This window comes from Apium graveolens, chromosome 5, assembly GCF_009905375.1.
Source record: "Apium graveolens cultivar Ventura chromosome 5, ASM990537v1, whole genome shotgun sequence".
Classification (NCBI taxonomy): domain Eukaryota; kingdom Viridiplantae; phylum Streptophyta; class Magnoliopsida; order Apiales; family Apiaceae; genus Apium; species Apium graveolens.
In genome coordinates, this window is record NC_133651.1 from 112456965 (window position 1) to 112529053 (window position 72089).

Below are 72089 nucleotides of genomic sequence, written 5' to 3' on the forward strand. Positions count from 1 at the left end.
TTCCTCCAACCTCAGGGTGAAGGGGCATCCCATAAGGGGGGTTAGTAGTAACAATAGTTGAATATTCATACCCGACGGGTCGAGAATTCACAGGTATATGTATTTGTTGAACTTGAGGATTCGTACCTTGAATCGGGGGAGTTGTCCCTTGTAGCTGGGGTTGAGTTGCCCCTGTCTGGGCTTCCTCCTGAGTAGATGCATAAGTTGAATGGGGAGGAACCTCCATGGTTGATGAAATCACCTGGGTTGTCCCTGATGGTGTTCCCTCCTCCAGAGTGCTGGTTGTTCTCCGTGTTCTCGCCATGGTTGTTGTTCCGTCTTCCCACAGACGGCGCCAAATGTTATGGATAAAAAACCAAGGTTATTACTTGCTGTATTTAATACTAAGATTCGGGAGCTCAAGGCCTTTAATGGCTGCTCTCGTGTTTCGTGGCTCGATCTGCCTTTACGAGATGCCTACGTATCTCTGTGAATTAGAGAATCAAGCCAAAAAACGTAGTTCTGATTGGTGGGGGTGAGACCCCTTATATAGATGTTGGGAGTCCTTGAATTAGACTTGGTATAGGAGACTTGGTGGGCAAGTCTCATAATTAGAATGGACTTTGGAGTCCTAGATAGTAGGAAACTGATTCCTTATCCTTTTAGGTCCCCTTGAGGATAATCTATAAGGATTTATATCCTTATCAGGACTCTTCTCAATAGCTGATTTTTCCCTTATTAATTAATTACGAAATTAATTAATAATCAGGGCTTTCGGGCCTTTTTTATTCCATCAGACCTGATCTGGTCCATCAGGCTTAACCTTTCTGGTCTGAATATTATACATCTTCTTATTGGGCCTATCAGCCCATTAATTATAAAATCAGGACTTATTTATCACTATCAACTGACCATCTCAACATTGTCGAATTTGAGGCTCTCATGGTAATCTCCATCTTTCAGTCCTTCAATCTTTTTATCATCAAACACAACATGTATAGATTCCACAACAATGTTGGTTCTTAGATTGTAGACTCTATATGCTTTACCAACAGCATATCCAACAAAAATTCCTTCATCTACTTTAGCATCAAACTTCCCATTTTGATCAGTTTGATTTCTCATAATATAGCATTTACAGCCAAAGACATGAAGAAAGTTTAGAGTTGGCTTCTTGTTCTTGAACAATTGATAAGGAGTCATGCATCTTGCTTGATTAATCAGAGAGATGTTCTGAGTGTAGCATGCAGTGTTTACAGCTTCAGCCCAGAAATATGTTGGTAGTTTTGATTCTTCAAGCATTGTCCTTGCTGCTTCAATAAGAGATCTGTTCTTTCTTTCCACTACTCCATTCTGTTGTAGAGTCCTTGCTGCTGAAAACTCATGCAAGATCCCATTTTCCTCACAAAATGCTCTCATGACATAGTTCTTGAACTCAGTTCCATTGTCACTCCTGATTCTTCTAACTTTGAAATCAGGATGATTGTTAACTTGCCTTATGTGATTGATGATGATTTCACCAGCCTCATCTTTAGACTTTAGGAAATATGTCCAAGAGAACTTTGAGAAATCATCTACAATTACTAGGCAAAATCTTTTCTTTGAAATTGACAATACATTGACTGGTCCAAACAAATCCATGTGAAGCAGTTGCAGAGGCTCTTCAATTTCTGAATCAAGTTTCTTTCTGAATGATGCTTTGATCTGCTTCCCTTTTTGGCAGGCATCACACAGTCCATCCTTTGTAAACTCCACTAGAGGAATGCCGCTTACTAGTTCTTTCTTTACCAGCTCATTCATGGTCTTGAAGTTTAAATGGGATAGCTTCTTGTGCCATGGCCAACTTTCATCTTGACTTGCTTTGCTGAGAAGACAAGTTACAGATTCTGCTTTGGTTGAGTTAAAGTCAGCTAGGTACACATTTCCTCTTCTCACACCAGTGAGAACCACTTTGTTGTTTTGATTGTTAGTCACAACACAGGCTTCTTTGTTGAAGGTTACTGAGTTGCCTTTGTCACAAAGCTGGCTGATACTCAACAGATTGTGTTTGAGACCATCCACTAAGGCAACCTCTTCAATGATGACATTGTCCTTTGAAATCAAGCCATATCCCACAGTATAACCTTTGTTGTCATCTCCAAAAGTAATACTTGGGCCTGCTCTCTCCTTAAACTCTGTGAGCAGGGTAGAATCACCAGTCATATGTCTTGAACAGCCACTATCCAAGTACCAAAGATTCTTTCTGTTTCCCTGTACACATCAAAATCAAATCAAGTTGATTTTGGTACCCAAGTTTCCTTGGGTCCTGCCTTGTTAGCTTTCTTCTTCTGTTTCTTAGGTCTTAACTCATTTGACTTAGGAATTTCAGATTCTTCCTTAGTCATTTGGGTTGGGCCTTTGAAACCATTTAATGCAACAGAATTATCATGCATATTATGGCTAACAGGAAATGACATGCTTGGTGCAAACATGTTATTCCAGTAAGGCATGCTAAATGGCATTTGAGGCATATTGTATGCAGCATAATATGGATTAGGTGCAAATGATATATTAGCAAACTGTGCATTCATGTTCTGTGTAGGCATAGCATTAACAGGCATGGGAGGCACGGCATTCATGTTAGGAAATTGAGGCTGAACAGACATGGGAGTAGGCATGGCAGATTTGCAATTAACAGACAAATGATTTACACAACCACACTTGACACATAATTTTCTAGGGGCATATTTATCAGGTGTGTAGTTATTGTGTTTGTTAATCCCTACTTTACAATTCCTATTGTTTTTCTTTTTAGTATCTGTTTTTACCTCTATTTTCTCAAGTCTGTCACTTAACTGTTTGACAGTCATGTGACCAACATTAGCCTTTTTCCCTTTCTTAGCTTGACTTGACTCTCCTGAAACAAAGTTTTTGGAAATAGACCCATACTTATCATTTAGCTTGATTAATTTGGCTTTGCTAATGGGTTTGCTTACAGCCGACGGATGAGGATTTTTATCATTCGACGGATAACACCTTTTGTTATCCGACGGATAGTCCTCATCATCCGTCGAGTCTACATCTGTCAGCAACCCATCTACCAAAATAGGTTCTAGTTTCTCTTTATTCTTTTTCCAAGCTTCATCACCAAAAGACTCAATTCCTTGAACTTTGGTGATTTGAGCATGAACATCCCTGGATGTTTTCCATGCTTTAATCATCTCTTGTTCACGCTCGAGCTGCTTCTTCTAAATTTCTTCCTTTTTCAAGGACTCAATTAATTCCTCCTTGGCAATCTTACACTCAATTTTTATTTTCTCAAACTCAACAAACTGAGACTCAAGCACATTATTCCTCTCACTTAAAAACAAGTTATTTTCTTTGATTTTAGCATTTTCTTTAGTGAGAGACTTAAGTGTAACACACAAATGACATAATTCTGTAGACATGTCATTTATTGCATCATTACACTCAACTTTAGATAAATGTGTAAGGTTTGTAGTGATTACCTGATTGCTTGAGGAACTTGTCTCTGTTTCATCAGACTTGGCCATTAGGGCTAGATTGACATAGCTGACATCTTCATCTTCATCCAAACCATCAGTTGCCCAGTCATTCTCTTGTGTAATGAAAGCCCTTTCCTTTTGTTTGAGTAGATCAAAGTATTTTTGCTTATAATCCACAGACTCAAACCTTTTCTTACTGGAATCTGACTTTCTACACTCATTTGTAAAATGCCCTGCCAAGCCACATTTGAAACATTTGAATTTTGACTTATCCACCATGTTTCTATTTGGCTTGGCTGCTCCAAAGTTCTTCTTGAACTTGAGCTTGGCAAATCTTCTTGAAAGAAATGCTAGGTGCTCATCAATGTCCTCCATGTCATCTTGGCTCAATGAATCTTTACTTTCAGCTAGCCCCTTACCCTTATTTTCACAGACCTTTGAAGTTGATTCTACAGCTTCCATCTTCACTTCCTTCTCCATTTCCAGATCAGCAACTAGTGCAATGGATCCTCCTTTCTTCTTTCCTCTCTCCATTCTTTCATCCTGCTCTATCTCAAGCTCATAGGTCTTCAGAATGCCATACAGTCTCTCCAAAGTAAACTCCTTATAATCTTGTGAGTTTCTCAATGAGACTGTCATTGGTTTCCATTCCTTTGGAAGAGATCTGAGAAATTTCAGATTTGAGTCTTTAGTCTGATAGACTCTTCCATGCAACTTAAGAGCATTTAGTAGTTTTTGGAATCTACTAAAAATGTCAGTGAGTGACTCACTTTCTTCATTGTGAAAATGCTCATATTGCTGAATCAGGAGCTGCATTTTATTTTCTCTTACTTGCTCAGTGCCATCACAAATTATCTGTATTGTGTCCCAAACTTCCTTGGCAGTTTTGCAGTTGATAATATTATCAAACATGTCTGCATCGACTCCATTGAACAAAATATTCATGGCCTTTTTATCCTTCCTGACTTGTTCAATGTTAGGGTCAGACCATTCGTGCCTTGGCTTTGGAACAGATGGCTCGTTTCCTGTTGCAGCTCTCATTGGAACATGAGGACCTCTTTCTATGCAGTCCACATAGGCCTCATCTTGAGAAAGCATATGAAGATGCATCTTTACCTTTCAATGATGGTAATTATCTTTATCAAGAAAAGGAATCTTGACTCCAACATCTTTCTTGTTCATCTTGCTGAATTATTTTGATCTTTAAACTCTTTGTAGATTAAGAGCTTGCTCTGATACCAATTGTTAGTCCCTTAACAATGTAGCAAGAATTACAGAAGGGGGGTTGAATGGAATTCTTGAACCTTTTTCTTGAAATAAAAATGTTCAACTCGATTATAGATATATTTGTTTTGATTAGCACAATGTGGAATTTAAACTTAATTGAATCAAAACATAAGTAATTAAAAACAAGAGTCTTTAAAAACTTTCTGGTGGATTTAAACAATACCACCAGAGATATATATAATATATCGAGAGGACTCTGTGTGCAGAAATGCTCACAGCTGCTTACAAATGGAACTATTGAGAATACAGGAAATGCTAAAGATTCTGCTTACTAAGATTTCTCTGTTTTTGTGTTTCTCAGCTATTTCAGTTATTTTTCTATTTGCTACTCTCTTGGTTTATATAATACTAAGATTACAAAGTCAAAAATACTGAAGAAATATAAAATCTAACAGTCTTAATCTTTGCTGCTTTTCGTCCTCTATTACCTAGTTAATGGGCTTCGACAGTGTGTTTGTATACATCTCGACGGCTGTGTGTCAGCTTTCACTGTTCAACTGCTGTTTGAATTCTTCATATGATTATCCGTCGATTTTTAGAACATCCGTTGATGATTTAATTGATCATCCGTCGACTGCTATATTAAACATCCGTTGATAGTCATTTGATCATCCGTCGATGGCTTTGTTAATCATCCGTCGATAGCTATTTTGGCACTTGACTCTATTTCACTTATGCAGAATTACAAGACATCATTTATGTACAATTAATCAACCTATTCTGCATATCTAGTTAAAGTCAACATGACTTATATGCTACTATAGATTCTATACAAAGGTGCATACATAACTGTGCTACAAACTTATTATTACATAAGCTACTCACTCGATGGATAATAAGTTAATCATCCGTCGGGACTATAATGAGTTATCCGTCGGGACTATAATTCTTATCCGTCGAGTGCTACATTATCTCACTAAGTAAAATCTACTTAGATGTTTTGTTTATGAAATCATCAAGTACACAACATATGCCCAACAACTGTGCAATACCCAACCGTAATAGTAGTTTGGTAAAGATTTAATTCATGTAATCGCCGTGAGCAAGCTTTCTATCTTAGAAGGTCCTATCTTGAGATAAGCCAGGAGCATGTTACGAAAGGACTAAATGAACCTTTGAGCTTCATGTCTCCCAGTAAAGAAATATGGTTAATAATGGTATTAGCCTGCTATCATTGCTTTGATTGAAACTCTTCTGCAATTTTATCTGCTTCATGTCATGTATGTACGTCAGGATCAGGAATGTTCTTCACGAATCATGAGTGGTTATTATGTTACCTCCTTAGAAGATTTTTATACGGCAGATATGGACTCTGTATGATTAGATATTAAGATTCCGAGGAAAACAAATGACTATCGTAGGTCCGTGGTGGACTATAGTAATGCATCAACGATTCTATGAATATTTATACAATGACAACTGTGAGAGTTGTATTAGAATGGATGTTGAGATTGAGTACCACTAATCGGGTCGTGGTGATGTATAAGTTATCATTGATAGACTAATTAAGTCGATTATCTATCTATTGAATATTTATTCCTTCTTATCGATAAAGAGTAGTATTACTATACGAAGAAGGTTACGGATTAGCAATGGATTCTAGTAACTATGATGTCTAGAATGAAATCCGAGATTCGATTTTTGTTGTCGAGGGAGTTTCAAAAGTGAGTGTTTATGAACTCGAGCAAGAGCATGGATCCATGGAATGATGGACGGAATAGTAAATATTCTGGCACGTGAAATGCGATGCTATAATACTTGATGTTGATATATATACACATATGTTTTGTTCTCCTATGACAAACCTCTATAGTTCAGGGGTAGATTCCAAGCCAGATATTTGTGGCAGTATTTTTCATATACAATTCTCTTCAATTCGTTCTTTTCACTCCTTTTTATTTTGTATAAGCTGAGAAGAACAACCCTTCCAGAAGGGGAGGTATTGCCGAATGACTATCTATCTGTGTGATAGAAGCCTAGTAGGATACCACATGTTGTTTAATTGCTTGTCAAGTACTAAAGGCTGGCCACCTTCTGTACTAACTATGTAATAGAACAAGTGTTCATGATCATAGTGATCTCTCAATAAAATCTTTTACTTCTATACGATAGATCAAGCTTTCGAAGATGGAAGCAACTAAAGGAAGTAGTATCAGTGCGGTGGTATTCCGAATCTAACGCGTTCATGATACTAAGGTTGACGCGGTTATTAAAAGGTTATAAAACTCTAGCGAGCAAAAGTGTAACCAGTATAGTATTATGTACGGAAGATAGTAATGACTATGAACAAGAAAAGAAGGAGTATTGAGAAGCAAAAGCTATAGTGCTAGAAGCTATTATGAGAGTCTGTGTAATAGACTTGAAAGAATTTGGAATGGTCATTTATCACGGATTGAGTTTTCTTACGACAATAGATCATATGTCATTATCGAGATATCGTCTTATGAGATCCTTGAGGGAAGACAATGTCGATCTCCCTTATGTTAGGATGAAGTTGTAGAGCGCAAGATACTCGGACCAGCAGTAGTCCAAAGGACCAAGGATATAATAGATCTAATCAGAGGACGGTTGGTAGTAGCCCAAGATGGACATAAGAAGTATGTTGAATTGACACGAAAGGACAAAGAATAGGAAGTAGGGGACCTAGTGCTATTATAGGTATTCCCTTGGAAAGGATGAATGAGGTTCGGAAAGAAAGGAAAGGTAAGCCTACGAATTGTTGGCCCTTTTGAGGTATTAAGACATATTGGGAAGTTAGCATATGAGCTAGCCTTACCCCCGAAACTGTAGCAAGTTCATAACGTGTTCCACGTATCAATGTTAAGGAAGTGTAATTCGGATGCCAGACAAATAGAGGCATATGAGCGCATAGACATGCAACCAGACGTAACCTATATGGAGCAACCAGGAAGGGTTATAGATTGAAAAGGAACAAGTGCTTAGGAGAAGGGTTATACAACTAGTCAGAGTTTGATGGTGGAACCACAATGTGGGAAAATTGACTTGAGAGTTAGAATGCACAATGCTAGAAAAGCATCCCCAATTATTTTCTATCTGATTCCGGGACGGAATCCTTTTAGGGAGGGGAGACTGTAATAACCCCAAAATTTTGGACTTTTTGTAACCCTTATGAATAGTGATTTTGCTGATTATGCTGAATAAGAAAACTTTTCATGCCATACTTTGTAGAGGTTCTTTTATTGTTATTCTGAGACCTTATTAGTACTCTATATGGTATATAAGTATATGTAAAGATCGTCAGAATCCAAATTCGAACACTTTGATTTTTCCCAAAAATCCACCAGATACCGAAAGAATTGAGTATAAGGTAACATGATTAAAAGGATTTAAATTTAAGGATTATAAGAGAGGATCATAAAAGGAATATAATATATTGAGAAAGGTTTAGGGGAACCCAAGTAATAAGATCCCGGATATGATCCCTCAAACGATTAGCAAGAACAAACGATAAACGAGTCGTAAAACAATTAAACGACAAGTAATGCAAGAGAGATTAGTTCAAGGATTATGGATGATAATTAAGAAATTAAGCAAGGATTAGCATAAGAAGATGCTTCCACCACCAAGTGATGACAAGTGGCAAAAGATGAAGTCACTAGGATGATGTCATGCTTAGTCATACTCCACTCACTTTAATCAACCAACAAATCATCCAAATATCCCATTCACTTCATTTTTCCACCACAAATACATTCAACAAATAACAAACCCTCCCAAGAACATTGCTCTCGGCTTTTTCACTATTTTCAAGAAGAAAAATTCCAAAAATCAAGATCTAAGCTTTGTTAATTTGCAAGGTAATTACCCAAGGTCCCTTATGATTAGATAAGCATATCCTAGGAGTTTAAGCTTCTATTTCTTCATGAATCTCTTCCAATAAATCAAGGAAGAAGATGATGAATAGTGTTTTCAAGATTTCTAACTTTATTTTCTTCGTATCCTTTAAGATCCAAGCATTCCTAAGCTATCTCAAGGCTTCTTAAGGCTTCCTAGCTACTCTATTCAATCCAAGGAAGGTATAACCCCTACAAACCCTAACTTTACTTTGAGTATTAGGTTTGGTTTTGTTTTTTATAGTTCATGAGAGCATGATTCTTGTATGTTTAGAGTTTGGTTGGAATTATAATGATTTTGGGTTATAAATCTTGGTTGTTGGTTGATGAACCTTAAGTATAGTTAGTAGCTCTTGTTTGATATTGAATAAGTTGGAAAAATCATGAGGTTATGGACTGAGTTAGTAAGGTTTGGATGAAGTTTGGTGGTATTGGTGGTTATGGGTTGATTTGTGGTTGATTTGTGGTTGATTTGAGTAGTTTAAACTTTGGTAATCGCGTAAACATAGCCGTCGTAATGCCCGATTTACCTTAGACTGTTTTGTGCTTAATTTTTGCACCAGAACACTCACTTCCATGAACTAACCATTGCCATGATTAGATAGTTCATGTTACGAGCTTCGTTTTGATATGTGGTTCGCTTGAATCCGATGTACGGTTTAAGAGAAACGACCGTTTTAAGTAACGGCATTTCGCGACCGAACCCTTACCCCTCGCCTTACTTTAAAACCTTGGTTAAGGCCCTTAAATGACTAATTGGAGTATAAAGCAATTATGTAAGTGGATTAGGCAATTGGTAGGGTACTCGCGAAAGAATCGCCTTAAAACCCTTAATGGTTAATTTATTAAAAATGATGGAGCCGAGGGTACTCGAGCGACTTAAGTGAATCGTTAAGCGCAAAAGCGAACGTTAGGGTCTAAATGGTTAAAGTGTAGATTCATAAGCGACTTTGGTTTAATTCCAACTTATATGTTGTTTATAGGTTACCAGACTCATCCCAAGCCTTTTATCACCCCCAGTCGCTCAGGCAAGTTTTCTACCCGTTATACTGTTGTTGTGATATATATATGTATATGCATTATCTTGTGATAAGTGCATGATTATTATTAGCAAAATCTTGTGATATATTGGAGCATACTGATATGGTATATATGCATGCCTGTTTCGTAATCTTGATATTTAATTGTTGATTCAAATGCTTATAAGTTGTATAATACATATGCTAGAGATAAGCAGTAGTTGCGTATACCCTTAGTATAGGGGACCCAAAGGTGAACATTTTCTAAACCGGGAGTCGATGTTCCCGAGTATATTATATATATTATATATATATATATAGATATAGTTTTCAAAACTATTAATCGAATAAGGTTATTCGATAGCTTTGTTTTATTTAATGAATATTATTTTAAATATTCATTCGAGGACTTATGACTCCGTTTATTTTACTTAATGAATATTATTTTGAATATTCATTCGAGGGCTTATGACTCCGCTTCTTTAATTAAATAATATTCTTTATTTTATTAAAGAATAATGTTTCGATAATCAAACTTACTTTCAATTATTCAAATAAAGATCGTACTTTCGTATAAGTATATCTTTGGTTATTTATTATTCATTTCAAGTATGAGTTTTAAAACTTCTACTTCAATTATTTTTATAAGATTATCCTTATGGGAATATTATTTAATAATAATATTCCAATATTTTCATATATATCAGGACTGATTTATGTTATTAAATCAGCATTACTCCAAGCATTCTTAAAAATGTTTTCAAGTCTTCAAAATGATTTTAAAAGTCAGAGCGGATCCCAAAACTCGTTTTCAAATTTAAGATCTTCCTTTCGAAGAGGATTTAAATACTCGCTTAAAAATCTGAGGGATCCGGCTCCGTGATATATTTTTATATTCGCAACAAGGTTGTTGTTTTGATAAAAAGGGTTTTTGATTACATACCCAACACTCGGGAAGTAAAATTCTTGGAATGAGTTTAATCCATTAACAGGCATCGACTGGGAAATATCGGTGAGCTTTCCTTTCCAACTAGATACGACTTCTTGGTGGAGCCGTATCAATAAGTTTCTACTTGGGGAAGGGGGGACGAGCTTTACGTTTCAGAGTCATGGATTTCATCTGAACAAGGAGTGGCGTAAGTGGTCGAGTGGCGTCGGCCCAGCCTTATTATATTGGCCCAAATGGCCTGGAAGTTCCGCTAAGACGGTCCATTCCTTAGGAGTCCAGGGTTCGGTTGACAAGTAAATCCGATTGTTCTCCTCTACATGTAGAAAATGGTGGGGTTGCACTACTGCGACTGATCATCGTAAGTGGTCTTCCTGGCGCGGCAAACTCCCGTAATGAGTTCATCATCCAGTTTGGATATTTCTGCAACACTACCCGGAGCATTCGATCGAAAGGCTACGGATGGGTGATTGCTGAAGCTTTGACAGGGTCAAACAGTTATAATGATGTTTCCCTCAAATGAAGTATCTCGTAACTTCATTTCTTTTAAACAACATTTCAAAGATTGAATCTATTCAAGTCTTATCTTGTAGTCTCATCTATGTGATGAACTTTCGAAACTGTTTATACCTTGAACGGTGGTGGTTCCAAGTAGTATTTGGAAAAGATATAAGTATATTGGAGTATCTTGTAACTTCATCTTTTCAACTTATATCTAGTTAATGATTATCTTATGAATGACAAAGGTTTTCAGAAAAATGTTGAGACAAGGTTAGATATATGAGATCACCTTGCAACGATACTTTTATACAGTTATAAACTGGAACTCTGTGTATATTATACATGTCAGAGGATTTCAAAGATTGTGAAAAGTTTATATGTATATATATACTGAATATTTTGCGACTTGTCGCGTTAAGATATCAACTTGGTTCATTTCTTCTTGACCAAGACTTTCATGAGTACTATGAGAATGCTCATATATTGTTAATTATTATACATATTATTTCGGTGGGCTTGTTGCTCACCCTTGCTTTCTTCTTTCATCACACAACAACAGATAACAAAGATGAACAGGACCAAGCTTTCAATTCGCAAGCGGTTAGGAAACGTTCCGCAGTTTTCTAGAAGCGTTGATGCCGCCGTAGCTGAGGTAGGAACTACCAATAGGCTAGGCTTTCAACTATTGATAAACCAGACTTACCCCAACCCCGAATTTGGGGGTGTTACAGCTGTCATCTCCAAAAATTATTGACGGAATAACTTTTGTCAATCATATTTGATTATGAGGCTTTTTCTTTGATCATATACCTTGAGTATGAATTCCCAAGAATACATATGAATTAATTAACCTTTTATATCATGCACTCACAAATGGATTAACAGTTCTTGGTACCCAACTTATCAGTTTGGGTCCAGATGGATTAGAGATATTATTATAAACAGAGATAACAACAGCTGCAACCTTATCATGCTAATTCTTGTCTTTGACTGACCATTTTCTCCATTTTAATACCCTTGACAGATTTGTCTCTAGGTTAGGGGAAAATGATTCCAACCTTACATAAGGATGACTAGCAGTCTTTGCCCTATTGAAATCCTAAACATGCTTTCTACAATTATTAAGAAAGCATTGTATCAAGAATACATGACATTCATTCATAAATATTACACATAATAATTAAGCAATATAGGCATGATATGAAACAAACAGAATTAACAAATAAATCACTAATTCTATCTAGTTCAATCCTGTTGATAAATCTCATCTAGCTATCTCAATCCATTCATAAACTAAACATCTTAACAAACAATTCAGATCAAATGAATAAACCACATTGTAATAGGATGCAGGAGATAAGCATAGACAAAGGTCTTATATGCTGGAAAACATATATCTCACTAAAGCAATTAATCATGTTCAACAAATATTCAAACAATTATTTAAGATCATCTAATGTAACATGCACAATTTAAACATCAATCCTAGTTACCATAAAATAATCTAGAAACTAGTACAACATTATCTATGTGTGATGTTATCATGCTTATGCGAGTGTTAAACATTTAAACACTGTGATCTTATCATGCATTGAATATTGAGAGCAAAGTATTGCAGTGGTTCAAGAATTTGAAACCTGAGATATGTGATTTGGACCATCTTCAGAGATTGCTATGAAAGCAAGATATTCATGATTCTCGTCATCTGATCCATCCCAACTCTTTCCCGTGCACTATAAGTTTTGACTGGCTGCTTCCCTAAGAAAACATTCCACCTTTGTCTCAACTCTTCTATTGAATCCCTACTCATCCTTGTTTGTCAAGCTTCTTGCTCTGTTGTAGCAAAACCCCTGATAGTTACTTGACACATATTTCTTGTCAAACCTGTAGCTATCAAATCTTGTTTATGTCCCGTTCTCAGTCTTGTAATCACCCCTTGAACTGAATCTATAAGAATCTCTGCTTCGGAATAGATAGGCTTGATCCTTGGATATAACTTATGCACTCCTTGTGAATCTGATGCAACTAAACTACCCAGACAAGTGAAACACTGCCCTGGCGTCCAGTCCCTCAAGTACCTCTACCTGAGCTTCTTCTGATTCAACTATCAGTGACTCCTACATTCTGTCCCGAGGTTCCAATTGTACTGCATGTAACTGAGATATCTGTATGTCCCCACTATTCTCTCTGAACTCCACAATTCCTGCATGTATGATCTCATTAATTCCCGGATAAATATAGCATTGGTACAAACCACTATGTGACTGTATAATCTGGAATCATAGAGTTGTCTTAAAATCTCCGAGAAAAACTGTACCCGTAGAAATTTCATTCAGTTCCCACGTCTGAAAACCCAGTGGTATCCTATGGAGTAAACCTTTGAGGTAAACCTTTGAGGTTCCACAATTTTCGTCTGTAGGTCTTGAAATCAGTTCCATCGAAGTAAGAAAACCATTATCTATAATTTCCGTGTTCGGGAATTTTCCGTCTGAATATCACATGGTCTTCATTTTCTTCAAAAGATTAAAATTCACTTTAAAAACCCGAAGGAATCCTAAGTCTACCAATCCTTTGAGTACCCTTAATTAAATATTTAAGAGAAATTTAAATTTCCAATATTTTTATTTTTCTTAGAAAATAAATTAATCAAAAATAAATTTTTATATAAAATCTAATTTTCAAGAATTTTGAATTTTCTTAAAAAATAAACAAAGTGTAAATTAGTATCTAAGAAAAAATTAAATTAAAGAATTTTAAATTTTATAGAAAAAATAAATAAATCAGAAAAGAAAAATTAAGGGGTTACAGAATTTGATAAGTGTTATCTCTGTGGCGACTACAGGTACATTCTTCAATGGCGAATAAATAGGTGAAGTACAGGCTGCCTTAGGATTATTAATTCCTCTGTGGCGACCTTAGCTGTGGTCGCAACAGACAATTTACTTTGCTCCTTTATTAAAATCTTCTGTGGCGATCAGAGTACTAACATTGCAATATAGTCACCTTAGAGATTAAACTCCGCGCGTTACTTCCCGGCGCGTGAGTGCAAACAGACGCATGCAACATTCCGCGTGTGTACTTGTCCCTGTTTGCGCGAGTAGGTCACCTTTGCTGCCATCCATTCCTTTAATTTCAACACATGCATTCATTAGAATTTAGAGGTGCCAAATTGAACAAAATGAATTGGAGGTTGCCGAAGTGAACTGGAAACTAAACAAAAATGGCACCCTATTACCTAAAAATATGGCAGCTAACGAGTTGAACCAAAAATAATTAAATTAAATATTTATACTTAATAAAATTTAAGTAATAAATTAATTTAGTTAAATTTATAAAATAAATTTATTTAAATTAAGTTCATATAATAAACTTATTTAAATTAAATTTATAAAATAAATTTTCTAAATCAAATTTACAAAATAAATTTATGTAAATGCAAATTAAAAAAATAAATTAATTTAAGGATCCTGATTTGTGTATCAATCAGTCCGCTCTGATACCAATTGTTAGGTTCCGAATTATCGTAGAAGGGGGGGTTGAATACGATAATCACTAAATTAAAAAAAATCGAATCTTTAGTGGGTATAGATTTAGTGCTCGGTTAGTGGTTTCGTCTTCTTGAGAGGAATAGTGTTTGAAACAATAAAACGAGGAACATAAGATATTCGGGGAAATACATATTCGTATATAAATCCTCGAGGGTGTTGCTACACTCCGGTAAATAAATTAACCGGCTACAATCTAAGAACAATAAAGTTCCTAGCTTCTACAAAGATTTACAAATCAAGTCCTATACAATAATCTAGCTTTTGTTTGTACTAGGATTTAATTACCGGATAACGATTATAATGCCCCTATGAATATACAAGAATTAAATCGGGCATTATAACGTTACTCCGGTGAGAAGTTAAACGGATATACAAAAAAGCTTGAGCTTCTCTGTAAATCAATGTTGCCATTTTCACTTCTCTTTTGGAAGAGAAGATGAACAGAAAATTGATCCAAAAAATGAATGGCTCCTATCTTCTGCTGCAAAGTGTGGACTTTATACACAATAAAATTGTGTGGTTGAGAATTGAGTACTTCTGTGGCGACAGCTTTATTTTTGTGGCGACCAAGAGAACAGGAAGGGAGTAATTTTGATTTGTATGGCGACAGGGGGAGGGTTTCTCTGTGGCGACAACATGTGCTAACTTAACCAAATCAAAAACTTAATCAACCTGTACATTTGATCACGTTTTTGTTTATTCTTTTATTTATTTTCTTTTTTTCCTTTTTCCTTTTTTTGTTTTTTTTTTATTTTCTCTTTTTCTTTTGTTTTCATTTTGTTTCTTTTTCTTTTTAAGTTTAAATTGTAATTAAATTAACTTATAAAATAAACTTAAATATAACTTATATAAATAAACTGATTTAGATTTATAAAATAAACTTATTTAAAGTTTATAAGATAAATCAATTTAAGTTTATTAAATAAATTATGTTAAAGTCCTTTAAATAAATTTATTTAATTTACCAATTAAAATTTAAGCTTCACCAGTCCCCTGAGCTGTTGAGCTGTATACCCTGCGCACCTCTTCTCGTACTTTAACAGATAAACATTCAATCCAAGTACGTTCCTCAACTTAACAATCTTTCTAAAAATAATACTCAGATTCCTTTCACGAGCTGTTGACGCCTTGTGCAACTAGTCTGATTCACAGACGACTAACCCCGATTCAGGTCTTCACATTATGGCATTGATCAAATTGTTAAACTTGCCTCAACTTTATTGCTTCAGACACTGACTGTCAATAAATAATTGTACTTTCACTGGAATCCTTTCTGGTACTTTAGACAATGTCTTCATTAACCTCTTTCTATACCTTGTCTTCAATTCTTCAGATTCATATGCTTCGAACACTGTCTATCTTCAATCAATGCCAATACACTGAAATCTTCCGGTAGCACTTGTATACTGAATCTTCAAACATTTCTGAAACCCTGAAAGTCTTTAACCTTTGTTCTTCACTGAGGCTTGATCATATTAATGAACTTCTTTCAGTGACCTGTAGACAGACTTCAGGCCTTCTTCTAATCTTCTGATTCTTTGTATTTGCCTTGTCTTTATTCTTACTGATTTCTTGTGTAGACGTAGTATTATTAACCTGTCATGTTCTAGTGTTGTTATCGTGTTGAGTTATCACGTAACTGTTCATACAGCTATGCAGTCTCACCAACAGTTATGTCTATTGCCAAGAAGAGGTATGCACTTATAATTGTTGATGAATATACAAGATACACATGGGTGTACTTTTTGCACACCAAGGATGAATCTCCATCCATTCTTCTTATTCAAGTGAGAGAACTGGAAAAAGGATCAACATATAAAGTAAAGATCATTAGAAGTGATAATAGAACTTAATTCAAGAACAGTTTTATGGAAGAGTTCTGCATATACACAGGGATAAAACACGAATTTTCTGCTCCTGGAACTCCATCACAAAATGGAGTTGTTGAAAAGAATAATAGAACTCTCATGGAAGCTGCAAAAACCATTCTAGAGGAAGCAAGATTGCCTACCTACTTCTGGGCTGAGGCTGTGCAAACTGCTTGCTTCATACAAAATACAACTTTCTTAAACAGACATGGAAAAACACCATTCGAGATGGTGAAGGGAAAGAAGCCAAATCTGAAGTACTTTCACATTTTTGGCTATAAGTGTTTTGTTCTCAAAACTCATCCTGAACAATTTACCAAATTTGATCTAAAAGTCGATGAAGGAATTTTTGTGGGATATCCATTGTCTACAAAAGCCTTCAGAGTTTATAATCTGAGGACAAGGACAATCATGGAATCTATACATGTATCTTTTGATGATAAGAAAATTACAGGTCTAGAAGATGTTGATGACCATGATGAATTGAGATTTGAAAATGAAGTACCATATGCTGAATAGTTAAATCCTGAAACACTGACAAGTCCTGATACGGTAAATCCTGATATCACTCCAAACTCTGATGATCCAAATGACAGTGGAAATTCTGCAAATACTGAAGCACATGTTGAGGGGGAGCAACATGATTAAAATACAGAGTCTTCTACAAGTGATTCAACTCAAAGAACATTAGTAAATAATTCATCAGACACTCATTCCTCAATTTCTGATGAGTCAAATTCTGATAGCACTGAGAATACTGATTCAAGGGGAGCATCAGGAAATGATAGTGGTACAAGTCAAAGAAATAATAGAGAGTTTATGGATTAAGGGGGAGGTTCTTCTTCAAGGATTGAACTTCCATCTGCAAGAAAATGGTCTAAGTCACACACACCTGACTTAATCATTGGAAATCCTGATAGTGGTGTAAGAACCCACAACTATCTCCGATGACTAGGTGCTCTATATTTGGAAAACTGGAGTGTATGATGATGGAGGTGCCAATGGAAATCCAAGCTTGGTGTTTGAGTTTGACAGAAAGAAAAGGGTAGTTACTCCTCAGACTGTAAGAAATGCATTACAGTTTCCTGCACATGACTCCTAATCTGTGTTTGTGAGAGATGCTGAAATAAGGAGATTCTTTAGGGAGATTGGTTATGACAAGGACTTGAAAAACCTTGGTCAGTTGAAATGAATGGGCTCAGGAAGGAATGAAATCTCTTCTTCGACTGCATTACAAAGGCCTTCAACAAAAAATCTTATAATCTTGATGCTCTGCCCATCATGACACAACAGATAGGGTACTCTCTGATTCATGGTTCAAATTATGATTTTAGTAGAGTAGTCTTGTCTTTTATAGGTGACAGATTAAATGCTGATAGATATACTGTATATTATGCTAGATTCTGTAAGTTAATCTTCAATGTTTATTTCCCTAATATCTCTATCCCTTTTAAGCAAATAGTTTTAGTATTTAAATTGACGAAAAGGGCTTTTTTTGACTTTATTTCACAAGATGAAAAGAAGAGGAATTTAGCTCCTTTAAGGTTGCCTTTGGTTTCTAGGAACTTGTCCATTGCAAGACTCCCTGTGACTTATGGCTTACCTAACAGGAAGAGTGCTCAGTTACAGGCCATAAATATTGGAAACCCCCCTGTAGCTAACCCAAGCACAACAACCCAAACATAAACCCAAACACAAACAAAACCACCACCACAACCACAAACAGAAGCCACCTCAGGTGTCTCCCAGAAGACACCTGTTGTAAAAAAAAAGAATTGGCTAAGAGTATAACGACTCGTATATTTTTGTATTACTTTAATATGTAATTATTGAATAATTGTATAAATAAAATATGTGTATTAGTTCTGTGAACTGTGTGTTGTTTTATTATTATTTATGTGTGATTGTTGGTGTGTGAGTATTTGTTGTGCAAAACTTGTCTGTACCTTAACAAGACTAAGATAATTTGTCAACCCTAAGTAAGTTGTATTTTTATCTTAATTTATATTTTGTACTTATAATACTTAAAGTTTGTAAAAATGTCAAAGGAGCAGACTGGAGTCTTTTTCTACAAACAGTGTCAAGCCTAAGAATTCTATTTGAAAGAAGATCAAGAAGATCATGCCTCAAAAGAATTATGAAGAAGCTTGGAATTGAATAAATCTGTTTTAGGAAAAATATTCTAAGTTAAGATCTCTACAAGTTACAGATTTAGTGTTATAGAGAAGTCATTCGAGAACTCAAAATGACTTATCGAGAAGTCAGGAAAGGCACTAGAGAACTCACAGAGATATCGACAAGCCAAATTGAAGACATGGAGTTTGGAGATATCGACAAGTCATTTATTCACTAGAGAACTCAGAGTTATCGACAAGTCAACATTCATTAGAGAACTCTGAGTTATCGATAAGTCCAATTTCACTGGAGAACTCAGAGATATTGATAAGCCAAAATTCACTAGAGAACTCTGAGTTGTCGACAAGTCAAATTTGACTAGAGAACTCTGAGTTATCGATAAGTCAATAAGCCATTAGAGAACTCAGAGATATCGATAAGTCAAAGTGAAGATATAAAGACTAGAGATCTCTACAAGCCAAATTCTCTTATAGAGAACTCAGAGACCTCTACAAGTCAAATTTGCTATGGAGTATTAGAGATCTAGATAAGCAAATATACTTATCGAGATGTCAAGTTCTCTATAGACCAAATGGAGATCTCGAGGTAAAATCTCAGAGTATAAAATTGTAGATTAGTTCAATATCCAAGATTAACAATCAACAAACAATCTAAATAGCTGGATTTACAAGTATACAAAAAGCATCTTGAAGGATGTGCAAGATCAATGGTGAATATTAACTGACAAAGGAAGATCAAGATAATCACAGGATGCTAAAGATATGCTAAGCCAGAAATAGAAGATATACTTTTCTATAAATGGAAATGACAAGTGACTGTTTACAAAAGCTAATAGCATGTTTTATTGTACACTGTGTAAACCAACACTTAACTGAATTATAAAGTTAACACTGGTCCTTTAGTCAGAAGTAACAATTTAGATAGAAAATCTTGTAACACTCTCAAGAAGAAGCTAAGCTCTTTATCAACAAAGAGCCTAGAAATTTTGTGGCAAAACATTCTTAATTTTAATATAAAATTAAGTGAGTTTTGAAGATCCGTGTTCTTTATTTCTGCAAGCTTAATTTCTGCATGAACACATTTTTACTACAAGATTTGATTTACTTTGTTCTACCATAAAAGATTCAAGAAATGCTCAAAAATAGTAAAACACATTCACCCCCCCCTCTATATGTTATTCATTTCCTAACAAGTGGTATCAGAGCAAAATCTGAAAGTAAACAGGTTCAAGATCTTGGAAGAATGAATACACAAAAAATCAGTAGCATCAAAATTCCTACCTTTGACAAAGTTAACTACACTCTTTGGAAAAAGAAAATGTTGCTGTTTATCAGGATGGCCAATCCACTCTATATTCAGGTACTCAAAAATGGGCCTTTCACTCCTATGGTTAGAGTTGAAGAATTAACAGATGGTGATATGGTCATTCCAGCTCATTATGCTCCAAAAGACCCTTCTGAGTATACTAAGCCTGGAAAAGAGAAATTTTCCCTGGATAGTGGCTTGCAATTGATATTGATCGAGTCACTTAACAATGTGATGTGTAACAACATTGTCAACTGTGACACTGTCAAGCAAATATGGGAAAAGATTGAGATACTCTGTGAGGCAAATGAGGAAGTTGGATCTAATCAAAGAAGGATACTGATTTCACAGTATGAAGGTTTCATGGCCAAGCCAAAGGAAAGTATAACTGATGTGTTTGAAAGGTTTAAGAAGCTGATAAATGATTTGCAGCTCCATGATAAATACTATAAAGATGAAGAAGTGAACCTGAAGTTCTTGCTTACTCAACCTGATCATTTAGAACAGAAAATCTCAGCAATTAGGGAAGGGAGAGATCTGAGCAGAATTACACTGGAAGTTCTATATGGAATTATTAAAACATATGAACTAGAAATGATTCAAAGGAAATCATTGAGATCTGGTCAAGGACATATTGTAGATGGCTCAAGTGCCTTAATTGTCAATGAAAGCCAAACATCTGTTGATGAGTCAAGATCTCAAACTCCAGTTTCCTCAACAAGTGAGAAAAGAACAAATGCTTCACAGGAACAAGTCATTCTGGAATTGGAAGAAGATGAGTTCTACACTCTTGATGAACTGGATGAGCTAGATCAGTCAATGGTTTATTTGGCTAGAAAATTCTCTAACATTAGAGTAAAGAAGCCAAGATTTTTCAAGGGTAAAGGACAGTCTTTCAACAAAGACAACAGCTGGAAAGGAAAAGGGAAGTTCACTTCTGATAGCAAGAATGGTTACAAAATTGGATCTGTTGACAGATCTAAGATAAGGTGCTAAACTGTGATGATTTGGGCTATTTTGCTACAGAATGCAGGAAACCTAAGAAAGAAAAGAAGGATAAAGCTTATCTTGAATTGGAAGCAAAGTATGAGCTCTTCTGAAGAAACAACAAACCAAAGCTTATATTGCAGAGGGTAAAAGTTGGGATGATACTGAAAATGATGAAGATGAAGAATTTGGAAATTATGCACTCATGGCCTTGGAGCAAGGAGAATCATCCTCATCTAAATCATAGGTACCAACTCTTACCACCATTGATTTAAATGTGAGTCAATATAAGGAAACTGTAGAGAAGATGAGCACAGAAATGTTTCATATTCACACAAGCATGGTTGCTGCTAATGAAGAAGTTAGCAGATTAACAAAGTTAAATGAGAAGCTTGAAAGTGAGAAGCAAGAAACTGGATTATTGTTGGTGGAGCTTGAAGCTGTAAAGCAAGAGAATGCTTATCTCAAGAACAAGCTCAAGCGTGCAAATGAAATTGAAGCAGTGCTAAGGGAGAAGCTGGAAAAGAATGAGGTGAAGTTGAAGTCTTTCAAGAATGCATCTGAGTTAATTGGAAAGTATCATGAGAAAAACAAACCATGTGCAAATATTGCTATTGGTCTTGACTATGATGCCTTGAACAACAAGAAGAAAGAGATAGGTCATAAAAGAAAAGCAACAGTTAATGAAAATGTTCCAGATATGCTGAAAAAGGTTGCATCACCTATGTTCAAGGCATGTGAAGTCAACTTTAGTGAAGAAGAATTGATTATCAAGCAAGAAATTGCTAATGAGGACAAAGAGAAGAAAATTGCAGAATCAACTCAGTCTTCCAATATTGAAGAAAAGCTCGTGGATAAACAAAGTCCCAAGACACCTGTTAAAGAGACCAAAAATGAAGATGCAAGAAAGAAAAAGAAAAATAGAATGGAAAAATAGGGATAAACAAAAGCAACAATTTTGCTTATGTTGCAGATGCTCCAAGAAAGAAATGTGAAAAATGTGGCTCTGTGAATCACCTAACTCACCTTTGTAAAAAGGCAGTTAGCAAGCCAACTGAAGGAGCCTGCAAATACAATGAAGCAAATGCAAATGATCCCTACTCCTTCTGTGACAAGTTTGACTGCATTCCATGTAACTTAAAAGTGATGAGAAGTTACCACAAACTGAGAGTAGACCCACTACGCCATAAGTGGGCTATTGTAATGCCTAAATGGTGTTACAATAGGCCCAAAAAATGTTTCAATAGGTCTATTGTAACACCAAGGGGCGTTACATATATGAGCATTACAATAGACACCCTAATGTAACACTTTTGTAACAGAGAAAAAACGTTACAAAAGGTAACTACTGTAACACTAAAAGGCCTAAATATAACATAAAATGAGTGATACAATAGCTTGATCAAGATTGCATAAATGGGACCCACTGGTGGGGCCACGTGATCCCACATGTGGGGGCCCATGTTTGTTGTGGGGTCCACATTCCTTATTGTAACACTCTATTATATATATTGTAACACAAATTTGTTGTAATTAACCAACATTAAAATAAAAAAAAAAATAATATACATGCCCTATGTATACAATAATCCCAATATGGAAATAAAATCTCCAATACATATCCAACATACTACAAAAACCAACTAAAAGTACAATAATTTGATCGATCAGTAAAATTACATATGCAATATAAAATAATTGAATCGGCAGATTAGTAAAATTCATTATCAAAGCTTGGTGACTGCGGCATAAACCTAAGAAAGTGACTGCTAAAAACACATGATCGTGTGCCATTCTTGACCTTATTCCTGAATCTGCACATGGGAATACGAATGAAAAAAGACACAAAAACTAGCATAGGAAAGAATGAAAATTGATGGTTTTTAAACTTATACCTGCAAGCCGAATAAGCAAAACCTGTATGCAAATAAATCTAATGAGTTATGTACCTGGTATTAACAATGAAGCAATGGTTTATATCCCGGGTAAGATTAGTGTTTTGAGCCGAAACAAAAATCACAAACATAGGAAAATATAATAATATTAATGCAAATTTAAACATAAAACCCTTTTTCTACGTCATACGGAGCTTTTCTAGTACTGATTGCATCATTTTCATTAAAAATGGGAATGCTCCTCAAAGCTAATAAAGAGTTCACTATCTGACCAAGTTGTACTCTAAAGTCTGCATTCTTGAAATTATTATCAGTGACCAAGAGTTGAGATGATGTCACATCCAACTGCAAAAAAAAAATTGTTTGAATACAAAAAAGCTCTTTCTTAAGGTAATAAGTCTATGATGTATAATATGTCAGCAGAACGCAAATGTATATCAATATTCTTCTATTTTTTGAAACTTGAAAATCTTAATAGTACACATATATTTTAAATGTACCTGGCTGTATAATGTGTCATAGAGTGCCATGAGGCCATTCTGTCCAACAGCTGCACATGCTTTTCCATCAAGTTCAACTTGAGGCTTTTGGAGATCAGCAAAACTGTGAGAGAAAAGACATTCGATGTAGAAGATTCTGTTGATTGACTCTAAAAGATAGGCATCTTTTATATTAAATTTACTTGCATCTTTTTCTCCAATAGCAAAGACATTCGATGTAGAAGGTTCTGTTGATTGACTCTGATCCGTAATATTGACACAGTCATGGACTAAAGACACAAGTTCATGGAGGGACTGCATAGCAAGTGGCTCCAGTTCATGCAATGTGGTCCTTTCTATAAGTTTCTTTGCTTTCGTACCCATGGTCAAACAATCTTTGTTCAGATTAGGCACATCATTATCTGTTAAGATAGCATTTTTTTATTAATGCTTGGAATCAGAGTTATATGCTCAGCATTTAGACGGATAGAAAGGACAGAAATATGAGATAGCAGTCATATACGTACAAAGTCTGGAGGACAATATAACAATAGAAGAGAAGCAAACCTATTTTTTATCAGACATGTATGCTGTATTTGTTACCGTTTGGCCCACAGCATTTGAAGCTCTACAAAGCACATGGTTCTGTTCAGATCACGATAGCCACAGTTATTGCAATGCTTATTGCTTTTCTAATTATGAAACATTGAACATAAATATAATTCTTACAACCTGAATAGTGTTTCTCACAATAAAAGGTTTCATGACATTTAATTCATAATATTACGATCGATGCAATAAATTTACTAACGAAGTATCAAAGACACAAATTCTAGACTTTTAATTAGCAGAAATAGAAAGTAAGAGGAGACAAATACAACTTCACAACATATTACAACTCTAAAATAATAGGTGGAATTAACAATTTAGAAGGGAGCACTAGTGTAGGAAAGCACAAAGGCCGCAAATTTGATAACTAAAGAAACAGGAAACAAGAAATCATAAATTTTTGAAATTTAAAAGTACGAAGTTCACACAATTTACACTTTTAGTTCAGGCAAAACAGATTTACACACGCATCATTATGAGACTAGTTAAACATAAGACAAAAAAACGGTCAACTTTTCAAGTGCACAAAGTTACATGTGAAATGTAGGGTTCTCTAGATAAAACATTTTTTTTACCAGAAAAGTATAACTGAAGTGATTGGCGAACAAGTACAGCAATAACTAATGATGTAATCACAAGTAAAAACATAAACACTGATGATCTAACCTCTAGAATACAATAGCTGCAATCTATACTTGTATCAACCTTAACTCACTATCTATTTCTAAGCTAAAACAATTACCAATCTGCTTTTTGGTTCCCCCTCCAACAACTAACCTTGGACAATTCAATGTTGAACAGAAACACATATTCTATATATTCACGTAAAGAAGATGTTACACAAAGGATTCCCTATGTGCTGGAATGTTGTATGTAGATTGTGCTTCCTTTGTCTATTTGTAGCTAGGTAAGTTACAATAATCAGTAAAGCATGCTGAATGACAGGTACAAGAAACACCGCTAAATCTTTAAGTACTAAACATATTTAATTAGTCAACCACAACATAGGCATAATCTAATTGATTATGATTAGTAGTTGATAATAATTAATTTCATAATACATTATTACTAGTTGATTCAAAATCTAATTGTTAGTTGATCACATCTTTCACACTTAAAAAATGAAAAGGAGATAAAAAAAACTAGAGTACCTGGGATTGTATCTCTCCTTATCAGCAGGCGATATATCGCCCGGGTAATGAACTTTCTCCACAAGAAGGTAATAATGTAATTTGTGCAATTCCAACTTGCTCCTTCTTGGCCACAACACTCTTCCTACTATCATCCCATTCAAGAATTATAGTAGACGTGATGCTTGAATCACCCTGTAAAGATACTTACTTCTTCATTTTCATACTGTGTTGCTGGCGAGAAGTGTTACCAACAACACTTGCAGAGCCTAAACATTTTTTCCACTAATTATCAGCCATTTCCAAAAAATTGCACCAATTACAAGCAGAGCTCAGCCGCAAAGGTACTTAAAGACGCACAATTTACTTTGCTCCATGTCACTGGATTATGTCAAGAACACTAACTAAAGGTTATAACAAAGTGGTAAAAAGAGAATACCTTAACGAAACCCAACTGAAGATGTCTTTACGAAAGCTTGAACTCCCGATCGAACTAAAACCACAATTGGAAAAGCCCTAAAATCAAAGTATAAAGCCCTAATTGCCTGAAGTTTTACAGTGTGCATGTATGTTAAGTAGAGTAGATTATATATATTTAAATCAGAAGAAATATGTACCAAAAGAACTAAAGCCCCAATTTAAAGCCCTAGAAATCCTGCAAAATCATATAAATTAAAAAGTTAGTAACAACCTTTAAATTAGAGTCATATAATTGTGGATTCAAATATAAATTTGTTCTTCAATTAATTGTTAGAGTTGAGAGAGACTGTTTTGAGAGAGAGAGAGTGCTTGTAAGAGAGATTGTTTGGCTGAGTGTGTTTTGTCCAAATAACTATGTCCAGGTCTTTTTCGTTTTAGGGGGAAAAATCCCGCCCATTTTTCACCTAGTAAATGTAGTATTTTTCAGTTTTTTATATTTTAGTTTTTAATTTTGAAAATTAATTTATTATTTATTAAATAATAATCTAAAAATGTGACTTTTAAATATATGTACAATAAATAAATTTTATAATTTATATTATATTATATATTACATTCTTGATTCATTAGTAATTCATAATATAATTTTAATACTAGTTTGATGATAATATTTCCACTTTGATATTTTAAAACTAAAAAAGTAGCTAATGTAACACCATGTGTTGGTGTTACATATTGTGCAACACCGTCATTTTTCTGCAACACTAGTTTTATAACTGTTGTAACACTAACTGAGAGGTGTTACAATAGGACAAAAATTTCTTAGCTAATGTAACGCTCATTGTAACACTTGCATTACAGTAGCCCACTTATGGCGTAGTGACCTCACGGAAATAAGAATTGGGTCTACAACAGTAAGGGAAAATGCTCAACAGTCAATGAACTCTATTTTATCTGAAACTACTCATTCTACTTCTGCTAAATCAGTTAACAAGAAGAAAGTACCAAACACTGCTTGGGTTGCTAAACACATTTAAAACTCATTGTGTGTAGGCAAAGTGAAGAAAGTCATCTGGATCATAGAAAGTCGATGTTCCAGGCATATGACAGGTGATAAAGCCCTGCTATCACAGTTTGAGGAGAAAGCTCGCAATTTGGTGACCTTTGGAGACAACAACAAAATATTCACAATGGGATATGGCAAGATTATTTTTGAAAATATTGTCATTGATGATGTAGCACTAGTAGCTGGTCTTGAAGTGAATCTTCTTAGTGTTAGCCAATTTACAGATAAAGGCTTTGAAGTTTTATTCAACAAAGAAGAATGCACTTTTATCAGCAAGAAAACTGGTGAAGTTGCTCTGAAAGGAGCAAGGAAAGAAAGCTTGTTTGTTGCAGACTTGGACTCAACAAATAAGGATGGTATTTGTTGCTTCTACACCAAGGAATCATAAGAACAAAGCAAGCTTTGGCATAAAAAGCTGTCTCACTTGAATTTCAAGGCAATTAACATATTGTTTAAAAAGGAGTTAGTAAGAGACATGCCTAAACTGGAATTTGCTCAAATTGAAGTTTGTGAAGCTTGTCAGAAAAGGAAAATGAAGAGATCAAGTCACAAGTCAAAAACTGTGAATTCTATAAGTGCACCATTGAAACTTATTCACATAGACTTGTTTGGGCCAGTAAATGTCTTATCAATCTCAAGAAACAAATATGCACTTGTGATGGTGGATGATTACTCAAGATGTACTTGGGTAGAGTTCATGCACTCTAAAGATGAAATTCCACACATCATAATTGAGCACATCAAGAAGATAGAAAAACAGGCAGAAGATTACAATTGTGTAAAAAGATTGAGAAGTGATAATGGAACAGAATTCAGAAATGCAACATTGAGTGAATTCTGCAAAAGTAAAGGCATTGTTCAAGAAATTTCAGCTGCTAGAACACCTCAACAAAATGGAGTAGTTGAAAGAAAGAATAGAACATTAGTTGAAGCTGCTAGAACAATGCTGCAAGATGCCAAGTTGCCAACAAGTTTCTAGGAAGAGGCTGTTAACACTGCATGTTACACTCAGAACAGATATCTCATTAACAAGGAACATGGCAAATCACCTTACTCAATCATGTCTAAAAGAATGCCTACTTTAAAGCATCTTCATGTGTTTGGAATCAAGTGTTACATTTTGAAAGACAACTCTTAATATGTGGGAAAATTTGACTCAAAAGTCTTTGAAGCAATATTTATGGGATATTCATTGGAAAGAACAGCCTACAAAGTTTATGTGATTGATCAAAAGAAGATTATGGAAAGCACATATGTGACCTTTGATGATGATAAGTGTCCAGGCTTGGAATGCCTTGATGATAATGAAGTTGAAGCCCTTGCATTTGAAAACCTCAACATTGAAAGTGATTCTGATGGGGAAGATGAAGTTGATGCACACAAGATGATAAATGAAGAGACTAATCAACAGGAAAATCATGGAAGTGGAAGCTCATCTCAAACACCTGAATTTGATAGCACAAACTCAGGGGGAGAAAGAGAAGAAGGATCTAGTAGTCATATCAACAATGAAGAAAATGATGAAGACACAAGTCAACAAACTCATACAGGAAAGTGGGATAGAAGTCACACTAGAGAAGCAAATATTGGTGATCCTACTACTGGTGTGAGGACTAGAAGTACAACTGCTAATGAGTGCCTACATGCATGTTTTCTGTCTCAAGAAGAGCCTAAGAAAATTGATGAAGCTCTACTGGATCCTGATTGGATATCTGCCATGCAGGAAGAGCTGAATCAGTTTGAAAGAAACAAAGTTTGGGAATTGGTTCCTGCACTAAAGAATAGAAGCATTATTGGAACAAAATGGGTGTTCAGGAACAAGATGGATGAAAATGGTATAGTCACCAGAAACAAAGCAAGGTTGGTTGCAAAAGGCTACTCACAAGAAGAAGGAATTGATTATGATGAAACTTTTGCTCCAGCTACAAGACTTGAAGCAATAAGGATTTTTCTAGCATTTGCTGCACATTCAAATTTCAAAGTGTATCAAATGGATGTCAAGAGTGCCTTCCTGAATGGTGAGCTAGAAGAAGAAGTTTATGTGCAACAACCACCTGGCTTTGAAGATCCAGAATTTCCAAATTTTATGTACAAGTTACTCAAGGCTCTATATGGATTAAAACAGACACCTAGAGCTTGGTATGACACACTGACAGAATTCCTACTGAAACATGGTTTTACTAGAGGTACCATAGACAAGACTCTCTTCTACAAGAAACATGGTGAGGATATGATCTTAATTCAGATCTATGTGGATGATATCATCTTTGGTTCTACAAATGAGAAGCTTTGCCAAAGATTCTCTAAGCTTATGCAAAGTGAATATGAAATAAGTATGATGGGAGAACTGAGTTACTTTCTTGGACTTCAAGTCAGTCAAAGAAGTGATGGTATCTTCATCAGCCAAACTAAGTATATCAAGGATTTATTGAAAAAGTTTGGTATGGTTGATTGTTCACCTGCTTCTACACCTATGTCTACTGCAACAAAGTTGGATGAAGATAAAAAGGGCAAGAATGTAGATATTTCAAGCTATAGAGGAATGATTGGTTCACTGTTTTACTTAACTGCTAGTAGACCATATATCATGTTTGCTATATGTCTGTGTGCAAGATTTCAAGCCAATCCAAAAGAATCACATTTGATGGCTGTAAAGAGGATTTTCAGATATTTGAAAGGAACTCCTAACTTGGGATTATGGTATCCTAAGGGAACTAGTTTTGAAGCTGTTAGTTATACAGATGCAGATTTTGTTGGATGCAGGGTTGACAGGAAGAGTACTAGTGGAAGCTGTCAATTTCTTGGTCAAAGACTTGTATTCTGGTACAGCAAGAAACAACAATCTGTATCAACTTCTACAGTTGAAGCTGAATACATAGCTACAGGAAGTTGTTGTGCTCAAGTGCTTTGGATTAGAAATCAGCTAATGGATTATGGCCTAGTGTTACACAAAATTCCTATCATGTGTGACAATATTAGTGCTATATCTATAGTAGTTAATCCAGTTAATCACTCTAGAACAAAGCACATTGATGTAAGGTACCATTTTATTAGAGAACATGCTACAAATGGTACCATTGAGCTCATTTTTTTTCTAACAGAAAAACAATTAGCTGACATTTTTACTAAACCTTTGGATGAAGCAACTTTCACTAGACTTGTAGGTGAAATTGGAATGCTTAATTCTTCATCCTAAGGCAAGAACCCAACTAATGTTTTGCAGCAGATTAATTTCCAGTAAATCAAAATAATTGGAAATTAACAGAAATATGAACTTTAAATATTTCAGAAATCTCTGCATATTTATTTTCCAAAATTCAAAATTCAACTTGGAATTTTTCAAATTCTAAGAAACTACCCAGTTGTTAATTTACATCCTTAATATGTAAAATTAACACAAGGCAGAATTACAGCAATCAAAAGTATATAGAGAACTGAGTTCTCGATAAGTCTAATTGACTTCTCGACAAGTCATTTTAGGACTTCTCGAGTGAGTTCTCAACAAGTCAATTTAATGACTTCTCGAGTGACTTCTTGATAGGCTTAAATATGACTTATCGATAAGTCCTTGTAGAGTTCTCTAGTAGTGTTAATTCACAGAGTTCTCTACAAGTACACTTTTTCACTTATCAATAACTCAGAATTGAAATAATTTAATTTAATAAATTATTTTGGTAAAATACTTTTGGAAAATTTATTCTAATTTTATTTTGAATTTATTCAAATAAAAGTTGGAATTAATTCAGTCCATCTTTGGACAAACTGGGTATTTATTTGACATCTCGATAAGTCAATTTTTTAGTTTTCTATAAGAGTAATTTAAAATGACTTCTCGATATGTACTTCATTTTTTAAAATGACTTATCGATAGACAAATTTTAAACGTCTATTTTTAAGTTCTCGACAAGTCATTCACTTCTATAAATACCCAGACTTCTCGATACATATACATACTTACAATTTTCGAGATCTCAATGACCTAGCCTTTCAAGCAAAAACTGATTTCTCTCTCAGTTTCACTCCTTTCTCAAAAATTCTTCTTACCCATTCTCACTCACTAAATTACAATGGCATAAAACACTGTTAGAGCAAATATCCCAGAGAAAGGAATAAACTATTTGGCTTTTACTGATGCTAACCAAGCCCCTGAAAGTTTTAAGGGGTTTGTGGAATTTCTGTCTGAATCTTACATTGCAGAAGCCTTGACTGCTAATCAGTGTTGTACCTGGATATGTTGCATGCATTTTGGACTACAGCTGTAGTAAGGACTGTAATGAATGATAATTCTGTATCCATGGTGGTGACTTGCTCAGTTGAAGGACAACAAATTGAGTTTAATGAGCAGGATGTGAACCTAGCTTTAGGATTGCCCACTACAAATCTGGTGGAGGTGCCAACTCCTGATGAGCTAATTGAGTTTCTGTACTTCATCAACTATGATGGAAGAATCACCTTATCAAGTCTGAACAAAACTAATCTAAGGAAGGAGTGGTCATTCATTTTTGATTCAGTGGTGAGAGCCTTCACATGCAGGAATACAGGATATGACAACATTTCAAGTATGGTGCAAAAGTTGGTGTATTCAATTGCCCACAACAGACACTTGAATGTTGGTCTGTTAATCCTGGAAGAAATTGCAACCAGGCTAACTATGCCCCTGTCAGCTAGAGGTAAGGAACTTTTCTTCCCTAGATTTATTATGTCCACTTTAAATAATAAAGTTGCAGACATACACCTATTGAATGGTATAGATAGTACTAAAATAGGCAATTGTAAGCAAGTGTCCAAAATAATATTTGGCTCACTTACTACAAAGAATAAGGTAAATGTAGGTCTGAAAATCACTCCATTTATGTTGGAGAGGTTTAGGACTTACCCTTACCCTATGCCTGACATGAGATCTAACATACAATCTAGTACAACTATGATCCCTGAACCTATGGAAGTACAAGCACAGGAACACCAACAGGGATCTTCCCAAGCTGCAACCATTCTTTTAAAACCTTTAGAAGCTAGGCAACCAACCACCTCATCTTCTCAAAAGGATGAGGTGAGTAGAAAGAAGAGAAAGGGGGCAACCTTAACTGTTGTAACTGAGAGTGGTGAGGATATAGCTGAAAAAGAGTCACCTCTGGTCAAAAGATCCAAAAGGAGTAAGCAAACTGAGCTGACCACTCTAGCCACCTTTGCATTCTCCCAACATGATGCAGTTGTAAAAGCAACCAATAGCGAGTCTGCACAGCCTGCACAAGAAGCAATTCAAGTGTATGGTAGGAAAAATAAGGAAGGCACACACAGTGAGGGCATATCTTTTAAAGCTCCCTCATCCATTCAGGGGGAGCTGCCAACACTCACTTCTGAACAACAACTTTTAATTTCTAAAATTTCTTCTTCCCATACTGCACTTGAATCTGTTTCTCAAGTGCAACAAAAATCAAGTGACTTGGTTCTAGAAACCTTGCTCACCACCCAGACACCTCATTTAGATGGTGAGAGCCTACTATCTGGGGTAGACCTTGATGACACTATAACAAATATGGGGGATTCATCAGTTTTCACTGAAGACCCCATGGAAACTCAAAATGCACCTTCATGTGCCAATCAGTCTTCACAGACTGTAATGTTTGAGGGTAGTACTCCTGAGGGGGAGCTACCTAAATCCTCTCCAATTCAATTGGAGGTTCCTCATATAGGGGCAACTCCTCTCACAACCATAGCAGAAATTATCATGGAAGTTGATGCTAGGAGTACAATTGCCAATGTTCCTGTCATAGGGGAGGCAAGTATAGCACATTCAAGTGCCAGTGTGTTGCAATATAAACAAGGGTTTGAGACTGTGCGCATGGCAGTAACCCAATCAAATTCCCTCCAATTCAATTGGAGGTTCCCACACCTAGTGAGGAACAACAACTAGCCATAACCACAGAGCAACCTGTGAGTAAAACTGTGACTTCAGTCACAGGTTTTTCTAAACCATCAACCTCAAAACCTTCAACTTCCCAACCTCAACAACCACACATTCTATCTCAGTGGCTGTAAGAATCTGGCTCTCAACCAACTTCTATAGATGATCTACTAGTGGAGCAGATTTCTGGACTGGCCAACATATCTCAACATCTACTAACTTCTGATATGAGAAATCAAGACTATCAGGCCATCATGCTCACCTACAATGAAGATGTTGAAAAATAGAAGGAGAAGATTGTCAATGATGAAGAAGAGGATGGTAATGTGGATGCATGGATATCACAAGATTTTATGTTGGAGATGGATCAAGTATTGGGCATATTCAGGGAAGAGTATGTTACAATCCTTGGAATCAAGGCAAAGGCTTTGACTCCACAAGAGGTATATGATAGTCACAGAAGTGCACAAAGCTCAGCTCAAGGCTTTCATCTTTTCAATAAAGCTCTTGAAGTCAAATTGACTGGTCATGAAGACAGAATCAGCAAAATGGTAAGGGAAAAGATGGATGAAATCATTCCCTCTCAAACTGAGATCAAAAATCAATTCAAAACCTTCTCAGAACAAATGTCTAGGTTTTATCTCAGTGGGGTTGATAAAAGCATAACTCAACTCAAGGATTCTTTTGTAGCCTTGCACAATCAAGTTCAAAATCATATCACTAAATCTAATGACACAAGGTTGAAGTTGGATCAGATGCACACAGCAAGATACACTCCTTCTCCCTTGGTCATTGATGAGATTCAGAAATTTATGCAAGCTACATTTGGATCATCTACTGTTATCTCTATATCAAGCTCTCATCAACCTGCATCTACTTCAACAAATTTATAGATTCAATCTCTACAAGGCCAAGTCTCAACACTGCAAGACTCCAACTCTTCTCTCACTGCACAAGTTCAGGCCTTGACATCTCTTGTCAAGAGCCAACAAACAGATATCCAGACCCTGGTGGACTCCAATAAGAATCTTCAAATGCAGAATTCTATAGCTTTGGGAGCCATCATGGGCAAACTTAACATACCACTGCCTTCTCTACCTGAACAGGTAAGGCCTGAAATCCCTACTCCCCTCCTCATGCCGGCCAACAAGACTAAAGGGGAGATAGAGGCTAGATTGGCACAATCAAGGTCATCTCAACAACAAGTCCAGGGTGCTGAAAAGAAATTATCTAAAGAAGTTGATCTTAACGTGGAGAGACTTATTAGGGCTGCTGAAGGACCTAGTCTGAGTAGAGAGTTTGATGAACTACTCAAAGCCTTAAAAGCTTCTCTCAACAACAATCACTTCACATACAAAAAGGTCCCGGACAAGATATTTAATTTCATAAGAGTGATCATGGTCAATCAAGACAATTTTCTGCAAAAGAAGATAGTGATCAATGCAAATGACTTAGGGATATACCGATATATGCATGTGTCCCTCAATTACCTTGTCTCAAGGAGGGCATCGGAGTTGGATATCTTCATCAACAAAGTCAAATTTATAACTCATGAAGATACCTTGCTATTAACTGAATTGAGAAATGTTCAAGTGGTTGCTTTTTCTGAAACATATCTACAGCCAAGCAAGGGTATATCATACGTCTGTCCAAACACCAAATAATTCAAACATATTTAGATCCCAAAACAGTGTGTCATGAGTAACAAGAAGCTTATCATGATCCTAGAAACTGGTTTAAAAACCAAGAAGAACAAGAACAATTGTGATATAGAAATGATAAAGCTACTGAGGAGATATTTGGATAATGCAGAAGTCAACTTGCCCAAAACACAAATCAACAAGGGTGATTTGGATGATGATGAGCAGAAGAAAGATGATCAAAATCCTTCTGACTCAAATCCAAGTCAATCCAGTACGCCATCTGGCAGCAAGGGTGGAGAGAAGAAGAAGGAGGATGATAAAAAAGATGAAGAAAAGAAGAGAAGGGGTGAGACAAGGAGCAAGAAGCTTCATGATGGCTCAGAACCACACTAATCCTTAAAAATCCAAACACAACTAGCTCAAACCTCAGCTCAACCTACAACATCAACTATCTCAAACATCAAACCACCTCAAACCTCAAAGCCAAAATTTCTATAAAAACAAACAACCAACTCTTTCCTAAAAATTCCAATCACCACAAGCTAGACAAATCTCAAGAAAATGACAACCCTACCTTTATCCAAACCCTCACTAAAAATCAAGCACAAATCTGTTGGGAGAAAGAATAAGAAATTTAAGCCTACAAAGAAAGAAGAAGTCGCTGAAAGGGCCATCTAGAACTGTTTTAAGGATTCTGACTTTCTACCTCTAAATTGGTGCATCTCAGATGAAGATTATTTCCAACATCTAGCTGAAGAAATAGTTAGAGTCTGGGTTGTTTCCATGAGAGAAGTTAAAATTTATTTTGAAGATGGGTCCTTCACTTTTCTTGGCAATGACTTAATAGATTCTCTGTCACTAACAGAAATTAATAGAATGATAAGTTTGCTAAAGGACAAGGATACTGCTACAAGGGCATGGAGATCAGCTGAATGGTTGATTGAAAGGGAGGAAACAAAGAAAAAAATGAGGCTGAAGATGAAGAGAGAAGGAGGAAGTATGATGAAGAAATAAAGATGTATATAAAATATCAGAAGAGCTAAAGGCCAAAGGAATGAGCGGAATCTCTAAAGATGGGAAATTTCTAAACATTAAAGCTGGTGGATTCTCAAGGTTTAGAATAGATTTTCTAGAAAGTGGTTACCCCAAGGTAGCAAGACAAAAACTTGTAGAAGCTCTAAGTGGAACATCTATCATAGAAGAACATGAAATTCTAGATCACTTAAAGGATGTTCTTAGGGAAGAAGCAGATACAAAAATTGTCTTTACCTGATACTTGTAACTATTGAACCCTGTAAATCTTATGTTGTACAAAAGTTATAATTCTATCAAGCTTTGTGTATTAATTTAATTTTTCATCATTTTAAACTTGGGGTTAGTCTTGTTAACAGGCATGAATTTGTGTTAAGCAATCAACCATTCAGCTGATCTCCATGCCCTTGTAGATTGTTGTGCAAGACATGCCTGTACCTTAATAAAACTAAGACAATTTGTCAACCCTAAGTAAGTTGTATTGTTATCTTAATTTGTATTTTGTGCTTGTAACACTTAAAGTCTGTAAAAATGTCAAATGAGCAGATTGGAGTCTTTTTCTATAAACAGTGTCAAGCCTAAGAATTCTATCTGGAAGAAGATTAAGAAGATCATGCCTCAGAAGAATTATGAAGAAGCTTGGAGTTGAATAAATCTGTTTTAGAAAAAATATTCTAAGTCAAGATCTGTACAATTTACTGATTTAGTGTTATAGAGAAGTCATTCGAGAGCTCAAAATGACTTATCGAGAAGTCAGGAAAGACACTAGAGAACTCACAGGGATATCGACAAGCCAAATTGAAGACATGGAGTTTGGAGATATCGACAAGTCATTTCTTGTTAGGTCACACAACACTGTAGAAGGGGGTTGGATACAGTGTTATTACAATCAAATTGATCTTGAACACAAGTAACAGTAAACAAATATATTCAATATAATAAATTATATTACAATGGAACTGTTCACTCTCAGTGATGAACAAATATCACTAAGAGCTGCTAGGTTACAATGAATAATGTATCTCGATAATGATAACACATATGATGTAAACCTATGTATATGTTTATATACTACACAGTTACAAGATAACTTCTAATTGATATGGAATATAATTCTGTCTCCTAAAATATATCAATCAAATATCTTATACAAGTCTTCCAGTCTTCTAATTCTTTCCATGCATATCTTCTTTTGTTTTAATCTCGATCTTCTTGTGTAAATCAGCTTCCTTCCTTAACTGTAAGTCCTCCCTTACTTAAGTTTTGATATGACCTTAAGTTCTGATATGAAGTTCTGACTTCCAGTAAGTACTGATTCTAGTAAGTCCTGATATTTCCTGTTTGTTAAGATCTGAAAACTAAACATGAAACATATTAGACATGACATCTCAAATATATCTAACAATCTCCCCCAACTTGTAAATTATGCAAAATATACAAGTTAATAGATTTGATGATGTCAAAAACATTTAAGTTCAAATGCATAAAGAATTCAACTGAGTAACTAACTACAACTTACAGTCCTTGTAGCTTTTACCAATCTCACTGAGTCAATCTGAATCCATAATGATTTTTAACAAAGTGTGATATCAATTTTTCTTCTTTAATCCTCAGGACCTGAGAGAGTGTAGTCTTGACTTGCTTCATCTCTTCATTCTGACTCCCATTCTGATAGATATGGTTTCTTTCTAAACCATTGTCCAGTCTTATTACCCTAGGATGAGAAGAGTCTTTATTGTAGCATAGAAATTTCTCTTTCAGTATTACCTCAAGCTTATCAGAATCCTTCGTCATAGGAATTTCACTTCCATCATCTTCAACAATACATGGAATGAATTCTGTAAATCTTGAACCAGAAATTCTTGCTTTATCTCTGATGGTCTTCAGTATGTTTGACCATCTCCTGGTAATATTAGACTTTACCTCTAAAAGGTAATGAAAGAATTGAAGTTCTTTCAGAGTTTTGTTCAGTACATCTGATTCTGACATCTGATATGTCCTTCCATCTTCAAGAAATAGAATCAGATTTTCTTTGATGTTGTGCTTATCATGAGCATCCAGTACCACTTGAACAGAGATAACCTTGTTAAGGTGTTTTTGAGTAACATCTTCAAGAGGTTTGTCAGTTAGTAAAAATGGATCTCTTGTAGCAACTTCAAGTCCTGTATTGATTTTAGCTTCATCAGAACCTAGTTCAGCCTTGTCTCTTGGTTCTCTAGCATTTAACCCAATAGACATGAAATCAGACAACAATTGGCTTTTCTTTGGATCTGATGGTTTGACATTTTTCCACAGAAGTTTCTCTTTATCAGCTACTTCCATTTTGTCTAAATCAACTTGAGCACTGTCTGAGGTTAATTTCTTGACTTTATAAGAACTTGCTGCTTTTGCTTTTGCTTGCTGTTCTTCACTCTGAACAACTTGAGCTTTATCAGAGGTTGTCTTTGATTCTTCAGATTTCTTCTTTCTTTTCAGAGTTTGAACATCTTCTTCAATCAGAGTATCATCATCATGAATTGTAGTTTGATAGTCAGGATCTATCACAACTGAAGATATTTTCCTCTTTTGAAACTTTATAGGTTCATAAACCTTTTCCTTTCCTTTCCATTTAAAATCAATCTCAGATTGTGATCTTGTTTTGTGCTTTGATGCCTCAGAAATTGTCTTTTCTTTGATCACAATGCCTTTATCCTTAGGCCTTGGAGGTTTCTTTGCAACAGAAGATTTTGACTTTAGATTTGTCTTTTCAGCTTTAAATCTAGCTTCTTCCTTCTTGAGATTATCTAAATCCATTCCTGGATTATGTTTCAGAAACAATCTTCTAGCAATTTCTTTATCAAGTGTCTGAATATTGGGATCCTTGTAGTAGACAGTAGTTTGCTTTCCCTTGAGCTTCAGAGTTTGCATGAACTTTTGAGAATCTTGACTTCCACCTTATATCAGAACATCAGGCTTTGTCAGACTTTGCTCATCAGAACTTGATCTCAGATTTTGAATATCAGTACTTGCTATCAGATTTTCAGTTTGAGCAGCTTCAGAACTTGTCTTCTTTTGAGTAGAAGATTTGCTTGCATCAGAGTTTAGTTTCACTTTCCTGCTTTATTTACTCTAAGCTTGACCTCTACCCTGACTAGGGTTTCCCTGATCATCAGTTTCATCATATGTCTTCTTCAGTATTTGATCATCTGAGCATTTGGATTGAACTATCTTCTCCCCCTTTTTGGCATCATCAGATAGTAGGAGTGAGAGAAGAAGTTCTACTAAAGTTTGAATTTCATTCAATTGAGCCTGTTGAGAAGCTTGATTTTCCAGAACCTCAGTAATTTGGGCATGTTGCTTCTCTTGAGTTTTCTCAATTGCTTCTACCTTTTCAGAAATAGGTTTGATAAACCTCTTTTTATCAAGCTTGGCTTCCATATCTAGCTTTTTAGCCTTTTCCAGAAGTTGGTCAACCTTTTCTTGAGTTGAACAGTGTAGACCTTGAAGATTCTTGGTAGAGAGCAGTGATCTTGAGCTGTGTCTTGAAATCAGAATTTGACAATAACTCATTAGCTTTTGACACATGCTCTGTCAGAATGTTAGAGTTTGAATGAAATCAGAATCATTCCACTTCTTGGTCCACTCAACTCCCCTGTGAGTATCCTCCCAAGGTATAGGTGCATCATGCTCAATAAACTTCTTTACTAGTTCTTCATTTCCCAGAATGGGAACTGGAGTCTCAATAGAAACACTGTCTTCAGAACTTGAAGAAGATTCTGACAGAACAACAGTGTGTGAGGTAACTGGAGATTCAGGAATAACCTCATCTACTATAGGAATTTCAGCATGCTTTGGAGAAACAGGTGGAGTTGGTATCTCAGCATTTAAGATTTGAGATTGAACTGGAGATTGCTGAGGTTCTGTAGGAGATTCCAAATAAAGAACAGTTGGAATGTGCATCCTAGTGATATCAACTTCAGGACTTAATCCTAAATCTTCAACTGTAATATCTTCATGAAGAGGAGAGTCTGGAGGTGTAACCACTGTATCCTGTACAGTGTCTTTGTCTGTAGCTGGAGATGGCAGAGATTCAATTATGATTGGTTCTTTTGAGATCAGAGATTCCTGATCTCCTTCCTCAGCTTCAGTTGTATCTTCAGATGGAGATTTAGCATTATACCTCTTTGCCCTCATTTTCTTCAATCTCCTTGCCAATGAAGGAGTTGTTGTTGCAGCATCAGAACTTACAGATTTCCTCTTCAAAGTATCAGAACTTTGAGCTGCAGTTTCTTTCTGAGAAGTAACATTCTCAGCTTCAACTATCACAGGTTCTAAAGCATGAACCTGTGCTTCCTCTTCACTATCAGATTCATCCCTGAGAATCATTTTTCTTCTCTTTTGTGGAGGTTGAGGAACAGACTTTGTCCTCTTTGGCCTGGAAGATGAAGATCTGATGGTATATGCTGATGATTCAGGTTCAGGTGATTGAGTTGATGGTTTGAAAGATGTCCTGATGGTAGATTTTGGTTGTGGTTGAGAAGTTTGAGGTGCTTGTGTAGTGGTGGTAGGTGCTGAATGGTGAGATTCATATGGTTGGACATTAGGGTATAGTGCAGTGTATGTAACTGGATCATAGTTTATTAAGGCTTGTTTGACAGATATGGGAATTTGGAGGGGTCTCAACACAGCCTTCTTATTATCAGTAGATAATAAGTCATTAAAAGCTCTTTTAGCAAGTCTAAATGGTGGAATTAATTCACTAGCTAATTGGGGCTTATCAGTACAACAAGAATTATAAATAAGTTGACAAAATCTAGCAAAGTAAACTGTATTCCTATCTTCTATCATCCTATCCCCAATAAAACATAAAATGGCAGTTGCATAATTAAAATCAGTTTGATTAATGAGAGCATACCCGATTTGTTGACTGAGAATTGGGATTGCATCAAAATTAGAACATTTGTTTGTAAAAGTTTTTGTGATGTCGTCAAAGAAAAAACTCCATTCCCTCCTTATGTAAGGTCCCTTCAATTGACCCAGCTTTGCCAATATCTTTTCATACCCCAGACTGGCCATCATATGTTGAAGAACTGGCTCCTTAACAGTGGAATAAATGCAATTCTCAGGTAGTTGCAGTGCTTGGCAAACTGTAGCCAAAGTCACGGCATGCTCATCCTCCCCTGTTGTAAATATGATACTTGGGGACCCATGAGCACCACCATCATCATATACGCCACTTCTTCAAAACTCCAGCACTTGAGTTCCAGAGATTGCTTCAGGTTGGGTCAAAGCATACCCAATATCAGAATTAGCAAGAAAGTCCTGAATAAAGTAAAGTTCCGATGGAGCTTCATTCTTGCTAAGAATAGATGAGTAGTTGTTAGGAACAAACATAGCTCCATTGAAAATCAAGTCTTTTGGTGCCATCTCTGTAAGAGATTAAGTGAGAAAGAGAGTGTTTGCAAGGTGTTTGATAAAAGTCCTGTTAGAAATAGCTTCAGAGAATATTAGAGAGAGAAAGAGAATAAGAGAGATTAAGAATAGAAAAGTAAATAAAAGATTAGAAAATCTTTTAACTCCCATATATATACTCTCTCCACTCAACAATTATATTTTTGAAGCATGGCAGACAATGTACACCTGGCAACGTATGAACAGTCAGTAAAAAGTTAAAGCAGGAGTTAATGGGTACGGGAAATAAGCAATGATTACCGTGCACATGTATTTTTTCAGGATAAATACGTTTACCACTAACCCTAATGATTATGACTATTTTTATCTCACCTAATTATATTCTGAGTAAATATGACCGTTTCAGTTTTTACCACAAATAAGTCAAGTAAAGAATAATGCCACATAAGCATTAGAGTTTCCATCAGGATTTAATATCTGAACTTTAACTTATATCAGATTTTAACAGTCATCAGAATATGGCTTATCAACTCAAAAAGTGAATATCTTTTTCTGTGATTCTTCATACAAATACTGACTTGATTCTTCAGAGTTTAATCATCAAAACTTTCATCAGAACTTATGCAAATGACACTTAACTGTTTGTCAAAAACAACTTAATCACTACAGTAATTTTCATCATTCATATGGAGTGACAGTGTGTATATTTAGCAGAATATCAGATAAAGATTAAAGTCTGATAAAATTCAGTACATCTTAGAAATAAGGCATAAATAAGAAAAGTGCTCAAAATCTGTCATCAATCATGAAGTCTACTATAGAACAAATTTATGTTAGAGTCCACCTCAACTGTTTGTGCTCATTTTATGCATCTTTTGAAATTCCTTTTTACAGTGGCTTATCAGTGTAAGTGAGTCACAACTGCTTATCAGAATTTATGCTATTATCAGAGTATTTCTCCAATAATCAGAGAATGTGAAAAGTTACCAAGAAAAATTTATTTGCTTTTCTAATGCATATTACTTAATACCAGTAATGCACTTGGGTCTTCCCTTCCACATTATTTTCTCTAGATCTCAAAGGAGTACCTGACTTTAATTTTTCTTTTCTTTGTTTTTCTTTTGATAAGTGAGGCTTATCAAGCATGTGGTTCATCATTAAGGTTTACTGACATCAGAATTTGAAAGATAAGAAGCAAGAATCTAGTTTGTGACTTAGTAATAAGATACACAAAGTAAACTTAACTAAGCTCAAAATCAAAATTTGCTTGTGTTAATGACTTTCCCCATAAACAACTAATTCAAACATGGGATTTCTAGTATGTTAAAGACTACTATGTCAGCATCTAGCACATGTATCCGCATTGGATTGAATAGTCACAGAACATTCAAATCATTATCAGAGTATCAAGATCCACATCAGATAACAATCAGCATTTAATGAATTTCAATTTAAGAACAGATTACATAAAGATAAGAGAATCTGTAAACACTGATCATAAAGTCTGATGCATGGGAACAAAAACTAAGCACATTTATCGAAACAACCTGAAACCATTCCAAGTTCATTTACCAGTCTTGTGAAAGTAGCTTCACATAGTGGTTTTGTGAAGATATCTGCTAGTTGTTGATCTGTTGGAACAAAATGCAATTCCACTGTACCTTCCATCACATGTTCCCTTATGAAATGGTACCTAATGCTGATGTGCTTTGTCATTGAGTGTTGAACTGGATTACCTGTCATAGCAATAACACTTTGATTATCACAGTAAATAGGGATTTTAGAAAATTCTAACCCATAATCCAGTAACTGATACTTCATCCAAATAATCTGTGCACAACAGCTTCCTACAGCAATATATTCTGCTTCTACAGTTGATGTGGAAATTGATTTCTGTTTCTTGCTAAACCAAGAAACTAATCTGCCTCCAAGAAATTGGCAGCTTCCACTTGTGCTTTTCCTGTCTATTTTGCATCCTACAAAATCTACATCTGAGTAACCTATTAGCTTAAAATCTGATTCTCTAGGATACCACAATCCTAGATCAGCTGTACCCTTAAGGTACTTGAAAATTCTTTTAACAGCTATTAGATGAGGTTCTCTTGGATCAGCATGAAATCTTGCATAAAGACAGGTAACATACATGATATCAGGTTTACTTGCAGTTAAATAGAGTAAAGAGCCAATCATACCTCTGTAGTTAGTAATATCTACTGATAAACCAGTATCTTTATCTAACTTGGTTGCAGTGGCCATGGGAGTGGATGTTGTTGAGCTGTCTAGCATTCCAAATTTATTGAGTAAATTTTTGGTGTACTTGGATTGACAGATAAAAGTACCTTCTTCATTTTGCTTGACTTGAAGGCCCAGAAAATAACTAAGTTCTCCTATCATACTCATTTGATATCTTGACTGCATTAGCTTCGCAAACCTTTAACAGAGTTTGGCATTTGTAGAACCAAATATGATATCATCAACATATATTTGTACCAAAAGTAAGTCATTTCCATGGTTGAGGTAGAACAATGTTTTATCAAATGTACCTCTGTGAAATCCACTTTCCAGAAGGAATTGAGCTAAAGTCTCATACCATGCTCTTGGAGCTTGCTTAAGGCCATAAAGTGCTTTGTCAAGCCTGTAGACATGATTTGGAAATTTTGAATCTACAAAGCCTGGAGGTTGTTCAACATACACCTCTTCTTCCAATTCTCTATTGAGAAAAGCACTTTTTACATCCATTTGAAAGACTTTAAACTTTTTGTGAGCAGCATAAGCCAAAAAAATTCTTATGGCTTCCAATCTAGCAACTGGTGCAAATATTTCATCATAATCAATACCCTCTTGTTGAGAGTAACCCTTAGCGACCAGCCTAGCTTTGTTCCTTGTAATTATGCCATCACTGTCAGTTTTTTTTCTGAACACCCATTTTGTGCCAACAACTGATCTGTTCTTTGGTCTTGGCACTAGGGTTCAGACTTTGTTTCTTTCAAATTCATTTAACTCTTCCTGCATTGCTTGCACCCAATCAGCATCTTGAAGAGCTTCTTCCACTTTCTTTAGTTCAGTCTGAGATAGAAAAGAATGATAGAGACATTCATTTGATGTTGCAGTTCTAGTTCTGACACCTGCTTAAGGATCTCCAATAATTAAGTCAGGTATATGTGATTTGGCCCACTTCCTTGCAGATGGAAGTTGATTTCTAGAACTGGATCCTCCCCCTTGATCCATGCTATCTCCATCAGCATTTTCTGATGCTCCCCCTGTAGTTATGCTTTCTGAGACTTCAGAATTTAAGTTGGATCCTTCAGGATTTGAAGAATCAGAGTTTCCAAAATTATCAGAATTTGGCTCATCAGAACTTGAAGAGCCAGTGACAGCATCTGATGCTTCTTGAGAGTCTTGAGTTGTGGTAGGATCTTCAGCTTGCTCCCCCTGGACAGGTACATTTTCCTTTGGAGTTGTTACCACAGTTTCAATTACAAGATCAGAGTATAAGTCATTAGAATTTACTGAATCAGAATTTAAGTCTTCATTTTCAAATCTCAGCTGATCGTGATCATTGAAATCTTCAAGTCCAGTAATCTTCTTATCATCAAAAGATACATTGATAGATTCCATGACAACCCTTGTTCTTAAATTGTAGACTCTGAAGGCTTTTGTGGAAAGTGGATATCCAACAAAAATTCCTTCATCAGCTTTTAGATCAAATTTTGACAGCTGTTCAGGATGACTCTTAAGAATAAAACACTTACATCCAAATACATGAAAGTATTTCAGATTTGGCTTCTTTTTCTTCACCATCTCATATGGTGTTTTTCCATGCTTGTTTATGAGTGTAGCATTCTGTGTAAAACAAGCAGTCTGCACAGCTTCATCCCAAAAGTAGGTTGGTAGCCTTGCTTCATCAAGCATAGTTCGTGCAGCTTCAATGAGAGTCCTGTTCTTTCTTTCTACAACTACATTTTGCTGTGGAGTTCCGGGTGCAGAAAATTCCTGTTTGATTCCCTGCTCTTTGCAGAACTCTTCCATAATTAAATTCTTGAACTCAGTGCCATTATCACTTCTTATAATTTCAACAGAATCTTTGACCAACTTATCCAGCCGTCTGACATGATCAGTTAGAGTAGATGCAGTTTCATTCTTCTTGTGCAAGAAATACACCCAAGTGTATCTTGTGAACTCATCCACTATAACCATAGCATATTTCTTCTTTGCAATAGACATGACATTGACTGGACCAAATAGATCAACATGCAGTAGGTGATAAGGCTCAAGAATTGAGGATTCAGTTTTGCTCTTGAATGAAGATTTTCTTTGTTTTGCCTTTTGACATGAATCACAAAGGCCATCAGGAGCAAATACTGATTTTGGAAATCCTCTCACAAGATCTTTCTTTACAAGCTCATTTATGTTGTTGAAATTTAAATGAGAGAGTCTTTTATGCCAATTCCAGCTTTCTTCAATTGATGCTCTACTCAACAGACATATTGCAGAACCATCAGAACTTGTTGAAAGTATGGCTTCATAAATGTTACCATGCCTGTAACCTTTCAGAACCACTTTTCCTGTTGAATTGCTTACAACTTCACAGTGTTCTTCAAAGAAATCCACATGATAACCTCTGTCACAGATTTGACTCACACTTAGCAGATTGTGTTTAAGTCCTGAGACAAGAGATATTGTTTCAATGATGACATTTCCAAGATTGATATTGCCATATACCATAGTTTTTCCCATGTTTCCATCTCCATAAGAAACTCCTGGGCCAGTTTTCTCCACAAAGTCTGATAGCAGGGCTTTATTTCCAGTCATATGTCCTGAACATCCACTGTCCAGCACTAGGATATCTTTCTGGTTGCTCTGCAATCACAAAGACCACTAATGATTAGTTTTAAGGACCCAGACTTGCTTGCATCCATTGGTCTTTTAAGTTTGTTAGCATTTGCAGTGGATTTAATATCAGAGTTTATGCTAACATGCTGTTCATTAGAACTTATATCAGACTTTGCATCAGACTTTACACTATAAGGAATTAAAGTATCTTTCTTTAAAGAAGGTTTTATTTGATAATAATCATAGTACAAACTATGATATTCCTTACAAGTATAAATGGAATGCCATAAACTACCACAATGAAAACAAGGATTTTATGGCTTAAACCTAACAGACTGACTCTTAATTCCTGACTTAGGAGGTAAAAAGTTTATATTCTTATTCTTCCTGCAAAAAGAAGTAAGATGGTTAGAGTTTCCACAGTTATAACATTTCTTTCTAGGAGCATTAGGAACATGCATATAATTATTTCTTTTATTCACAACTTCCTTACCATTCCTATTTTTCCTAGCCGCCTTTACCTTGTTGACATTACTGATTTCTTTTAGCTTATGCTTAAGCTGCTTCTTTGTCATTTAGCCTATGTTAACTTCAGCAGGTTTATCCTGTTCTAATTTGTTAGAAGTTGACTTTTCCTTAACTTCTGCTACAGACTCTTTCATCTTTTCAGAATCAGACGTTACAGTTTTAGCTACAAACTTAACAAGATTCACCTTTGGTTTAGCAGTCTATTTAACAACAATTGGCTCAATTTGTTCAGTTCCTTTTTCACTTTTATCATCTCCATAACCTAAGCCCTCTTTCCAGTTTCCACTACTTAATAAATTCTGAGTTGTTCTGCCAGAGTTAGTCCAAGTCCTGATAATCTCTCTTTCTTTTTCTAACTTAGTTTTTAGAGATCCATTCAATTTTAGCACTTCATCTCTAACATAAAAAACATCATCTCTATCACATAGTCATTCCTTTTCTTATAAGTAAGATTTTCTAAATAGTCATTCCTTTTCTTATAAGCAAGATTTTCAGAAGTTAATCTTTCACATATTAAAGTTTGATCTCTGTAACTAATAAACATGGTTTTAAGATATAATCTCAACTCAGTAATATCATCAGTATGAAAAGCATAAGTTTTTTAAGGTACCTTCAATTCAGCAGTTTCAGAGCTGCCTTCAGCATTTGCCATCAAGGCATAATTCACCTCATCTTCAGAATCTGAAGAGTCTGTCCAGCTTTTCTTCTTTGTGACAAGTACCTTGCCTTTGTCACTCTTTCCTTTCTTGCAGTCAGGAGATATGTGGCCTGTAATATCTGGGATATACCGTGTAATTATTTTACTGATAAGTAATTATTATGTATGTTCAGTATCTATTCTCTGAATTATCTGGTAAGTGTTATATGTGTTTGGATGTTTAAAAATAATATTAATTGAGTATTTTAATTTTTATATGTCCAAAATAAAATATAGATAATTGTCATATCTTCTTATTTATTTTTATGTTGATTTATGATTTTATAGGAAATATATGGATTTTATAACATCATTTTCCGAGTATTTTAAAACTATTTTATATAATCGGGAACCAACCGACGTCATCCGTTTTTACGTTTTTATAACCCGAAACTTTTCCGAAAACTCCTTCCTAACCTAATTGCAATATTCCAAGCATTTTCCATGTTTCGACTTTTTCGATCCGGCGTACGGTTTGTCCAGCGCGGGTCCCGGCGCAACATTTTTGATACATTATTCATTTCGGTAAATCAATAAAACTCGTATTTTTGATAAATGGGATCTTTTTATTAAACTATCACAATTATCACCTCGTAATACGTGTAACCAGGCGCTGAGACCAAGACCGCAGTACAAATTGTAGTAGTTTGGATAATTATCCCGAAAACCGGTCTGTTTGGATTAGTTTTTATAAATAAACGTACCATTTTATATTCGGAATGATCCAACGGGATACTAATTTTCCGTAATTATAAATAGCCTTTACCGTATTTTATTCCGTATCAAAAATCATTTGCAGACAGTAATTATATAATTTTCCACAGAAAATACTTATTTTCATAAACCTTTCTGAGAATCAAACAGCAATTCGAAGGTGTTAGTGATCTTTGTTTTCAACGCTCGAGTAACCAAATCAAAGGTCTTGAAGAGTACTATTAGAATCTGTGATCCATACACCTGTAGAATCAAAGGTTTATTTTCTGTAAATTTATTTATTTTCGAATTATTTTGATTAAAAATATGAATTTTTGTTCGGATGATTGTTTGAATGATTTGATGATTGCATGTTGTAGAGCTTGTTTTCCTGATGATTTTGATATATTATATGACTGATTTGGAGTTCCATAACATGTTCAAAATTGAGTTTGATTATCGAATTTTGAAATTAGGGTTTATAACCCGTATGAATGTTCTTAATTGAAATTTAGGGCTTTTTGATCTAGGGGTTATTAGTTGTTGTATTATAGTGGGTTGTGTTCCTTATGAAATTTGCAATCGATTGGTATATAGCTCGTTAACAGAGGATTCGTGGATCGAAGGGAGTTGTGTTTTGAAGTTTTTGTCGGGTCACCGGAAACCGGTGAAGTTCTTGGCCATTTTCCGGCCAGGTCTGGGGTTATTAGGACGAAATGATTATTAGGATGTGTTTCTCATGAATTGTAGATGATATCTGGAACTCCTGAAGGTGTGACGATTCCGGGAACGCCATCTCCGGCGAACCCCGATCGTTTTCCGGCGAGCCCTGTAAAATTTGCAATTTGGTACCTAAACTTTTAGGGACGATACAGTTTAGTCCTTGAAGTTTCTGGAAAGTTGCAGAAATGGGATTCCTGTTTTAAAATTGTTTAAAAATCATATTTTCTATTTATTTTAATTATAAAAATCTGTTTTTAATTTCTGAAAATTCCAAAAATCATTACTTTAATTCCAAAAATTATTTTTAATTCAAAAATAAATCTGAATTAATTAGTTAATTAATTTTAGTTGATAATTAATTGATTAATTGGTCAATTAATTTGAAAATTAATTGATTAATTGATTTAATTAATTATTAATTGATTTTAATTGATTATTTAATTAGATTTAATTATTTAAAAATGATTTAAAAATTCCGAAAAATAGTTTCGAGCTTTAAAATATTATTTTAAATTGTTTTCAAGGCTCGATAATTATTATAAAAAAAATTTGAAGCCAGATTTGGCCAACCGAACCCTGTTTGTTGCTTTAAAATTTATCCAACGACCCGTTTTAATTCCGAAAGATGTTTTAAAAATCATTTTAAATACACGAAAGCCTGTTTATGACCCGAGACCCCTTTATAAATGATATGTCATTGATTATTTGACGTGTTATGTGCTATATGTGACTTGTTGTTTGACTGTCGATCTATGTGTTTGGTGTTTACTTGTTCATTGCGTAACTTTCAATCCGTTAATCGGATTTGGGTAAGACGAATGGTAGATTGAAGTGTATACCGAATAGAATGTTATGAGTTGAATGTTGATAGATGCTTATGATATGTGAGTAGAGGAGGCAAGGCGTAGGAGAGGGAAACAGATAGTCGAGGAATAAGACGGTTGTGATTGGGAGTTAGTACAGTATAGCAAGCTAGTACCAGAAAAGTGTTCTGAACTTTCTCGAGATATAATGTAGTTGATTGATAGTCCTGTTTTATATTGTAAGTGCTTTGAAGCACTGAACCGTAAACCCTGATTCCAGTTATTGATCTTGAGCCGCAAACCTTATTCTTTCTAAACCATTGATTGTTGTATACCCAAATATGAACCATAAATATACGATACTACTCCACAAATACATACAAACTAAATACCAAACACTGAACCAAATTACTTACATATTCAAACCATTGTACCTTATGCTTTGAAAGATCAAATCCTTGTAACCTTGAAACATCGATTCCTTTGTTATCCAATTCTTTCATTACCTAACAGCCAAGCTTTAAAATTGCCATATTGATTCTTGTAAAGATTGAAACCATTTCATTATCGAACAACCCATGTTATTTATGATTCTGTTTAATGCTTTACATTGTTTATTCTGTTATTATGTTAGAATTGGATTGTTTTTATAAAATTGTGGACCAGATTCATGGTCAGACCATATTAATGGTGAAGTTAGGCCAATGTGTGCCTTGGATCCAGTAGTTAGAGCAGTGCTGTGTGCTTTGCTTGGGGTTAGTGCGTGACTGATCAGCAGCCTAACCTTGGTTTTTTTTAAAGAATGAAAATATAATATCCAATTCTAAATCATAATTCATTGTTCACTTGACATCATAACCCTTTTCATTTGATGATCATTATTCTCAGTCTTGTCATTGAGACTTCCTGAGCTTGTTAGCTCATTTGTGCGGTATTGTTTATGTTCTTTTCCAGTTAAAAAGAAACCAGTTGGTAGCGAGGATCCCCAATCCAGTGCGAGAGCTAGGGGTCCAGGTTGATCGAGTTAAGTTAGCAGGCAGTTTTTGAGATAATTTAAGTTTGAAAAAGTTTGTAATAATGTTTAATACTCAGTTCTGAGTTTGAATAGTTGGGATTTGAATGGTTTGTAATATAAGTGTGTGTTTGGCTTGTGTACATACTTTAACCTGTTGCGATCCGTGGTAGTTGGTAAGTAAGGTCACTGCATATTATTATTATCTTTATTATTGTTATAAGAAGGTTATAAATAAGGTGTGTGTGTGTGTGTGGACCTCAAACTTCTGACCCGGGTTTGGAGGGCGTCATATGGCCTCTTTCACCACAATTGTAGCATTTGATATTTGAGTTGTCTCCTCTATCAGACTTTGCACTTTTGCCTTCAGACTTTCTGAACCCTTTCTTATCAACACTTACACCTTTCCTAAAAAATTTCTTTCCCTTTCTGAATTTCCTGTAGGCTATCTTTGTGATACCCTTCACCATAAGAGCACACAATTTCATCATCTCTGCATCAGCATCCAGTTCAGGTAAGCTTTCAGTTTCTGAATCATCATCATCAGAATATGATGACTCTGAATCAGACTTTATGATGAGAGCCTTTTCTTTACCCTTCTTTGAGATAATAACTTTAGGATATTCCTCCTCAGCCTTAAGAGCAACTATCCTTGACTTTCTCCCATGTCTCTTGCTCCTTTGATCCATCTCAAGTTCATAAGTATTGAGCATACCATAAATTTCATCAAGAGTAGTTTCATCAAGAGCATAGTTGTCTCTTATGGTAGTAGACTTCAAATCCCAATTTTCATGAAGAGCTAAAAGGAATTTCAGATTTAAATCTTCAAGATCATATTCCTTGTCCACCAGTGACAGATCATTCAAGAGTTTGATAAACTTGTCATATAATTCAGTTAATGACTCACCAGCTTTTGAGTCAAAGTGCTCATACTCTTGAGTGAGTATAGTCCTCATGTTCTTTTTTATTGCATCAGTTCCCTAACATCTTGTCTCCAAAGCATCCCATATCTCCTTTGCAGTCTTGCAATTAAATACCATGTTTGACATGACATTATCAATGGCATTATGCAGCAAATACCTTACCCTTGCATCCTTGGCAATAGATGAGATGTCTTCAGCTGTGTAATCACCTTTCTCCTTTGGTATGGACTTTGCTTGTTGATCTACAACTGCAACAGAGAGCTTGGTAGGCTTATATGGTCCTTCATTAATCCTATCAAGGTATTCTGGATCTGTAGCTTCCAGAAACATAGCCATCTTCACTTTCCATATGGGATACTCAGAAGGTCTCAGTATGGGAATCCTAATAGTCTCATATCGACTGTGGATTTGAGTGTTTTTAGTTTCTTCAATTTTGGTGGGCTTGGTTGGAGTTTGTGCTTCTTCTATCATGATTATTTGGATCTTTACTGTATATGTGTTAACAGATAAGCTCTGATACCAATTGTTAGGTCATATAACACTGTAGAAGGGGTTGAATACAGTGTTATTACAATCAAATCGATCTTGAACACAAGTAACAGTAAACAGATATATTTAATATAATAAATTCTGTTACAATGGAACTGTTCTCTCTCACTGATGAACAAATATCACTAAGAGCTGTTAGGTTACAATGAATAATATATCTCAATAATGATAACACATATAGTGTAAACTTATGTCTGTGTTTATATACTACACAGTTACAAGATAACTTCTAATTGATATGGAATATAATTCTGTCTCCTAAAATATATCAATCAGATATCTTATACAGGTCTTCCAGTCTTCTAATTCTTTCTATGCATATCTTCTTTTGTTTTAGTCTCGATCTTCTACTGTAAATCAGCTTCCTTCCTTAATTGTAAGTCCTCCCGTACTTAAGTTCTGATATGATCTTAAGTTCTGATATAAAGTTCTGACTTCCAGTAAGTACTGATTTTAGTAAGTCCTTATATTTCCTGTTTGTTAAGATCTGAAAACTAAACATGAAATATAATAGACATGACATCTCAAATATATCTAACATTTCTTCACTAGAGAACTCAGAGTTATCGACAAGTCAACATTCATTAGAGAACTCTGAGTTATCGATAAGTCAAATTTCACTAGAGAACTTAGAGATATCGATAAGCCAAAATTCACTACAGAACTCTTAGTTGTCGATAGGTCAAATTTGACTAGACAACTCTGAGTTATCGATAAGTCAATAAGCCATTAGAGAACTCAGAGATATCGATAAGTCAAAGTGAAGATATGAAGACTAGAGACCTCTACAAGCCAAATTCTCTTATAGAGAACTCAGAGACCTCTACAAGTTATGTTAGATATATTTGATAATGTCATGGCTAATACGATTTATGTTTAGTTTTCAGATCTTACTTAACAAGACAAATCAGTACTTAACTGGGAATCAGTACTTATACTGAGGATATCAGTACTTATATTATCAGGAGATAATCATCAGAAGTTGGATATCAGAACTTAAGTGCTGAAGGACGATTAGATAAGGAAAGTAGCTGATTAAAGGAAAGAAGATCGAGATAAACATAAGAAGAGATATGCATGAAGAAGGAGTTCCGTGAAGAATGGAATACTTGGAAGAAAAGATATCTGATTGATATATTTTAGGAAGTAGAATTAAATTCCATATCAATTAGCGATTATCTTGTAACTGTGTAGTATATAAACACAGACATAGGGTTTACACTACAAGTGTTATCATATTCGAGAAGATTATTCATTGTAACCCTAGCAGCTCTCGTGATATTTGTTCATCACTGAGAGGTAACAGTTCCATACTGTAACAAAGTTTATTGTTTCAATAAAGTTTGTTTTCTGTTACTCAAGATATTAAAGTTCGATTTGATTGTATTATACACTGTATTCACCCCCTCTACAGTGTGTGTGACCTAACAAGTGGTATCAGAGCCTATCTGTTAACACACTTACAGTTAAAGATCCAAACACAATCATGTCTGACACAGAAACTCCAACTAAGCCTACCAAAACTGAAGAACCTCCAAAGACACAAATTCAAAGTCGGTATGAAACCATCAGAGTTCCCATACTGAGACCATCTGAATATGCCATATGGAAGGTGAGGATGACCATGTTTCTGGAAGCTACAGATCCAGAATATATTGATAGAATCAAGGAAGGGCCTCACAAACCAACCAAGCTCACAGTTGCAGTTGCAGGTGAAGCTGCAAAAACCGTACTAAAGGAAAAGAGTGATTACACTGCTGAAGATATCGCATCAATTGCTAAGGATGCTAAGGTACGATACTTACTGCATAGTGCCATTGATAATGTAATGTCAAACAGGGTAATAAACTGCAAGACTGCAAAGGAAATATGGGATGCCTTGGAAACAAGATGTCAGGGAACGGATACGATTAAGAAGAACAGGAAGACAATACTCACTCAAAAGTATGAACACTTTGACTCAAAGGCTAATGAGTCATTGACTGATTTATATGATAGATTTGTCAAACTCTTGAATGATCTGTCACTGGTTAATAAGGAGTATGATCTTAAAGATTCAAACCTTAAATTCCTGTTAACTCTTCCTGAATGTTGGGATTTGAAGGCAACAACAATAAGAGACAATTACAATCTTGATAAAATTTATGGAATGCTCAAGACTCATGAACTTGAGATGAAACAAAGAAGAAAGAGAAAAGGAGGAAAGTCAAGAACAGTTGCTCTTAAGGCTGAAGAAGAATCCCCCAAGGCAGCTACCTCAAGGAAAGACAAGGGTAAAGCTCTTTTCACAAAGTCTGATACTGAGTCATCAAGTTCTGAAAGTGATGATGACTCAGATTCTGAAAGCTTGCCTGAGACTGATGCTGATGAGGAGATGATGAAGCTGTGTGCTCTTATGGTGAAAGGGATCACAAAGATTGCATACAGGAAGTTCAGGAAGGGAAAGAAGTTTTCCAGGAAAGGCATAAGTTCTGATAAGAAGAATTTCAGAAGATCTGAAGGCAGAGGAGGAAAGTCTGATAGAGGAGATTATACCAATGTCAAATGCTATAACTGTGGTGAGAAAGGCCACATATCTCCTGATTGCAAGAAGGTAAAGGGTGACAAAGGCAAGGCTCTTGTCACAAAGCAGAAAAGCTGGACAGACACCTCAGACTCTGAAAGTGAGGAGAACTATACATTGATGGCAAATGCTGATAAAGAAAGTGCTGAGAGCAGTTCTGAAGCTGCTGAAACAAAGGTACCTCAGACTACTTATGTTTTTCATACTGATGATATTAATGAGTTGAGAAGATATCTTAAAACCATGTTTGTTAGTTATAGAGATCAAACTTTAACATGTGAAAGATTAACTTCTGAAAATCTTGCTTTTAAGAAAAGAAATAATTTCTTAGAAAAAGAATTAGTTATGTTCCATCAAACTCAAAAGGATAGAGATGATGCTCTTTATGTTAGGGATGAAGTGCTAAAAATGAATGAATCTCTAAAAACTGAGTTAGAAAAGGAAAGAGAGATAATCAGGACTTGGACTAACTCTGGCAGAACAACTCAAAATTTGCTAAGTAGTGAAAATTGGAAAGAGGGCTTAGGTTATGGAGAGGATAAGAATGATAAAGGAACTGTAGAAATTAAGACTGTTGTTAAGCAAAAGCCAAAGTTAAAACCTGTTAAGTTTGTAACTGAAAAGTCTGATAATGATAAATCAGAAGTTAGAGAGGGATTAACTTCTGACAAACTAAAACAGGAAAAGACAGCTGAAGTAAACATAGGCTTAATGACTAAGAAGCAGCTTAAGCATAAGCTGAAAGATGTTAAGAATACAAACAAGGTAAAATCACCTAGGAAAAATAGGAATGGAAAGGAAGGTGTGAATAAAAGCAATGATTATAAACCTGTTCCTGATGCTCCTAGGAAAACATGTCATAACTGTGGAAGTTCTAATCATCTGGCTTCTTTTTACAGGAAGAATAAGAACATTAACTCCTTACCTTCAAAATCAGGAGTTAAGAGTCAGTCTGTTAGATATAAACCACAAAATCCTTGTTTTCATTGTGGTAGTTTATGGCATTCCATTTATACTTGTAAGGAATATCATAGTTTGTACTATGATTATTATCAATTAAAACCTTCTTTGAAGAAATTTTCCATTGTTCCTTCTAGTGTAAATTCTGATTCAAAGTCTGATAGTGTAAGTTCTGATAAGAAAAATGTTAACATAAACTCTGATGCTAAATCTGCTGCAAATGTTAACAAACTTAATAAGGCCAAAGGATCCAAGCAAGTCTGGGTCCTTAAAACTAATAATTAGTGGTCTTTGTGATTGCAGGGCAACAGGAAAAATATTCTAGTTCAGACAAAGAAAATCTTCATTCAAGAGCAAGACTGAATCATCAATTCTTGAGCCTTATCATCTACTACATGTTGATCTATTTGGTCCAGTAAATGTCATATCTATTGCAAAGAAGAAATATGCATTGGTCATAGTGGATGAGTTCACTAGATACATATGGGTGTATTTCTTGCACACAAAAAGTGAAACTGCATCTATCTTGATTGATCATGTCAAACATCTGGATAAATTGGTCAAAGATTCTGTGAAAACCTTAAGGAGTGATAATGGCACTGAGTTCAAGAATTTGATAATGGAAGAGTTCTGCAAAAACCATAGAATAAAGCAGGAATTTTCTGCTCCTGGAACTCCACAGCAAAATGGAGTTGTTGAAAGGAAGAATAGAACTCTCATTGAAGCTGCACGTACAATGCTTGAAGAAGCAAAGCTTCCAACCTATTTCTGGGCTGAAGCTGTGTAGACTGCTTATTTTACTCAAAATGCAACACTCATTAACAAGCAAAGAAAAACACCATATGAGATGGTGAAGAAAAAGAAGCCAAATCTGAAGTACTTTCATGTATTTGGATGCAAGTGTTTTGTTCTCAAGACTCATCCTGAACAGCTATTAAAGTTTGATCTAAAAGCTGATGAAGGAATCTTTGTTGGATATCCACTTTCCATAAAAGCCTTCAGAGTCTATAATTTGAGAACAAAAGTGGTCATGGAATCTATCAATGTCTCCTTTGATGACAAGAAGATTACTGGTCTTGAAGATTTTATTGACCATGATCAGCTGAGATTTGAAAATGAAGACTCAAATTCTGATGCTGAAAATCCTGACAGTCTAAGTCCTAATACTGTAAATTCTGATGGATTAAACTCTGATGTTATTGAAACTGTGGTGACTACGCCAAAGGAAAATGCACCTGTGCAGGGGGAGCATACTCAAGATCTTACCACATCTCAAGAAACATCAGAACATACATCTGGATCTTCAAGTTCTGATTCGTCAATTTCTGATAAGCCAAGTTTTGATAGTGCTGAAAATCTAAATTCTGAAGAATCCAACTCAGAGAGCATAGTTTCAGGGGGAGCATCAGAAAATGAAAATGAAGACAGCATATATCATGGGGGAGCATCCAATTCTAGAGAAAACCTTCCATCTGCAAGGAAGTGGACAAAATCGCATACACCTGATTTGATAATTGGAAATCCTGATGCAGGTGTCAGAACTAGAACAGGTACTTCAAACGAATGTCTTTACAATTCTTTTCTCTCTCAGACTGAGCCAAAGAAAGTGGAAGAAGCTCTTCAAGATGCTGATTGGGTGCAAGCAATGCAGGAAGAGTTACATGAATTTGAAAGAAACAAAGTCTGGACCCTAGTGCCAAGACCAAAGAATAGATCTGTTGTTGGTACAAATTGGGTATTCAGAAACAAAACTGACAGTGATGGCATAATTACAAGGAATAAGGCAAGGTTGGTTATAAAAGGATATTCTCAACAGGAGGGAATTGATTATGCTGAAACATTTGCACCAGTTGCTAGGTTAGAAGCCATAAGGATATTTTTGGCTTATGCTGCTCACAAAAAGTTTACTGTCTTTCAAATGGATGTGAAAAGTGCTTTTCTCAATGGAGAATTGGAGGAGAAAGTATATGTTGAACAACCTCCAGGCTTTGTAGACTCCAAACATCCAGATTATGTCTACAGGCTTGATAAAGCACTTTATGGACTTAAGCAAGCTCCTAGAGCATGGTATGAGACTTTAGCTCAGTTTCTTCTGGAAAGTGGATTCAACAGAGGAACAATAGACAAAACACTATTCTACCTCAACCATGGAAAGGACTTACTTCTGGTCCAAATTTATGTTGATGATATCATTTTTGGGTCTACAAATGACAGACTTTGCAAGAAGTTTGCCAAACTGATGCAGTCAAGGTATCAGATGAGTATGATGGGGGAACTTAGCTATTTTCTGGGCCTTCAAGTCAAGCAGAATGAAGAAGGCACTTTTATTTGTCAAACTAAGTACACCAGAAACTTGCTGAAGAAATTTGGATTGCAAGATTGTTCAAGTGCATCCACTCCCATGGCCACTGCAACAAAACTGGATAAAGATACTGGTAAATCAGTAGATATTACTGATTACAGAGGTATGATTGGCTCTCTACTTTATCTAACTGCCAGTAGACCTGATATCATGTATGCTACCTGTCTTTGTGCAAGATTTCAAGCAGATCCAAGAGAACCTCACTTAACAGCTGTGAAAAGAATTTTTAAGTATCTTAAATGAACAGCTGATCTAGGATTGTGGTATCCTAGAGAATCAGATTTTAAACTAATAGGTTACTCAGATGCAGATTTTGCAGGTTGCAAAATTGACAGGAAAAGCACAAGTGGAAGCTGCCAATTTCTTGGAGGCAGATTGGTTTCTTGGTTCAGCAAGAAACAAAAGTCAATTTTCACATCAACTGCAGAAGCAGAGTATATTGCTGCAGGAAGCTGTTGTGCACAGATTCTTTGGATGAAGAATCAGTTACTGGATTATGGGTTAACATATTTTAAAATCCCTATTTACTGTGATAATCAAAGTGCTATTGCTATGACAGGTAATCCAGTTCAACACTCTATGACAAAGCACATCAGCATCAGGTACCACTTCATAAGGGAACATGTGGATGAAGGTACAGTGGAATTGCACTTTGTTCCAACAGTTCAACAACTAGCAGATATCTTCACAAAACCATTGTGTGAAGCCACTTTTACAAGATTGGTAAATGAACTTGGAATGGTTTCAGGTTCTTTCTCTAAATCTGCTTAGTCTTGTTCTGTTATATCAGACTTTATGATCAGTATTTACAGAATTTAATCTCTTTGTGTATTCTGTGCTTAATTGACAAATGTGTTTAAGTACTGACTGTTGTCTGATATATGTTTCTAAACTCTGATAAGTGATATGTCTGTTTAAGTAACTATTCAATCCTATGAGGATAACTGTGCTAGATGCTGACCTAGTAGTCTTCAATAAACAAATGATCCCATGTAAGAAGTAATTATTTCTGTGGAAATCTATTGACACAAGCAAATTCTGATAATTGAGCTTAGTTGAGTTTACTTTGTTTATCTTATTACTAAGTCACAAATTAGAATAATGCTACTCATCTGTTAAGTTCTGATACTAGTAAATCTGCTGAATGTACTAAGTGCTGATAAACCTCACTTATCAAAAGAAAAAACAAAAGGATCAAAGAATAAAATCAGGTACTCCTTTGAGATCTAGAGTAAAAATGTGGAAGGGACGACCCAAGTGCATTGCTGGTATTAAGTAAATATGCATTAGAAAAGCAAAATATTTTCTTGGTGACTTTTCACACTCTATGATTACTGGAGAAATACTCTGATGATAGCATAAATTCTGATAAGCAGTCGTGACTCACTTACACTGAGAAGCCACTGTGAAATGGAATTTAAAAAGATGCATAAAATTAGCACAAAATAGTTTAGGTGGACTCAAGCATGAACTTATTTAACAGTAGGTTTCAGAATAATGACAGCTCTTTAGCAAAGTTTTAGTTATGCCTTATTTCTAAGATGTACTGAAGTGACTTAGACTTTACTCTTTGTCTGACATTTAGCTTAATGCACACACTAATCACTCCATGTGAATGATGAAAATTACTGTGGTGGTCTATGTTATTTTAGATAAATAGTCATTGTGTCACTTTGCACAAATTCTGAGGACACGTTCCGATTGCATGTTCTGATGGTTAAGTTCTGAAGAATATAACTCAGAACTTGTATGAGGACTTACTAAGATAGGCATTCCTTTTTCGAGTTAAGAAATTATGTTCTGATGACTGTTAAGTTTTGATATAAGTCTAAGTTCTGATATTACAGTCTAATTCTTTACTTGACTTATCTGTGGATAAAAATTTGATAACAGTCTCGGTTTAAACTAGAATATGTTGAAGTGGAAGATTAATAGTCACTATGGTTAGGGTTAATGGTATTTGTACTTGAACAGTCAACTTTTACTTGCTTCTTGTGCGCATTAAACCATGTTTTCTCTTTCCAATGAATGTTTTTCTTTTTTCAAGTCTGGGGAGACGAGGTAGAATTAATTCTACCTGTCAGCATTAAATTCCTTTGCGTCTCCTGGCATTCTCTTGCCTATATAAGCAACCACTTCACATCAGCCTTCCCATCAAATCTTTTCTCCCAACCTCACCTTACCTTTATACTTTTTCTTTCAAAAATACCATGGTCAGATACAACATGTTTTTGAACTACGAAACCTTCAATATGGAGCTAAGCTGTGCCGATTGGCAGCAGGAATGGCACGTCACTGCCATTCCTGATGAGATATGGGACTCTGTCCCACAGGAGGTACTCACCCACCTCCTGTTCTTCTATATGGATTACCATCGCCATCTGGAGTGATTGGAGGAGGAAAGGCTGGAAGCTCTCCGCCAGCAAGAGCGAATCATTCGACTCGCCATTCTGTTTGTCGAGAGTAGGAAGAAGAAATGATTTATTTTCTTCTTCCTATTTTTCTTCATCGTCAGCCTTGCCCTACTTCTTGAGCTAGGACTAAGGCTGTTGATGTTAGGTTTAGCAGCTTAGGGAAATCTTGTATAAATTCTGATGTAATTTCAATTTCATGAATGTATTCTCTTGATATATTAATGAAATTTGTTTTTGTTTCAAGATTTTATCTCTGAGATATTTTGTAATACATTGATAAATCCTGATAAATTTTCATATTCTGATGACCATATAAATTCTGTTTTAATTTAAGTTCTGATTTTCCTTTATCAGTACTTACTCATCTGATTTATCTTGGTCATTTTCACTTGATTTATTTTCAGAATATTAATATTGCAGTGAAAAATAATTAAACAAGTGGGAACGGTTTCAATTTTGAATTAAAAATGTTTCACCTTGATTAATGGAATATCTGGGTAAGTGGAACGGTTTTTCCTTGAAAAAAGGCAAGTGGGTAAGTAATGATTACTGTTTTCTCGAGCCCAGTAACTATCCGTTATTACTGCATGTCTGACAGGTGTCCAACGGTAACATTTTCTTTCAGGGTATAAGTAAGACAGAGAGAAGATTTTTTTTAATCTTTTATTTCCTTTCATACTTTTTCTCTACTTGCTTTTACTCTCTTTCTTCTTCTCACGTTGGTTTTTCATACAGACATTTTATCAAACACCTAACAGGCACTCTTACATCTCAATTTTTCCCATGGCACCTAAGGATTTAATCATTGATGGAGCTAAATTAGTTCCAAACAACTATGCTGCAATTCTTAATCATGCTGAAGCTCCATCTGAATTGCATTTTGTGCAAGATCTTCTTGCACACAATGAGATTGGGTATGCATTGACCCAGCCTTCAGTCTTTTCGAGCCAACAAGTTCTGACATTTTGGCGGACTGGGCACTTTGATAATGGTGGTACACATGGCACTCCTAGTATTGTTTTTGAAGTGGGTGATTCTTCATATGCAGTTACTCCTGGTACAATACGCAGGGCCCTACATCTCCCAGAAGGATGTACTTTTTCAATTCCAGAGGAATCCGCTCTTCAGGAGTTAATGGCCAATTTGGGGTATGAACAAAGTTTGGAAAAACTTGGGCAGTTGAAACGGGCTCATATCAGAAGAGAATGGAGCTTCTTCTTCGACTGCATCACTAAAGCTTTTGGAAACAAGTGTTCGAATTTTGATGCTATCCCAATTATGAGTCAGCATATCGGGTATGCTATTATAAACTAAACTCATTTTGATTTTGCAACTGCTATAATTGGTTTTATTGGGGATAGGATGACAGAGGATAGGAATGTTGTTTACTTTGCTAGATTCTGTCAACTTATATATACTTTTTGTACTGATGAACCTCAATTAGTCAGTTCCTCAACTCCACCTTTTAAGGTTGCAAAACGCTACTTTAATGACCTGATAAATGCTGACACTAAGAAATCAGTGGTTAGACCTTTACAGATTCCTCAGTCTGTAAAATAGATCTTAGTAAATGCTGATCCTGATACTTATAGATCTGTTTATTCTGATGTACAACCAACAACAACCTCCCAATCATCATAACAACCCTCAGCACCTACTGTGAAGCCTTCCTCTTCCAAACCTAAGAGGACAAAGACTGTTCCTCAAACACCTCAAAAGAGAAGGAGGATTGCTTTGAGAGATGAATCTGATACTGAGGAACAGGTTCCTTCTTCAGATGCTGTTGTTGATGAAGCTGAGAAAGATACTTCTCAGAAGGATTCTGGAATTGGGGGATCTAGGCTTCTGAAGAGACTTAGAAGAATGACAGTTCCTGAAACTCCTAAGGAATCCAAATCTACAAAGAGATACAAGAAACAGAGGGCAAATAGGCCAGTTTCAGATGATGAAGAGGAAGCAGCTAAGGAAGGGGATCAGGAATCTCTGATCTCACAAGAAAAGGAATTTGCTAAAGTTACTTCTTCTCCATCAACTCCATCTAAGGAAGCTATTTCTGAAAAGGTCCACACACCATTTATATCTCCTGTTGATCCAGGCACAAGTGCTGATATTGATGTTCAAAACTTGGTTGTGCCTGAAATAATTCTCTTAGAAGCTCCAACAGCAACTAATCCTTTAACAACACCTGTTACTGATGCTGTTCAAACTCCAGAGTTATCTACAACACCTTCTCTGCATCTAGATGCTGATGATCAGACTTTAGGTGAGCATCAAGATATGGCTGTTGATCAGAACTTAGAACCAGATCAGCAATTAGAGGATGATGAAGCCTCCATTGCTACTCACACTGTTGTTTTATCAGATGATACTGATTCTGTAAGTACTGATGCTGCAAATGCTGGAGATACTGGTGATGCTGCTCCAACTGCAGATGCTGATGAAGCAGGTCCTTCAGGACATGCTCCTCAACAAACTACTCTTAAGTCTGAACTTGTTAAGAAGTTTGTTACCGGAGAAGCACCAGTGCCTTGGAGTGAAACTCCTGCAGGACAGGAGTGGACTAAGGAATGGAACTCAGTTTCCTGTGTTCCAACTGAAAAGCATCTTGCTGAGCACTTGACTAAAGCTGATGAAATGTTAAATTCTGATGATTTCAAAACCCAGCTTAGAGTCACTGCATTGAGTACTAAACTGAAAGGAATATGTCCTAAGTCCAATCATGTATTAGGATTTAGGAATAACTTTTTATGTAATCTGTTTTGATTTCATTGATATTAGTAAAAGACTTATTTTGTTTTTATTATGGGCTCTATCTATTTAAGTGTTTAAATAAGATATACCATAGTTTAGAGTAAAGCTTTTTATGGATTATGATGAGATCATAATAGTGAGACCTAAAAGATGATAACTCTAAACTTAAATAGTTCCTGATCATAGGATTACTAACTGGTAATTAATAATCCGCAAAGATCGGTACATACTATGCTTGCTTCATTATGAAGGATGTCTGTTCTCATAGACATTTGTGTGGTGACACTATAGCTAGTATGTAGGTGCTTATTATAGAATAAGTTCACTGAACATGACTCGCACAGCTGAACAACTAATGGAGTTCACTCACGTGTCAGCAGTTGTTCACATAGTGATAGTTGTACAAGTATCCTTAGACTTGAGGTCATCATAGTCATCTTGTGTACACTGAACTATGCTTTGGTTTAGTTCTTAGTCTCCAGGGACAATTATTAGGGCTCTACTGGGTATAGGAATTTGTACACGAAGATAGTGTATGATCAATAAAGGATCTACCCCTTCCAGTGAAGGAAGCGAATGTTCAAGGCTGATCCACTTATGCTAGTTCAGGAATCTCTGGCCAGAGTGAATGAAATTAGAAAGGAGTTTCTAATTTGCATAGAACTAAGCATAGTAAATGGTAAGCAAGTGATTAAATTAGATAGGCTTGACACAAGATCCATGCCTTGTATTTAATCAGGACATTGTAGGGTAGAAGGAGTTTATTGTACGGTAACTATTCACTGAATAGGTTCTTGGTATTCTAAGCAGTGAATTCGTATTATCCGGATAGTCGCAATATGCTGAGAAGTATCCCTCACGATGTAGAATAAATATGATTAATTAATTAATCATATTTAATAAATTAGAGAATTTATATAAATAATGATAAAATAGTTTTATTATTATTTATTTCTACTACCGGCTTAATATTGAACCTAAAGGGTCACACCATAAAAAGAAAATGATTTAATGGTGGAGGAATTAATTAATAATGGCTAATAATTATTTATTTATGAAATAAATAATTAATTGGAAAATTTAATAATTGATTAAATGAGATTTAATTGATTATAAATTAATTAAGAAAAGTTCTTAATATTATTAATTAAGAATTTAATTTTTGGAAATTAAATCAAGAGAGAGAATTATTTCTAAAGTGTTTAGAAAAAGGATTAATAATTAAAAGGTGTTTTAATTATTAATGAGAATAATAAATGGGTTAATAATAATAATATTTTATGGGAAAATTTCAGCTGAAAAATTTGCCTATAAATATACTATTATAAACCCTATTTTTATTCTAACCCAAACAACCCAAAAAAAATTTAGAAAAACCTAATTCTCTCCACCTCCTCCTCCTCCTTAACGTCGTTTTCTTGGTGGATACCGGTGGAGTGCTTCACGTTTGAGGAGCAGCTGCTAAGGATCTCCGATCGTCCGTTTTGGATCGCTATTAAAGGTTAGTAATCGATTCATATGTTTTAATCACGATTTATATGCTTTTATTTGGATTTTATATGTGTAAAAGTGTTTTACCATGCCTCCGCTGCGATTAAAATCCAACAATGGTATCAGAGCATAGGTTGTATGCATATAGATTTGTGGTAAAAAAATTTCAGAATTTTATGTGCTTGTATGAATTAATTATGATTTTTACAAGTTATATTATGTATTAATTTTGTCTGATGAGAAATCATTTCTCAGAATAATTTTGAATGTTGATCTGGGTTCTACAAGTGTTGTAGATCGTCTGGGTATTTTTTTCATAATTTTATGATGTATAGATCTTTTATTATGAATTTTTGAAGATCTTGCAATTAAATTCGTAATTAAATAATCATATATATATAATATATAGTATGTATATATCTGCTGTTGTCTGCTATTATTTGTGTTGAATGCACGGAAAGTAGTAAAGAGAATGTCAGGCGCGGCGATTGAGAGAAAAAGCAACGACGGCTGCTGCAGGCGCGTGTGGCGCACGCGCGCGCGGGGGTGTGTCGCGCATTCCGGGAATGCGTTACACCCTGTGGCGCATTCGCGGAATGTGTTACACTTTTTAATGGCTTAAAAGGGTTGTAACGCATCACCGGAATGCGTTACAGAGCTAGTAACGCGTTCATGTAATGCGTTACAGCCCGTCTGTCCACATTAAATTTGATTTTTTGGGAGTTTCGTAACTCCGTTTTGGGCGTGCAATATATCGTTGGATTCGTTTTTCCGAGACGGATCTAATGGAGTGATCAAATTTTAGTTTATATAAAAGTTTTGAACTGTTAATATTTCCGAAAGTGTTTTAAAGCTGTTTTTAACTATTTTAACTGCTTCTAAATGCTTCATGTGATATATAGAGATGTATAATGCTTAGACCAATATGCTAGATGATGTAACATGCCTACCTTGATGTTTATTCATGTTGATATATGTGATATATGCTTAGTTTATCATGCGATGATAGATTTAGGTGAACTTAAATGAACATAAGGCGTTTGTTAGACAACCTAGTATAGTGAAATTGTTTCATAACCTTGATAATAATATTATGAATACAATCATGATATTCTTGTGGTTATGAAACACGTAATTGAATATGAATTTTCGATATGAGAGAAAGGATGATTCTGTCAACAACAGATTTCTATCTGTAAGAAAGGGTTATTAAGTGACGCCTCGTGACAATGCTCCACCCGATCTGGGAATCATCTGATTATTGATTATTGATTTGAAATATTTAATTTAAAAGGAAGAATCTCTTTATAATATGATTATGATTGTAACGTAATATAATCCCTCTAAAATTAAATAATATCAAGTAGTAATTGGCCAATGATACAACGGGCTTGTGTCGGTCATAGCCTTCCAACATGATAGAAAAGTAGTTCTTATTTTTGAATCATTATCGGTTCGTGCTACAGCCGAGGGCTTTGATTTCGAAATAAGAAATACTTGTCTATTACATAGAGATGTGTACGTTGAATTAGAATCTAAAGGTCGGTACATGCCACAGCCGTGGGCCGTTGGAGACTGATTCAATTGTACGGAATATTGGGTTAGACTTGACTTAGAATATTGAGTTTGTCGTGCCACATCCGTGACTCAATTATTCAAGAGGCTAAAGTTTGATTAGGGAATAACATAAGATGTAATTGATAAGAGTTGTCTGCCTATTGAACATTACATGGCGGTTCGTGCTACAGCCGGGGTTGTGTAATGGAATGTAGGATCCCTATTCCCACTAGCATTATGAATGCTTAATTTTTCACGTAGGGGGTTGAATAAATTAAATAAACTAGTGGGAGCCACTTATGAATAAAGACCCGATTCATATAGTGTTTTAAAATGAAATCGAATATTTGCTAAGTGTTGTTATGTGTTTATCATTTACAGATTTACAATATACATTATGTCCTCTGCACTCTCACTCAGGAGCATACTGGATGCTCACAAGTTGACTGGTCCTAATTATACTGACTGGCTTCGAAACTTGAGAATTGTTCTCAGGATTGAGAAGCTGGAATACGTGATTGACTCACCTAAGCCTACTGAACCTGCTAGTGATGCACATAATGATGAACATGTTATGTATCTTAAGTGGGTAGATGATGCAAATGTTGCTCAATACATCATGCTAGCTTCCATGAACATTGAGCTACAGAAGCAACATGAGCATATGGATGCTCACACTATCCTCATGCATCTACAAGAGTTGTATGATGTGGCAGGGAGGACAGCTCGATATGAGATATCGAAGGAGCTGTTCGGTTGTAGGATGTCTGAGGGATCATCTGTGAATGACCATGTACTTAAGATGATCAATTTGATTGAACGTCTTGGACAACTTGGTTTTTCCATGGATGGGGAGCTGAGCCAAGACTTGGTCTTGCAATCGCTTCCAAGTTTGTTCTCGCAGTTTGTTGTGAACTTTCACATGAATAAGTTGGATGTCAGCCTGCCTGAACTCCACAACATGTTGAAGACTGCGGAATTGAATTTTCCACTAAGAAGAGTTCTGTTCTTCTAATTGGTGAAGGTTCCAATCCTAAGAAAAGGAAGAGGAACCCTTCCAAGAAGAAGAAAGTAGGTGAAGAAAAGCCGGTTCCACCAAAAGCTGAAGACCCCAAGAGCAAAGTTGTTTGCTTTTACTGTAACAAGGTGGGGCACTGGAAGAGGAACTGCAAGGTTTACCTTGCAGAATTGAAGAAGAAGAAGGGTAGTGAGACTACCGCTTCTAATTCAGGTATGTTCATGATAGAAGTGAATATGTCATTAAATCAAATTTCTACTTGGGTATTAGATACCGCCTGTGGTTCTCATATCTGTAATATGTTGGAGGGACTAAGGAGAAGTAGGACTCTTGAGGAAGAGGAGGTGATTCTACTGATGGGAAATGGAGCAAGAGTTGCTGCTAAAGATGTAGAATCATTTCATTTACATATGCCTACGGGCAAGACTATTGTTTTAAATAATTGATATTTTGTTCCCTCGATTGTGAGGAATATTATTTCTATTCCCATGTTAGACTTGGCTGGATTTTCATTTATTATTGAGAATAATGAATGTTCTATTCTTAGAGATAATATTCTTTATGGACGTGGTACTTTAAATAATGGTCTGTATAAATGTGACATAATTTACTTCTGATTGAACAAACTAATAAAAGAAAAGGGATGATGAAAATCTCACTTCAATGTGGCACTGCAGTCTCCATTTAGTAGACATGGAGAGAGGGCTGCAAATTTGCTAGGAATGGTACACACAGATGTATGTGGACCAATGTATACGCAAGCCATGGGTGGATTTTCATACTTCATTACTTTCATGGATAATAGATCTAGATTCGAATATGTGTTTGATGAAACACAAGTCTGAAGCCTTTGAAAAGTTCAAAGAGTATAAGTATGAAGTGGAGAAATAAACCAAACATAGTATTATAATTCTTCGATTAGATCGAGGTGGTGAATACTTGAATGGAGAGTTTCTGGATTATCTCAAAGTAAATGGTATAGTCTCCCAGTGGACGCCTCCAGATTGGTATCTGAAAGGAGAAATCGAACTTTGTTAGACATAGTTCGGTCCATGATGAGCTATGCAAATCTTCTAGTATTCCTATGGGGTTATGCATTGGAAACCTCAGCATATTTACTGAATAAGGTGCCTTCCAAATCTGTTCCTCAAACTCCGTATGAGATATGGAAAAGAAAGGAAACCGAGTCTTAAACATGTTAAGATTTGGGGATGTCCAGCTTATGTCAAGAAAGTTGACCCAGATAAACTGGAATCTCGATCCGTAAAATGTAGTTTTGTGGGATATCCTAAAGAGACTTTAGGGTATTACTTTTACACCGATCATCGGGTGTTTGTCTCCAGACATGCTACCTTCTTGGAAAAGAAGTTTATCCTTGAAGGAAATAGTGGGAGCAAAATTGAACTTGATGAAGTTCAAGAAGCACAAACTACTACGGATTAAATGGAAACACCTGTTCTGACTGAACAACCTTCTGTGGAACAGGCCATTCGTAGGTCAGGGAGAGTGTCTCGCCAACCTGAGAGGTAATATGGCCTTTTCATTGAGAATGACAATGAGTTGTCGATCATTGATGATGACGACCCTATGACCTATAATGAGGCTATGAGTACTGTTGACTCAGAGAAATGGCATAGTGCCATAAAATCTGGAATGAAATCTATGTATACGGGATACAAAAGAATGATTAGAGCAGATGGCCAGGTGGAGACCTTTAAGGCCAGGCTTGTGACAAAAGAATTCAAACAAAGGCAATGGATTGACTTTGATGAAACCTTTTACCTGTAGCCCTGTTATAATCAGTTCGGATTTTACTTGCGAATGCTGCTTACTACGACTATGAGATCTGGCAAATAGCCAGATGGTTTTCTTTCCAAGAGAAATGAAAACCTAGTGTGTAAGCTGCTGCGAACCATATATGGTTTAAAGCAAGCTTCTCGTAGATGGAACATCCGTTTTGATGAGACAATCAAAGAGTTTGGTTTTATGAAAAACGTAGATGAACCATGTGTCTACAAAAGGGTTAGTGGGAGTGCGATAACATTTCTTGTGTTGTATTGAATTAGAGTTGACACACATAACAACATAGCAGACCCACTCACAAAGCTACTTTATGAAAGTCACTTTGATCGTCATAAAGACAAGATGGGTATTAGATACCAGAGTGATTGGCTTTAGTACAAGTGGGAGATTGAAAGGAATATGTCCTAAGTCCAATCATGTATTAGGATTTAGGAATAACTTTTTATGTAATCTATTTTGATTTCATTGATATTAATAAAAGACTTGTTTTGTTTTTATTACGGGCTCTATCTATTTAAGTGTTTAAATAAGATATACCATAGTTTAGAGTAAAGCTTTTTATGGATTATGATGAGATCATAATAGTGAGACCTAAAAGATGATAACTCTAAACTTAAATAGTTCCTGATCATAGGATTACTAACTGGTAATTAATAATCCGCAAAGATCGGTACATACTATGCTTGCTTCATTATGAAGGATGTCTGTTCTCATAGACATTTGTGTGGTGACACTATAGCTAGTATGTAGGTGCTTATTATAGAATAAGTTCACTAAACATGACTCGCACAGCTGAACAACTGATGGAGTTCACTCACGTGTCAGTAGTTGTTCACATAGTGATAGTTGTACAAGTATCCTTAAACTTGAGGTCATCATAGTCATCTTGTGTACACTGAACTATGCTTTGGTTTAGTTCTTAGTCTCCAGGGATAATTATTAGGGCTCTACTGGGTATAGAAATTTGTACACGAAGATAATGTATGATCAATAAAGGATCTACCCCTTCCAGTGAAGGAAGCGAATGTTCAAGGCTGATCCACTTATGCTAGTTCAGGAATCTCTGGCCAGAGTGAATGAAATTAGAAAGGAGTTTCTAATTTGCATAGAACTAAGCATAGTAAATGGTAAGCAAGTGATTAAATTAGATAGGCTTGACCCAAGATCCATACCTTGTATTTAATCAGGACATTGTAGGGTAGAAGGAGTTTATTGTACGGTAACTATTCACTGAATAGGTTCTTGGTATTCTAAGCAGTGAATTCGTATTATCCAGATAGTCGCGATATGCTGAGAAGTATCCCTCACGATGTAGAATAAATATGATTAATTAATTAATCATATTTAATAAATTAGAGAATTTATATAAATAATAATAAAATAGTTTTATTATTATTTATTTCTACTACCGGCTTAATATTGAACCTACAGGGTCACACCATAAAAAGAAAATGATTTAATGGTGGAGAAATTAATTAATAATGGCTAATAATTATTTATTTATGAAATAAATAATTAATTGGAAAATTTAATAATTGATTAAATGAGATTTAATTGATTATAAATTAATTAAGAAAAGTTCTTAATATTATTAATTAAGAATTTAATTTTTGGAAATTAAATCAAGAGAGAGAATTATTTCTAAAGTGTTTAGAAAAAGGATTAATAATTAAAAGGTGTTTTAATTATTAATGAGAATAATAAATGGGTTAATAATAATAATATTTTATGGGAAAATTTCAGCTGAAAATTTTACCTATAAATATACTATTATAAACCCTATTTTTATTCTAACCCAAACAACCCAAAAAAATTTTAGAAAAACCTAATTCTCTCCACCTCCTCCTCCTCCTTAACGTCGTTTTCTTAATGGATACTGGTGGAGTGTTTCACGTTTGAGGAGCAGCTGCTAAGGATCTCCGATCGTCCGTTTTGGATCGCTATTAAAGGTTAGTAATCGATTCATATGTTTTAATCATGATTTATATGCTTTTATTTGGATTTTATATGTGTAAAAGTGTTTTACCATGCCTCCGCTGCGATTAAAATCCAACATAAACATCTACAAGGTCTTCATTCAACTACTCATGCAGAGCTACACAAGATTCGGGAAGAATTTATCAAACAAGATCAAGTTCACAAGATTGATAAGAAACAATTCTTCAAGCCTACCTTTGACAGGATTGCTTTTATTGAGAAGACTCAAGAGAAACAACAAGCTCAGATTGATGATATTCTGAAAAATCAAGCTTCTCAGCAATCTCAACTTACTGAAATCCAAGCCTCAGTGGAATTGTTTATCTCTCTCCTATTACCTGCTGATGCCAAAAAGGGGGAGAAAGTAATTAAGTCCAAATGCAAGACTGATAAGACACTGAAAGGGAAGGATGATGAAAAGGATGATCAAGGAAACTCTGGAATGGGTAGAGGTCATAGTCAAGGTAGAGGTTTCACATCAAGAAAAGCTGAAATCACAAGTCACAGGACAAGTTCTGATACTGGGAAAAGAATAAGTTCTTCTACTGGTAAAAGGATAAAATCTGATGAACTTTTAGATCTTGATGAGGAAATGTCAAGACAGTTATTTCTTCAGGAAAATCCAGGAATGGACTTGGAGAGTTTAATGGAAGAAGAAGCCAGACTTAAATCAGAGAAAGTCACATCTAAATCTGAAGCTTCTGGTAAAAAGCCACTTCCAAAACTCAAAGGCATTGTGATCAAAGAAAGGACACATACTGAAGTAACATTGGCTAAATCACAACCGCAGATAGATCCAAGATCCAAGGGTAAAGAAAAGGTTGGTGAACCTATCAAGGTTTATGTGCCTCCTGAGGATGAAGAAATTACTGATGAAAAGGATGATCTTGCTCTGACTTCAAGAAAAGTTCTTAAAACAACCTCTGACATGGCTCCAGTTGTTCAGAGTCAAGAAACTGTAAGTTCTGATATTCAGAAGAAGCAAGTAACCTCTGACATAGCTCAAGTTAACTTGATATCAGAAGATAGACCAAAAACACTCCTACCAGGATTCACTAAAGCAAAACAGACTCAACCTTTGAAGACTACTGCAAGTGGTTTTGAAGCTAGAGTAGTTACTGGAAAGGAAGCAACAGATAAAACTGGATTGGGAAGTGCTGATGAAAGAAGAATACATAACACTACCAATGATCCAACTTCCTTGAGTGAACCAGGTATTGGAGCAACTCCTGAGAGATTGAATCAACTGGAATATGTACAAATGGTTTATCATACCTACTTGAAAGAATACATCTTGTTGTATTTCATGACAGATGGTAGGGTTTATCATATAAGGCAAAATGCCATTCCATTGAAGTATTTTGAAGAATTGGAGCATGTACTATTCTTACTTCAAGTGGATGACAGATTGACAGGAACTGCTGCAAACTATTTGAAGGATCAGATTCAGAGACAGAAAAGGCTTTATTCTGTTAAGTCTGACAGCACATATGTTCCAAAGTACAGAGATCACAAGGGTGATATAGTTGAAATGAAGCCCAATTCTGCTCAAATTATAACTACCTTTCTAGGGTACAGGGCTGTGGAATTCAATCTTGAGTCTGATAAAGCTTATTTGATCAGACTGGATCAGGATATAAGGAAAGCAAAGATTAATGATCTCAGGGCTGCAATCTTTCAAATTGGTGAAGATACTGCAGAGCTTAAAGATGCCAAAAGGAGAATGATTGATGAACTTAGATATGCTGAGAGATGTTTGTTGAAGAACTATCTCAGAACAACTCCTGACATCAGAGAGATCAGAATATGAAGCCAAGTCAAAGATCTACAACTACTTAAATTCTGATATTTGTACAGACTGAAGTTGTTATCAGAAGTTAAATATTGGTAAAGCTTTAAGGACTGTAAGTTATAGTTATCTAGTCTAATTCTCATGCATTTGTACTT

At 35.5% G+C, this 72089-nt stretch overlaps 1 protein-coding gene across 5 annotated transcripts; it reads right to left on the reverse strand.

The window, feature by feature from the left end:
- Positions 1-22492: 22492 nt before the first annotated feature.
- On the reverse strand, positions 22493-25848 carry LOC141724376 (delta-1-pyrroline-5-carboxylate synthase-like). Of its 5 annotated transcripts, none has more exons than XR_012576622.1 (6): positions 25646-25848; positions 25468-25544; positions 23493-23934; positions 23311-23413; positions 22811-23155; positions 22493-22729 (listed from the first exon to the last, which is right to left on the reverse strand). XR_012576622.1 is itself a non-coding variant. In XM_074526501.1 (6 exons), the coding sequence occupies exons 3-6, from the start codon at positions 23671-23673 to the stop codon at positions 22718-22720; spliced, it is 318 nt and encodes a 105-aa protein (XP_074382602.1). In that variant the 5' UTR covers positions 23674-23934; positions 25468-25544; positions 25646-25848; the 3' UTR covers positions 22493-22717. The 5 variants fall into 5 exon arrangements, 3 of the variants coding, with proteins under 3 accessions (XP_074382602.1, XP_074382600.1, XP_074382601.1); XM_074526501.1 differs by having other exon boundaries at positions 22811-22832; XM_074526499.1 differs by having other exon boundaries at positions 22811-22864; positions 23001-23155; positions 23311-23934.
- Positions 25849-72089: the final 46241 nt, after the last annotated feature.

Excerpts from the sequence above, each read along its gene's own strand:
- LOC141724376 (XM_074526499.1), bottom strand. The coding sequence starts at position 23,673 with ATGGGTACGAAAGCAAAGAAACTTATAGAAAGGACCACATTGCATGAA. Across the intron at positions 23,156-23,310 it reads ATGACACATTATACAGCCAG|TTGGATGTGACATCATCTCA; the intron begins GTACATTTAAAA and ends TTTTTTTTGCAG.